The sequence below is a fragment of the Salvelinus namaycush genome, chromosome 11 (assembly GCF_016432855.1).
Source record: "Salvelinus namaycush isolate Seneca chromosome 11, SaNama_1.0, whole genome shotgun sequence".
NCBI lineage: Eukaryota > Metazoa > Chordata > Actinopteri > Salmoniformes > Salmonidae > Salvelinus > Salvelinus namaycush.
This window is the reverse complement of record NC_052317.1, coordinates 34,903,482-34,968,168: the sequence shown is the minus strand read 5'-3', so window position 1 is coordinate 34,968,168 and position 64,687 is coordinate 34,903,482. Positions and strand designations below refer to the sequence as shown.

Here is a 64,687-nt window from a genome sequence, read left to right as displayed (position 1 = left end):
GAGTGTACAGGTGTAGTGTGGGTATAGGGGGAGGTGTAAGGCTAGGAGACAGAGTGTACAGGTGTAGTGTGGGTATAGGGGGAGGTGTAAGGCTAGGAGACAGAGTGTACAGGTGTAGTGTGGGTATAGGGGACAGTGTGTAAGGCTAGGAGACAGTGTACAGGTGTAGTGTGGGTATAGGGGGAGGTGTAAGGCTAGGAGGCTGAGAGTGTACGGGTGTGGTGTGGGTATAGGGGGAGGTGTAAGGCTAGGAGGCTGAGAGTGTACGGGTGTGGTGTGGGTATAGGGGGAGGTGTAAGGCTAGGAGGCTGAGAGTGTACGGGTGTGGTGTGGGTATAATGGGGATGTGTCGGTGGTTTTGTGTGAGGGTAGATGGGTAATGTGCAAGTGAGTAGAGGCACAAGTGTGGAGGCTAAAGGGTGGAGGGATTCACTTGAGGAATGATTTTTGACAGAGGAGTCTCATACAGTGCCTTCAGAAAGTATTCACACCCCTTGACTTTTCACACATATTGCTGTGTTACAGCCTGAATTTGAAATGTTTTAACTTGAGATATTTGGTCACATACATCAAAGTGGAATTGTGTTTTCCCAAAAAAAATGTAACTCATCACAAATGAAAAGCTGAAATGTCTTGAGTCAGTAAGTATTCAACCCCTTTGCTGTGGCAAGACTAAACAAAGTTCAGGAGTAAGTCACATAATAAGTTGCATGGACTCTTTGTGTGTGCAAAACTAGTGCTTAATATGATTTTTGAATGACTACCTCATCTCTGTACCACACACATACAATTATATGTAAGGTCCCTCAGCCAGGAATTGAATTTCAAACACAGATTCAGCCACAAAGACCAGGGTGCTTTTCCAATGCCTCGCAAAGAAGGGCACCTATTGGTAGATGGGTCAAAATAAAAAAAGCAGACATTGAATATCTCTTTGGGCGTGGTGAAGTTATTAATTACACTTTGGATGGTGTATCAATACACCTCGTCACTACAGGCGTCCTTCCTAAATCAGTTGCTGGAGAGGAAGGAAACCGCTCAGGGATTTCACCAAGAGACCATTGGTGGCTTTAAAACAGTTTAATGGCTGTGATAGGAGAAAATTGAGGATGGATCAACAACATTGCAGTTACTCCACAATACTAACCTAATTGACAGAGGGAAAAGAAGGAAGCCTGTACAGAATATAAATATTCCAAAACACCCATCCTGTTTGCAACAAAGCACTAAAGTAATACCTCAAAAAATATGGCAAAGAAATTAACTTTTTGTCCTGAAAGTGTTACATTTGGGGCAAATCCAATACAACACATTACTGAGTACTAGTCTCCATATGTTCAAGCATAGTGATGGCTGCATCATGTTATGGGTATGCTTGTAACCGTTAAGGATTGGGCAGTTTTTCATCATAAAAAACCCCAGAATGGAGCTAGATATTTCTGTATTTCATAAATAAATAAAAAATGTCTAATAACATGATTTCAATTTGTGATTGTGTGTAAGATGGGTGAGGAAAAAAATACAATATTTAATCAATTTTGAATTCAGGTTATAACACAACAAAATGTAGAATAGCCTAAGTCAAGGCCCTGTACATGTAGGTAGACAGTGTGGAGTGTATAGTGTGCAGGGTGTAGAGGTCTTACTTGAGGAACTGGCTCTTAGCGGTAGAGGGGTCTCCGACAATGCAGACGTTGACATCTCCTCTGAGAGACGTTCCCTCCATGGTGGTCTTAGGAACACCCCCAAACAACATCAACAGGATACCACGCTTCACCTCATCGTTACCTACACAAACACACATTACACACACACACACACGTTATACACATTTTGCACACACACACAGAATACCACATGCAAAGGCTGTGGTAATAACATAGTAGTAGTAACAGTGTAGTACTGACCGTGTATAGTTGGGAACAGGCTGGTGCCGAGGTTGTGGTAGAGGTTCTTGTCTTGGCTCATCTCAAACACCTTCTCCCACTCCTGAACTGACATCTGGCTTTTGATGCTCTCTGCTGTCTGATCCTCATCACGCAGCTCCTTCCCTCCAAACTACACACACACACACACGCACGATTACAACTCCCTTCAAACAAATGTTGTACATGCATGCATTACATGTATACTAGTTTGTAGCCTGAAGTAGTGTGAGTGTGTGTGTCTCGATGGTTGGGTGAGTGTGTGTCGATGTTTGCGTGTGTGTGTATGTGTGTGTCTCGATGTTTGGGTGAGTGTGTGTCGATGTTTGGGTGTGTGTGTATGTGTGTGTCTCGATGGTTGGGTGAGTGTGTGTGTCGAAGTTTGTGTGTGTGTTGTACCCTGGGGTTGGTAGGAGCCACATGGCAGGCGAGGAAGGCCAGTCTGTAGGACAGCTCTCTGACACCCAATGCTTTAAGACCGCGAAGGCCCTCGTTCTCATAACCCTGTCTCCCTCCTACACGGGAACTGGTCTCTGCTCGCACACCTAGAGAGATGGGAAATTAGTCCTGTTGTGTGTCTGTATGACCTGTGTACGTGTCATGCCAGTGTGTGTGTGTGTGTGTGTTTGTTTGTGTGTGTACATACCTGCGGTGCTGAGCTGGGAGACGTCGGGAACCACTATGAGTGAGCCAGTGATATCACAGCGGTCTCCGGCCTGGGCCGTCTCCACAGCCTCAGCCCTCAGAATCACCTCTAGAGAGCGGGGGATGGACCCTCTGGGCAGCTCTGCCTGGGTCTCCTGGATACGCACCTACACACACACACAGAGGTTAGACATACACACGCATAACACACACAAGTTTCAGACTCAGACACACACACACACGTAACATTACTGACACACAAACAATCACACGCGTGCCTTCCTACTATTCTGAAGAGGACCAAGTTGTTGAGGTGACGAAGTTAATTAGATGATATCTGACAGAATTCTCGAGCCGACTAGGTGAAAAATCAGACGTTGTTCCCTTGAGCAAGGCACTTAACCCTAATTGCTGTAAGTCACAAAATGACAAAAAATGTAAATGTCTACCTTCTGGAAGTCGATGAACTTGGAGCGGTGTGTGTCTAGGTGGAAGCGAGCGCGGTTGCTGCAGACGGGGTTCCTGCAGACGGTGGGCGGTGCGTACTTGAACTGCTGGGGCACGTCCGGACACACCCCCTGGCAGTCCAGACACAGGAACGTCCCGCTCACCTGATGGAGGCAAAACAGAGAGGATCAGACACAGATGTCATACATCTCAAGAGTTTTTAGGAAGCATTATTTGGCCTCACTCACAAGCTGTGGGTATACGGTGTGTGACTCACCAGTTCTGGGTGTACGGGGTGTGTCCTCACTACCTGTGCACTGATCCGCACCAGAGAGCCGATACGCAGGGAGGACAGCTCACGGATCCTATAACACAAAACAAACACTGTCAGATCACACACAAAACATCTTAGAGAACAGAACACCATTTGTGTGACTTGAAACATTTGTCTTCAGGTATGTGTCTCTTACTTGTGTCTGGTGGGCAGGTCCTGAATGGCCAAGTAGAACTCCTTATTCACTGGGACATTCCCATGATCCCTAGCAAAGTTCCTCACCGCACGGCAAAGGAAGGGATACACTCTGAAGTGGAGGAGAGGTAGAAGCAGAAAGAAGAATAGAGAGCTTGTTAGGTGGACATAGTAACGCTAAGATCTTCAATAACATGAACACACAAAGGTTCTAAGTAGAGCTCGACAAATCGGTATGGTCGATTAATTAGGGTCGATTTCAAGTTTTCATAACAATCGGTAATCGCCATTTTTGGACACCGATTATGGTCGATTACATTGCACTCCACGAGGAGACTGCGTGGCAGGCTGACCACCTGTTACGCAAGTGCAGCAAGGAGCCAAGGTAAGTTGCTAGCTAGCATTAAGCGTATCTTATGAAAAACAATCAATCTTACCATAATCACTAGTTAACTACACATGGTTGATGATATTACTAGTTTAAATAGCTTGTCCTGTGTTGCATATAATCAATGCGGTGCCTGTTAATTAATCATCGAATCACAGCCTACTTCGCCAAACGGGTGATGACTTAACAAGCGCATTTGCGAAAAAAGCACTGTCGTTGCACCAATGTACCTAACCATAAACATCAATGCTTTTCTTAAAATCAATACACAAGTATCTTTTCTGAAACCTGCATATTTAGTTAAAATAAATCAATGTTAGCAGGCAATATTAACTAGGGAAATTGTGTCACTTCTCTTGTGTTCTGTGCAAGTAGAGTCAGGGTATATGCAGCAGTTTGGGCCGCCTGGCTCGTTGCGAACTGTGTAAAGACCATTTCTTCCTAACAAAGACTGTACTTAATTTGCCAGAATTTTACATAATTATGACATAACATTGAAGGTTGTGCAATGTAACAGCAATATTTAGACTTAGGGATGTCACCCGTTCGATAAAATACGGAACAGTTCAGTATTTCACTGAAAGAATAAACGTTTTGTTTTCGAAATGATAGTTTCCGGATTTGACCATATTAATGACCTATGGCTCGTATTTCTGTGTGTTTATTATAGTTTATTATATTATAGTTAAGTCTATGATTTGATATTGATAGAGCAGTCTGACTGAGCGGTGGTAGGCAGCAGCAGGCTCATAAGCATTCATTCAAACAGCACTTTCCTGCGTTTTCCAGCAGCTCTTTGCAATGCTTGAAGCACAGCTCTGTTTATGACTTCAAGCCTATTAACTCCCGAGATTAGGCTAGCAATACTATAGTGCCTATAAGAACATCCAATAGTCAAAGGTAAATGAAATACAAATGGTATAGAGAGAAATAGTCCTATAATTCCTATAATAACTACAACCTAAAGACTCATGCTAAAAGGAACCACCAGCTTTCATATGTTCTTCTGAGTAAGGAACTTAAACGTTAGCTTTTTTACATGGCACATATTGCACGTTTGCGTTCTTCTCCAACACTGTTTTTGCATTATTTAAACCAAATTGAACATGTTTCATAATTTATTTGAGACTAAATTTATTTTATTTATGTATTATATTAAGTAAAAATAAAAGTGTTCATTCAGTATTGTTGTAATTGTCATTATTACAAATATATATATAAAAATCGGCCGATTAATTGGTATCAGATTTTTTTTGGTCCTTCAATTAATCGGTTATCGGTGTTGAAAAATCATAATCGGTCGACCTCTAGTTCTAAGTGTTCTGTTAGAGTTTGGGGAGGGCCTTATAAAGGTCTATGACCAAAACATCACACTGTTCTATTTTATGGAGTGTAGTGCCCCTCCTAAGATTGAATGAGGGATTTAAATATGATCCTAGATCTGTAGCTACCTGTAGAACTCCTCCTGGACGGTGGTTGCCAGTTCCTGATTAAATCCTTCCAGATCAGTGAAGGAGACCAGCAGAGTGTTTCTCTCTGGCCTGATCAGCTCCTCAGCATCACGGACATACTTCACCTCACCGTCTGCTGTCTGGTACCTACACACACACACACACACACACACACACACACACACACACACACACAGAGACACACACATAAATAGAACCTTTTTATTAGTTGTATGCATCCCATTTTGATGTATAACTGATGTATAACTGTGGTTATAGAAGACTAGTATGAAGCTAGACTGGATATGTTAGACATGCACATCGTGTTAGCCAACTCCAACTAGCTTGTAAGCTAAGTTAGCCAGCTAGCTAGGTTTCAACAGTTCCAAAAACTTGGTAAAATACGATTAAAATAGTTAGTTAGCACACTATTAATAAAGTAAATCCAGCCATAACATTGACGTTTAGCTATATGATACAGTTTTGATAGCTATCCAATAGCTATTAGCTAGCTAGCTAACAATGTACCAAGAACAATAACATTATCATGTCATTATTTCACTTACTCTTCTAAGAAAGCCTGGAAAAGCTTCTGGCATTTCTCTGCCAACTCGTCCTTCACCATCTGTCCCGCATTTTCCTGAGTCGGCTGTACAAGATCCATATTTTCACTGGATTAAAACAAAAATATGAATATATGAAATAGTTTCTAAAGTCTCTACCGTCTCCTTTCGACTGTACAACGCACGCTGTGGGAAAGAAAGTGCATTTTCCGCGCGAAAACCAGGACCATGTGACATTTGGCGCGACATAGTCGACCAATTACATCGTTGTATCTTGAACCATGCAAACGTGTGAAGAATTATAGCCAATCAAAAGTTGGTATGCAAATTTAGAACGACCTTCTCCTTCCCCATGGCTTCCATGCTAGAAAATGTATGCGTTATGACCATTTGCGGTTGTCACTAGTTACCGCAGACACAAAGTCAAAATGGTCTATATCGTAAAAATTCATGAAAACAAAAATGTGCTTTTTGGTCTTAATTTAAGGTTGGGGTTAGGAATAAGATTATCCGTGTGGTTAAAGTGTGGATTAAGGTTAGGGTTAGGTTTAAAATCAGAGTTTAAGAAGATAACTTGTAGAAATAGGTGGGGTTTAGCCATAATCATAACTTTGTGGGTGTGGTAACTAGTGATGACCGGACTGCGTGGACAGACCTAGGACCAGCTTCCCTTCCCACTCCTTGTATAAAGGTGGAACGCGCAAAACGGACCTTAGACAGTTAATAAAGTGTAATATCGTTACCGTGATGGAAGCAACTTTGTGTATTTTCCCATAAAATGAAAGAGCGTACTAGTGGTAGCTACATCCAGAATGTTGGTGGGGTGCAGTTCTGCGGTTTCTCCACTGGATGTAGCTGTTGAACTGACAGAGCATGTTCTCAAGTGCAGCATTGTCATATTCTTGTAGTGATAAGGTTTTGTAAAAACTGGGATTTTGTGGTTTTAACAGGGGAAGGACAAGGACCATAGTTTGCCAGTTCTCCCTGGCAAGTGCCCTCCTCTCCCATCTCTTCTTCATAAACAGTAGCCAACACGAAAATGGAGGATGTCTACCTGTCATTCACCAATCCTGGTCTTTCATATAATTGGTGCAGTTGAAGGGAGAGGAGACAGTATTGGGATGTCATGTACACCTTTTCCCATGTCCTTCATGTACACTGTTCTGAAAACACCGGACCGGTGATAAGCAATACGGTGGATGCTTACCAGGTGCTTGTTTGCTTTTACCTGCTCAGTTCTTTCACACCAGAGCATATAAAGGAGAGGAAGCCCCTTTATACTGTTAAGATGAAGCCCATTTCTTTCTGACTTTCCCACGATTGTTCAGTCTCACCAACAGGAAACTATCGGTCTTGACTTGACCAGACCATCTGTAGGCAGTAGCCTACCACACACACACACACACACACACACACACACACACACACACACACACACACACACACACACACACACACACACACACACACACACACACACACACACACACACACACACACACACACACACACACACACACACACTTTGTTACATTACAGCCTTATTTATTTATGTTTTTTCCCTCATCAATCTACATACACACAATACTCCATAATGACAAAGAAAAAAGTTGTTTATTTTTTTTTGCAAATGTATCAATAAAAAACAACTGAAATATCACATTTAAATAAGTATTCAGACCCTTTACTCAGTACTTTGTTGAAGCACCTTTGGCAGCGATTACAGCCTCGAGTCTTCTTGGGTTTGACACTACAAGCTTGGCATACCTGTATTTGGGGAGTTTCTCTCATTCTTCTCTGCAGATCCTCTCAAGCTCTATCCGGTTGGATGGGGAGCGTCGCTGCTCAGCCGTATTCAAGTCTTTCCAGAGATGTTTTATCGGATTCAAGTCTGAGCTCTGGCTGGACCACTTAAGGACATTCAGAGACTTGTCCCGAAGCCACTCCTTCGTTGTCTTGGCTGTGTGCTTAGAGTCGTTGTCCTGTTGGAAGACCCCAGTCTGAGGTCCTGAGCGCTCTGGAGCAGGTTTTCATCTAGGATCTCTGCCACTGAAAAACATCCACACAGCATGATGCTGCCACTATCATGCTTCACCGTAGGGATGGTGGCAGGTTTCCTCCAGACATGACGCTGTGCATTCAGGCCAAAAAGTTCAATCTTGGTTTCATCAGACAAGAAAATCTTGTTCCTCATGTTCTGAGAGTCTTTTAGGTGCCTTTTAGCAAACAAGCAGGCTGTCATGTGCCTTTTACTGAGGAGTGGCTTCCGTCTGGCCCCTCGACCATAAAGCCCTGATTGGTGGAGTGCTGCAGAGATGGTTGTCCTTCTGGAAGTTTCTCCCATCTCCACAGAGGAACTCTGGGGCTCTGTCAGAGTGACCATCGGGTTCATGGTCACCTCCCTGACCAAAGCCCTTCACCCCCGTTTGCTCAGTTCTAGGAAGAGTCTTGGTGGTTCCAAACTTCTTCCATTTAAGAATGGCCATTGTGTTCTTGGGGACCTTCAATGCTGCAGAAATGTTTTGGTAACCTTCTCTAGATCTGTGCCTCGACACAATCCTGTCTTGGAGCTCTACGGACAATTGCTTCGACCTCATGGCTTGGTTTATGCTCAGACATGCACTGTGAACTGTGGGACCTTATGTAGACAGGTGTGTGCCTTTCCAGATCATGTTCAATCAATTGAATTTACCACAAGTGGACCCCCAATCAAGTTGTAGAAACATCTCAAGGATGATCAATGGAAACAGGATGCACCTAAGCTCAATTTTGAGTCTAATAGCAAAGGACCTGAATATTTATGTTTTCGCTTTGTCATTATTGGGTATTGTGTGCAGATTGATGAGATAAATAAATACTTTCATCAATTTTAGAATTAGGCTGTAACATAACAAGATGTGGAAAAAGTCAAGAGGTCTGAATACTTTCTGAATGCACTGTAGAGGAGTGATGAGAAGAATGAGGGATAAACAGAGGGCATTTGTGCCTGTGTTCCAACACTGGTAGACATATCTTTACATGTGTGTGTATGTCTGCGTGTGTACAGGAGTGTTTGTGTGAGAAATCTTTCCCAGCTGTTTGCTTTTCCTAAATAGTGAGGAAGTCCTTCCTGTTTTGAATACTCTATGAATAGAGGAGAATAATGTGTGTTTGTGTGTTTATGTGTATCACCAAACCCCTGTTCGTGCCACTGACCCATTAGCAGCTGCATGGGTTTGGAAGTGGGATCGTTTTTGATGTGGGGTATGCCAATTGCATCTGTGTGTGTGTGTGTGTATGTTTGTTTGTATAAGAGTGTGTGTGGGTGAGAGGTGAGTTTGGGGTATGGGTACTTTTGAGGAGTGTTGATTTGCCTTCTCTCTTCTCTCTGTTTCCTTCGCTCTTCATCCTCCTCTTCCTCCCTCTCTTCGTCAGGAAGCTGAGACAAACAGGCTCTGTTTTAATGCTGGGAGAGGCAGTTAACTTCCTACTTCTGTTTCTGCCACTTCCGTGTGTGTGTGTGTGTGTGTGTGTGTGTGTGTGTGTGTGTGTGTGTGTGTGTGTGTGTGTGTGTGTGTGTGTGTGTGTGTGTGTGTGTGTGTGTGTGTGTGTGTGTGTGTGTGTGTGTGTGTGTGTGTGTGTGTGTGTGTGTGTGTGTGTGGGGAGTGCTTGAAAGGGCCTGGGAAAATGGACTCTTCTTGTCACCCACCGACCACCTCTCTTCCCAAATAACATACTTGGGTCAAAGTTCAAACTGTTTGAGACTGCAATAGCAGCAGCAGCGGTAGTAGCAGTACTGTGAGACCTATTGTTCCCTACTGTGTTTCTTTCTACCTTTATTTTACACCAACATCCTGCTAATGCGCAGAAAGACTATTTTCTTGCTCCTCTGTTCTGTTCTGCTGGTGTGTGTGTGTGTTTTTTTTTTTTTTTTTTTGGGGGGGGGGGTCTTTAATTAACACAGCTGAAAGGATGGAGCTGTGGGAACAGGATCCATGGTAACCCTGTTTGACCAGAAACACCTGCTCGCCTCTGAGTGTGTGTTTTGCTGCATTTTACTGTTTATGCCCCTATACTGTAAGTTTTGTTGGCCTGAGTCCTTACTATGGTGGCTTTCATAGCTGTGTAATAAGGCCTGATAACTATCAAACAGTGGAGGCTCCTCAGAGGAGGAAGGGGAGGACCATCCTCCTCAGAGAATTTCATAAAAATTAAAATAGTGAAACAAAAAGTTATAATTTTTTGATAAAACTATACTATATTCACATGACACCAAATCATTTATTAAAACACTATTTTGCGATGAAGGTCTACAGTAGTCTCAACAACACTCTGTAAGGTAGCACCATACTGTAGCTGGAGGACAGATACACTACATGGTTCAAAAGTATGTGGACACCCCTTCAAATGAGTGGATTCGGCTATTTCAGCCACACCCGTTGCTGACAGGTGTATAAAACCGAGAACACAGCGATGCAACAAACATTGGCAGTAGAATGGCCTGTACTGAAGATCTCAGTGACTTACAACGTGGCCTGTCATAGGATGCCACCTTTCCAACAAGTCAGTTCATAACATTTCTGCCCTGCTAGAGCTTCCCCAGTCAACTGTAAGTGCTGTTATTGTGAAGTGGCAACGTCTAGGAGCAGCAACGTCTCAGCCGCGAAGTGGTAGGCCACACAAGCTCACAGAACGGGAGCACTGAGTGCTGAAGCACGTAGCGCGTAAAAATCGTCTGTCCTTGGTTGCAACACTCACTACCGAGTTCCAAACTGGAAGCAACGTCAGCACAAGAACTGTTCATCAGGAGCTTCATGAAGTGGGTTTCCATGGCCGAACAGCGCACAAAAGCCTAAGATCACGATGCGCAATGCAAAGTGTCTGCTGGAGTGGTGTAAAGCTCGCCGCCATTGGACTCTGGAGCAGTGGAAATGTGTTCTCCGGAGTGATGAATCACTCTTCCCCATCTGGCAGTCCGATGGACGAGTCTGGGTTTGGCGGATGCCAGGAGAACGCTACCTTCCCCAATGCATAGTGCCAACTTTAAAGTTTGGTGGGGGAGGAATAATGGTCTTGGGCTGTTTTTCATGGTTCGGGCTTGGCCCCGAAATAATCTTAACGCTACAGCATACAATGACATTCTAGACGATTCCGTGTTTCTACTTTGTGCAAGGCCCTTTCGTGTTTCAGCATGAAAATGCCCCCGTGCACAAAACAAGGTCCATACAGAAATGGTTTGTCAAGATCGGTGTGGAAGAACTTGACTGGCCTGCACAGAGCCCTGACCTCAACCCCATCGAACACCTTTGGGATGAATTGGATGGCCGACTGCAAGCCAGGCCTAATCGCCCAACATCAGTGCCCGACCTCACTAATGTTCTTGTGGCTGAATGGAGGCAAATAAAATTTGATTTGTCACATGCGCCGAATACAATAGGTGTAGACCTTACTTACAAGCCCTTAACCAACAATTCAGTTTTAAGAAAAATACCAACAATAAATAAATAAATAAAAGTAACAAATAATTAAGAGCAGCAGTAAAATAACAATAGCGAGGCTATATACAGGGGGTACCGGAACAGAGTCAATGTGCGGGGGAACCGGTTAGTCAAGGTAATTGAGGTAATATGTACATGTACGTAGAGTTATTAAAGTGACTATGCATAGATAATAACAGAGAGTAGCAGCAGTGTAAAAGAGCAATCCAAATAGTCTGGGCAGCCATTTGATTAGATGTTCAGGAGTCTTATGGCTTGGGGGTAGAACCTGTTAAGAAGCGTCTTGGACCTAGACTTGGCGCTCCAGTACCGCTTGCCATGAGGTAGCAGAGAGAACAGTCTATGACTAGGCTGGCTGGAGTCTATGACAATTTTTAGGGCCTTCCTCTGACACCGCCTGGTATAGAGGTCCTGGATGGCAGGAAGCCTGGCCCAGTCATGTACTGGGCCGTACACACTACCCTTTGTAGTGCCTTGCGGTCAGAGGACGAGCAGTTGCCGTACCAGGCTGTGATGCAACCCATCAGGATGCTCTCGATGGTGCAGCTGCAGAACATTTTGAGGATCTGAGGACCCATGCCAAGTCTCCTGAGGGGTATTAGGTTTTGTTGTGCCCTCTTCACGAATGTCTTGGTGTGCTTGGACCATGTTAGTTTCTTGGTGATGTGGATGCCAAGGAACTTGAAGCTCTCAACCTGCTCCTCTACAGCCCTGTCGATGAGAATGGGGACGTGCTCGGTCCTCCTTTTCCTGTAGTCCACAATCATCTTCTTTGTCTTGATCACGTTGAGGGAGAGTTTGTTGTCCTTGCAGCACACGGTCAGGTCTCTGACCTCCTCCCTATAGGCTGTCTCGCCTTTGTCGGTGATCAGGCCTACCACTGTTGTGTCATCTGCAAACTTAATGATGGTGTTGGAGTCATGCCTGGCCGTGCAGTCATGAGTGAACAGGGAGTACAGGAGGGCACTAAGCACACACCCCTGAGGGGTCCCCATGTTGAGGATCAGCGTGGCGGATGTGTTGTTACCTACTCTTACCACCTGGGGGTGGCCGTCAGGAAGTCCAGGATCCAGTTGCAGAGGGAGGTGCTGAGTCCCAGGGTCCTTAGCTTAGTGATGAGCTTTGAGGGCACTAGGGTGATGAAAGCTGAGCTGTAGTCAATGAATAGCATTCTCACATAGCTGTTCCTTTTGTCCACGTGTGAAAGGGCAGTGTGGTGTGCAATAGAGATTGCATCATCTGTGGATCTGATGGGGCGGTATGCAAATTGGAGTGGGTCTAGGGTTTCTGGGATAATGGTGTTGATGTGAGCCATGACCAGCCTTTCAAAGCACTTCATGGCTACAGATGTGAGTGCTACGGGTCGTTAGTCATTTAGGTAGGTTACCTTAGTGTTCTTCGGGAGGGGACTATGGTGGTCTGCTTGAAACATGTTGGTATTACAGACTCAGACAGGGAGAGGTTGAAAATGTCAGTGAAGACACTTGCCAGTTGGTCAGAGCATGCTCGGAGTACACATCCTGGTAATCCGTCTGGCCCTGTGGCCTTGTGAATGTTGACCTGTATAAAGGTCTTACTCACATGTCTTACTTACTCACATGTCTTACGCTCATGCATGTTTCAGTGTCACTTGCATCGAATTGAGCATAGAAGTAATTTAGCTTGTCTGGTAGGCTTGTGTCACTAGGCAGCTCTTGGCTGTGCTTCCTTTTGTAGTCTGTAATAGTTTGCAAGCCCTGCCACATCCGACGAGCGTCGGAGCCGGTGTAGTACAATTCAATCTTAGTCCTGTATTGACGCTTTGCTGTTTGATGGTTTGTCGGAGGGCATAGCGGGATTTATTATAAGTTTCCGGGTCAGAGTCCCGCTCCTTGAAAGCGGCAGCTCTACCCTTTAGCTCAGTGCGATGTTGCCTGTAATCCATGGCTTCTGGTTGGGGTATGTACGTTCAGTCATTGTGGGGACGACGTCATCGATGCACTTATTGATGAAGTCAGTGACTGATGTGATGTACTCCTCAATGCCATCAGAGGAATCCCAAAACATATTCCAGTTTGTGCTAGCAAAACATTCCTCTAGCTTAGCTGCTTCATCTGACCACTTTTTTATAGACCGAGTCACTAGTGCTTCCTGCTTTAATTTTTGCTTGTAAGCAGGAATCAGGAGGATAGAATTATGGTCAGATTTGCCAAATGGAGGGCGAGGGAGAGCTTTGTACGCGTCTCTGTGTGTGGAGTAAAGGTGGTCTAGAGTTTTTTTCCCCTCTGGTTGCACATTTAACATGCCCGTAGAAATTAGGTTAAACGGATTTAAGTTTCCCTGCATTAAAATCCCCGGCCACTAGGAGTGCCGACTCTGGATTAGCGTTTTCCTGTTTGCTTATGGCCGTATACAGCTCATTGAGTGCAGTCTTAGTGCCAGCATCGGTTTGTGGTGGTAAATAGACAGCTACGAAGAATATTGATGAAAACTCTCTCGGTAGATAGAGTATCTCATGACAAGCTGTAGACCATACTATCACAGGCTAGCAAAACCTTGAGACTTCCTTAGATATTGTTAACCAGCTGTTTTTTTACAAATATACATAGACCTGCCACTCCTTGTCTTACCAGAGGCTGCTGTTCTATCCTGCCGATACAGTGTATAACCCGCCAGCTGTATGTTATTCATGTCGTCGTTCAGCCATGTCTCGGTGAAACATAAGATATTACAGTTTTTAATGTCCCGTTGGTAGGATATATGTGCTTGTAGTTCATCCACTTTATTATCAAGCGATTGTACATTGGCCAATAGTTACGATGGCAAAGGACGATTAGCCACTTGTCGCCGGATCCTCACAAGGCACCCCGATCGCCTTCTGCGAAACCTCCGTCTCTTTCTCCTGCAAATGACAGGGATGAGGGCCTGTTCAGGTGTCCTGAGTAAATCCCTCTCGGCCGACTCATTAAAGAATTATTCGTCCAGTTCAAGGTGAGTAATCGCTGTTCTGATGTCCAGAAGATCTTTTCAGTCATAAGAGACGGTAGCAGCAACATTATGTACAAAGTAAGTTAAAAACATTGCAAAAAAACAAACAAAATAGCGCGGTTGGTTAAGACCCCATAAAACTGCAACCATCCCCTCCTGCGCCATCTTTCAAGCAAGTCCCCACAGCAATGTTCAAACATCTCGTGGAAATCTTTCCCAAAAGAGTGGAGGCTGTTATAGCAGCAAAGGGGGTACCAACTCCATATTAACGCCCATGATTTTGGAATGAGATGTTCAACGAGCAGTTGTCGACATACTTTTGTACATGTTGTGTAATTTCCTTCCTCCTCTGGGTACATTAACTTCAACACAAAACATAGGAGGCTCATGGTTCTCACCCCCTTCCATAGTCAAAGTAATTATGACAACTCCCGGAGGATATCCTCATACCTATCAGAGCTCTTGCAACATGAACTGACATTTTGTCCACCCAATCAAAGGATCAGAGAATGAATCTGGTACTGAAAGCATAATCTACAGCTAGCTAGCACTGCAGTCCATAAAATGTGGTGAGTACTTGACTCAAAGAGAGAGAAAGACAATAGTTGAAAAGTTGTGAACAAACACATTTCTTCAAAAATGAAGGAGAAGCAAGAGCGAGAGAGAGAGAAAGAGATAGTTATATTTCATAGTATTTTTTTCACTTTCACTTACTTACCTAGCCAATGCAGCTAGCTAGTTTAGCCTACTAAACACCCGGCTCAAACAGAGGGATACAATGTTAGCTAGCTGGATATGGCTATCCAAAACTGGAATTCTTCCAAGTCAAGGTAGGCTTTTGTCTTTATTCATTTTTTGCCACCAGGGCCCGCCGATGTAACTCCTAACCCGTTAGCTGATTGTACGCTGTACTGCATCGTTGTAGCGGGTTTACTAATGCGTTAGTTCTTTTTGCTATGTTGACTATGATGTTAGCTAGCTAATATAGTGACAACGATATAAGCTGTGTGTAGCGGTTAGCGGTTATGATATGAAGGTTTGGTTTGTGCACTGAAGTCCACAAGCGAAGGGAAAAGGTGAGAGAGGAGGAGAGCGCATAGTTTTCGAAAAATAATGGAAACGAGCAAATTGATCATGCTATTTGTATGTGGCTGCTATGAAAGTGAACTGTGTTAGCGTGTGATCAGGGGTGTATTCGATGTGCTGATTCTGTTGAAATCGTTTCTTAAACGGAAGCAAACGGAACGAAATGAGGATAAACATACCTGAATTTGTCCAATAGAAACTCTTGTTTGCAATTGTTGGACTAATGATTACACCCTAGATCAGCTAGATGCAGATAAGAGTGTTGAAGGTGGTATTGAATGTGTCACTGTCTGTCACCTTGATTACAAAAAAAGATTGACCTGTGCAACTACATTGTAAACTATTAAATCCATTAAATCCATTATTAAAACATGGAAAGAATATGGCACCACAACAAACCTACAACAAACCTGCCAAAACTCACGGACCAGGCAAGGAGGGCATTAATCAGAGAGGCAACAAAGAGACCAAAGATAACCCTGAAGGAGCTGCCGAGATTGGAGTATCTGTCCATAGGACCACTTTAAGCCGTACACTCCACAGAGCTGGGCTTTACGGAAGAGTGGCCAGAAAAAAGCCATTGCTTAAAGAAAAAAAGAAGCAAACACGTGTGGTGTTTGCCAAAAGGCATGTGGGAGACTCCCCAAACTTAGGGAACAAGGTACTCTGGTCAGATGAGACTAAAATTGATATTTTTGGCCTTCAAGGAAAATGCTATGTCTGGCGCAAACCCAACACCTCCCATCACCCCGAGAATACCATCCCCACAGTGAAGCATGGTGGTGGCAGCATCATGCTGTGGGGATGTTTTTCATCAGCAGGGACTGGGAAGCTGGTCAGAATTGAAGGAATGATGGATGGTGCTAAATATAGGGAAATTCTTGAGGGAAACCTGTTTGTCTTCCAGATATTTGAGACTGGGACGGAGGTTCACCTTCCAGCAGGACAATGACCCTAAGTATACTGCTAAAGCAACACTCGAGTGGTTTAAGGGGAAACATTTAAATGCCTTGGAATGGCCTAGTCAAAGCCCAGACCTCAATCCAATTGAGAATCTGTGGTATGACTTAAAGATTTCCGTATACCAGCTGTAAGGAAGTCTGTGTGTAGCTGGTGTATAGGAGTCAAGCGCAGGACAGCAGATATGAGTAAATAAATGGATTTTACTCAACATAAATAAATGCAATACAAAAACAGAGCCCACATTAACGGACCTTCCTACATACAAACAATCACTCACAAAAACCCATGGGGGAACAGAGGGTTAAATAATGAACAAGTAATTAGGGGATTGAAACCAGGTGTGTAAAACAAAGACAAAACAAATGGAAAATGAAAAGTGGATCAGCGATGGCTAGAAGGCCGGTGACGTCGACCGCCGAACGCCGGCCGAACAAGGAGAGGGACCGACTTCGGCGGAAGTCGTGACACCAGCGGAACCCATCCAACTTGAAGGAGCTGGATCAGTTTAGCCTTGAAGAATGGGCAAAAATCCCAGTGGCTAGATGTGCCAAGCTTATAGAGACATACCCCAAGAGACTTGCAGCTGTAATTGCTGCAAAAGGTGGCTCTACAAAGTATTGACTTTTGGGGGATGAATAGTTATGCACGCTCAAGTTTTCTGTTTTTTTGTCTTATTTCTTGTTTGTTTCACAAAAAGTGGTAGGCATGTTGTGTAAATCAAATGATATAAACCCCCCCAAAAATATTTTTTTATTACAGGTTGTAAGGCAACAAAATAGGAAAAACGCCAAGGGGGGTTAATTTCGCAAGCCACTGTACATGAGAAATGAGAGTAGCTGCAAAGTGGGAAGATAAGTACAGAAGGTCTTTAATTAGGCCTCTGAGGAGGAGAGGAGAGTGAGAGTCAGTATGGGTGATGAAAGGGAGAGGAGAGAGAGAGCGAGAGAGAGAGAGAGAGAGAGAGAGAGAGAGAGAGAGAGAGAGAGAGAGTATATAGGATGAGGAAAGGAAAGATGTGTGAGGGTGTAGAAAGTTAGAGAGAGTGGGGTTAAGGGTGAGAGAGAACAGTAAGGTGACATCAGTCAGTGTTGTCTGAGTCTATGTCTGTACAGGATATGGCTCCCCTGTAACGAACGTCACACACACACACACACTGTTTACACCGCAAACACACACCAGGGTTCCGCAACTGGTGGCCCACGGGTGGTTTTATTTGTCCATCCCCAAAGTTTTCTGAGCAAAAAATATACATTATATAGATACAGTGCCTTCTGAAAGTATTCAGACCCCTTGACTTTTTCCACATTTTGTTACGTTACAGCCTTATTCTAAAATTGATTAAATCGTTTTTTTACTCATCAATCTACACACAATACCCTATGATGGCAAAGCAAAAACAGGTTTTTAGAATTTTTAGAATAAAAAAAATAAAAAATAATCTGAAATATCACATTTACATACAGTTGAAGTCGAAAGTTTTCATACACCTTAGCCAAATACATTAAACTCAGTTTTTCACAATTCCTGACATTTAATCCTAGTAAAAATTCCCTGTCTTAGGTCAGTCAGGACCACCACTTTATTTTAAGAATGTGAAATGTCAGAATAATAGTAGAGAGAATGATTAATTTCAGCTTTTATTTCTTTCGTCACATTCCCAGTGGGTCAGAAGTTTACATACACTCAATTAGTATTTAGTAGCATTGTCTTTAAATTATTTAACTTGGGTCAAATGTTTCAGGTAGCCTTCCACAAGCTTCCCACAATAAGTTGGGTGAATTTTAGCCCATTCCTCCAGACAGAGCTGGTGTAACTGAGTCAGGTTTATAGGCCTCTTTGCTCTCACACGCTTTTTCAGTTCTGCCCACAAATTTTCTATAGGATTGAGGTCAGGGCTTTGTGATGGCCACTCCAATACCTTGACTTTGTTGCCCTTAAACCATTTTTCCACAACCTTGGAAGTTTGCTTGGACTCATTGTCCATTTGGAAGACCCATTTGCGACCAAGCTTTAACTTCCTGACTGATGTCTTGAGATGTTGCTTCAATATATCCACATAATTTTCCGTCCTCATGATGCCATCTATTTTGTGAAGTGCACCAGTCTCTCCTGCAGCAAAACACCCCCACCAACATGATGCTGCCACCCCCATGCTTCACGGTTGTGATGGTGTGCAAGCCTCCCCCTTTTTCCTCCAAACATAACGATGGTCATTATGGCCAAACAGTTCTATTTTTGTTTCATCAGACTAGAGGACATTTCTCCAAAAAGTACGATCTTTGTCCCCATGTGCAGTTACAAACCGTAGTCTGGCTTTTGTTATGGTCGTTTTGAAGCAGTGGCTTCTTCCTTGCTGAGCAACCTTTCAGGTTATGTCGATATAGGACTCGTTTAACTGTGGATATAGATACTTTTGTACCTGTTTCCTCCAGCATCTTCACAAGGTCCTTTGCTGTTGTTCTGGGATTGATTTGCACTTTTCGCACCAAAGTACGTTAATCTCTAGGAGACAGAACGGGTCTCCTTCCTAAGTGGTATGACGGACATGGTGTTTATACTTGCGTACTATTGTTTGTACAGATGAACGTGGTACCGTCAGGCGTTAGGAAATTGCCCTCAAGGATGAACCAGACTTGTGGAGGTCTACAAATTTTTTCTGAGGTCTTGGCTGATTTCTTTGAATTTCCCATGATGTCAAGCAAAGAGGCACTGAGTTTGAAGGTAGGCCTTGAAATACATCCACAGGTACACCTCCAATTGACTCAAATGATGTCAATTAGCCTATCAGAAGCTTCTAAAGCCATGACATCCTTTTCTGGAATTTTCCAAGCTGTTTAAAGGCACAGTCAACTTAGTGTATGTAAACTTCTGACCCACTGGAATTGTGATACAGTGAATTATAAGTGAAATAAACAATTAATCTGTAAACAATTGTTGGAAAATTACTTGTGTCATGCACAAAGTAGATGTCCTAACCGACTTGCAAAAACTATAGTTTGTTAACAAGAAATTTGTGGAATTGTTGAAAAACGAGTTTTAATGACTCCAACCTAAGTGTATGTAAACTTCCGACTTCAACTGTAAGAATTCAGACCCTTTACTCAGTTCTTTGTTGAAGCAGCTTTGGCAGCGATTACAGCCTTGTGTCTTCTTGGGTATGAAGCTACAAGCTTGGCACACCTGTATTTGAGGAGATTCTCACATTCTTCTCTGCAGATACTCTCAAGCTCTGTCCGGTTGGATGGGGAGCGTCGCTGCACAGTTATTTTCAGGTCTCTCCACAGGTGTTCGATCGGGTTCAAGTCCGGGCTCTGGCTGGGCCACTCAAGGACATTCAGAGACTTGTCCCAAAGCCATTCCTGCATTGTCTTGGCTGTGCACTTAGGATCGTTTTCCTGTTGGAAGGTGAACCTTCGCCCCAGTCTGAGGTCCTGAGCGCTCTGGAGCAGGTTTTTATCAAGGATCTTTCTGTACTTTGCTCCGTTCATCTTGCCCTCAATCCTGACTAGTCTCCCAGTCCCTCCCGCTGAAAAACATCCTCACAGCATGATGCTGCCACCACCATGCTTCACCATAGGGATGGTGCCAGGTTTCCTCCAGACGTGACACTTGTTATTCAGGCCAAAGATTTCAATCTTGGTTTCATCAGATCAGAGAATCTTGTTTCTCATGGTCTGAGAGTCTTTAGGTGCTTTTTATCAAACTCCAAGCGGGCTGTGATGTGCCTTTTACTGACAGGTGTTTGCCTTTCCAGATCATTTTCAATCAATTGAATTTACCACTGGTGGACTCCAGTCAAGATTTAGAAACATCTCAAGGATAATCAATGGAAACAGGACCTAAGCTCAATTTCGAGTGTCATAGCAAAGGGTCTGAATACTTATGTAAATAAGGTATTTCTGTTTTATTTTTAATACATTTGAAAACATTTCTAAAAACCTGTTTTTGCTTTGTCATTATGGGGCATTGTGTGTTGATTGATGAGGGAATTTTTTATTTTTATTTAATCAATTTTAGAAGAAGACCATGTTAACTCTGGCTCCTGAGTAGCGCAGCGGTCTAAGGCACTGCATCTCAGTGCTAGAGGTGCCACTACAGACCCTGGTTCAATTCCAGGCTGTATCACAACTGGCTGTGATTGAGAGTCCCATAGAGCGGCGCAACAATTGGCCCAGCGCCGCCGGGGTAGGCAGTCATTGTAAATAACTTTTTTTTGTACCCCTCCACCACTCCCCTTCTTTGGAGGATAAATATATTTTACATATACACTACCGTTCAAAAGTTTGGGGTCACTTTGAAATGTCCTAGTTTTTGAAAGAAAAGCACATTTTTTTGTCCATTAAAAAACATCAAATTAATCAGAAATACAGTGTAGACATTGTTTTATGTTGTAAATGACTATTGTAGCTGGAAACGGCAGATTGTTTATGAAATATCTGTCACGGCCGTCGTTGGAAGGAGACCAAAGTGCAGCGTGGTGAGCGTACATATTCCTTTTATTTTAGAAAATGATGCCAACAAAACAACAAACGAAGAAAACAACCGTGAAGCCTACAGGGCTAAGTGCCACAAACAAAGTTAACTACCCACACTGAAAGGAGGGAAAAAGGGCTGCCTAAGTATGATTCCCAATCAGAGACAACGATAGACAGCTGTCCCTGATTGAGAACCATACCCGGCCAAAACATAGAAATAAAGAAACATAGAAAACAAAACATAGAATGCCCACCCCAAATCACACCCTGACCAAACCAACTAGAGACATATAAAGGCTCTCTAAGGTCAGGGCGTGACAATATCTACATAGGCATACAGAAAGAAGCCCATTATCAGCAACCGTCACTCCTCTGTTCCAATGGCACGTTGTGTTAGCTAATCCAAGATTATCATTTTAAAAGGCTAATTGATCATTAGAAAACCCTTTTGCAATTATGTTATCACAGCTGAAAACGGTTGTGCTGATTAAAGAAGCAATACGACTTCTTTAGACTAGTTGAGTATCTGGAGCATCAAAATGTGTGGGTTCAATTACAGGCTCAAAATGGCCAGAAACAAAGGACTTTCTTCTGAAAGTCGTCAGTCTATTCTTGTTCTGAGAAATGAAGGCTATTCCATGTGAGAAATTGCCAAGAAATAGAAGATCTCGTACAACGCTGTGTACTACTCCCTTCACAGAAATGCGCAAACTGGCTCTAACCAGAATCGCCTCTTCACTGTTGATGTTGAGACTAGTGTTTTGTGGGTAGTATTTAATGAAGCTGACAGTTGAGGACTTGTGAGGCGTCTGTTTCTCAAACTAGACACTCTAATGTACTTGTCCTCTTGCTCAGTTGTGCACCGGGACCTCCCAATACTCTTTCTATTCTGTTTAGAGCCAGTTTGCGCTAATTAAGAATTTGTTCTTTACAAAGGTTAAAACATTTTTTTATTTTTATAAATAAGGCTGTAATGCAACAAAATGTGGAAAAAGTCATGGGGTCTGAATACTTTCCCAATGCGCTGTATATATATTATTTTTTGTGTGCAATTTTCATTGTTGGACATAAAAGACTATAAAAACACCAGGAAATCAGCTCCAAGTGATTTTATTTTTGAAAATGTGTTCCTAATTATTCACACGCATCATAAAGAGAGATGTGATTGTATAGAAATGTAGGCAAGGTTTGAAATGATTATGTTTTAGTCAAACATTACATCTGTTTGGGATTCTTGCGGTCAATTTGCAGTCTACAAATTATTTGTAATTATAGTCCGGCCCCCTAATATCCGCTCAATAAATAATCTGCCGTGGCTGAATCTAGTTGATGATCCCTGCTGTACACAATTCACACACTGGCTGTGGGTAGACTGAGCACCCAGAATGCAGCAAAGGCCCCCTGCGCCTCCAGATCTCGCGCCAATCTTTAGTTGAGCATGTGGAGCATAGACTGGCGCACTGAGAGACAACACGGTAATAAGACACAGTGTTCGTTTAGTGTGAAAGGACCTGTGGGAGACCAGCAGGTATTTAACTGAACCGAGAATGGGAGGAGATAAGCATGTGACATTCATGACTATAATATCACACACACGCAATCAGGGGTGTAAAGTACTACTTAAATCATTCTTTTGTATCTGTACTTCACTTCACTATTTTTATTTTTGAAAACTTTTACTTTTACTACATTCCTAAAGAAAATAATGTACTTTTTACTCCATACATTTTCCCTGACACCTAAAAGTACTTGTTACATTTTGAATGCTTAGCAGGACAGGAAAATGGTCCAATTCACGCACTTATAAAAAGAACATCCCTGGTCATCCCTACTGCCTCTGATCTGGCAGACTCACTAAACACAAATGCTTTGTTTGTAAATTATGTCTGAGTGTTGGAGTGTGCCCCTGGCTATCCGTACATTTCTAAAACTAGAAAATGGTGCTGTCTGGTTTGCTTAATATAAGGAATTTGAAATTATTTATACTTTTACTTTTGATACATCAGTACATTTTTTCAATTACATTTACTTTTGATATTTAAGTATATTTAAAACCAAATATTTTTAGACTTTTACTCAAGTAATATTTTACTGAGTAACTTTTACTGGGTAACTTTCACTGAGTCATTTTCTATTAATGTATCTTTATTTTTACTCAAGTATGACAATTGGGTACTTTTCCCACCACTGACGCACTGAGAATTCTCTCACAGAGCCGAAACTCTGGCTACTCATGGAGGACTGTTCAGCTCTGTGTAAAAGGGACTAAGAGGTGCAACACTAAAACAGTTCTCTATTTCTCCCTCTCTCTGTTTATCTCTCTTACACACACACACATGCACGCACACACACAAACACAGTGCAGCTGTACCCCCATATACACATACACTACATCTGTACAGTGAGAATGTGTTTAAAACATTTCCTCTTTACTTTGGTTGACTGTCAATTAGACAACAGTGTTATATCATCATGCTATTGCCAACAATATTATTCTCACAGATTTGATGTTAGGAGCCTAAACAATAAACAAAGGCACACAGACACACACACACTCAATATCCTGTGCCACTTTCAGCACCTGACACCTCGAAAACAGGAAAAGCGTTTCCACGGGACACAGATGTGTGTGTGTGCGTGTGGGTTGAGGGTGGAGCAAGTGAGGGAGCGGTGTTGGCACGCCTCACCGGCTATTTAAACTCACCGGGTACAAAACTATACTCCACTCTGAGAAGAAAAAGAGAAAAGGGCTGTAAAGAACGGAGAGTAAGCTGGCTCCATCATGTCCTATTATGAGGTACGGTTTCATTCAGTATTTAGACCATGTTAACAAACTTTTATGGCACTTTATATTACTGGAACATTTATCTCAGTTATCATGTTATTCACTTATCAGATTGTATCAGATTCTTAGAGTTTTGCACATGTATTTGCAAGTTTACTCAATTATCCTCTCTTTCTTCCTCTCTCTGAAGCACTTTGTGATATCAGAATCGGATTATGACTACAATGACACAAGTTCCGGTTTTGGTTCTGGCTTGGGGGATTTCGGCACTGGATTTGAGGAGCCGTGTGACCGTGAGCTGCTGAGCCCAAGTGTGCAGCGTATCTTCCTCCCGGTGGTGTACGGTTTCATCTTCACCCTGGGGATCACTGGGAACGGCCTGGTGGTTTTCGTACTGGGCTGCCAGCGGAAGGCCCGTCTAAGCCTAACGGACCGCTACCGGCTGCACCTCTCCGCTGCCGACCTGCTCTTCGTTCTGGCACTGCCCTTCTGGGCTGTAGATGCTGCGCTCGGGGACTGGCGCGTCGGAGCGGTCATGTGCGTGGGCGTGCACGTCATCTACACAGTGAACCTATACGGCAGTGTGCTGATCCTAGCCTTCATCAGTCTGGACCGCTACCTTGCAGTGGTAAAAGCCACGGTAACCAGCACCACACACACCCGGCAGCTGCTGGCACGCAGGCTGGTGTACGCTGGCGCTTGGCTGCCTGCTGGTCTCCTGGCCATCCCTGACATGGTGTTCGCTCGGACCCAGGAGGCAGGGGAGGGGGAGATGGTGTGCACGAGGCTCTACCCGCCGGAGAACGCCCCACTGTGGGTGTCCCTGTTCCACCTACAGACTGTGCTGGTGGGGCTGGTGGTGCCGGGCCTGGTGCTGCTGGTGTGTTACTGCGTGATTGTGTCCAGGCTGACCCGGGGGCCGTTGGGTGGCCAGAGACAGAAGAGGAGGGCGGTGCGGACCACTGTAGCTCTGGTTCTCTGTTTCTTCCTCTGCTGGCTGCCGTACTGCATTGGCATTGCCGTGGATGCGCTCCTCCGCTTGGAGCTGATCCCTCGAGGCTGTACGCTGGAGTCAGGCCTGGGGGTGTGGTTAGCGGTGTCTGAACCAATGGCGTACGCTCACTGCTGCTTGAATCCGCTGCTCTATGCGTTCCTTGGAGTGGGGTTCAAGAGTTCTGCTCGCCGTGCCCTCACACTTACACGCACCTCCAGCCTGAAGATTGTTCCACGTAGACGAACAGGCGCCCTGACATCCACAACGACAGAGTCAGAGTCATCTAGTCTGCACTCCAGTTAACAGAGACAATAGGCTAAAGCCTAATATTATGTGTGTGTGTGTGTGTGTGTGTGTGTGTGTGTGTGTGTGTGTGTGTGTGTGTGTGTGTGTGTGTGTGTGTGTGTGTGTGTGTGTGTGTGTGTGTGTGTGTGTGTGTGTGTGTGTGTGTGTGTGTGTGTGTGTGTGTGTGTGAGAGAGAGTAAGGAGAAGTCTGCTGGTCAGTCGTTCTTTCTAATGTCCTGAGATTTTTGAGGTAAATAGTTTTTGCTTTGTCACCATTCACTGTTGTTATGGTATTTATGTATGCTTTTTTATGGCTCAACATGTTTGTAATAAAATGTACAAAAACATTATATTAGTCTTCACTAGTTTCTCTCATTGAGTGGTGTTATGGTGTGTGCACGTGTGTGTGTCAGAGAGAGAGCAAAAGAGAGATGGAGTTGTACCTTAACGCTCTTGAATGTGAAATGGGGTACATTCCCATAGTGCAGTTGGCCATTCAAGCGCACCTAAAACAACCTGCTGTGCGTGTGGGCAGGAGGGCAGACATGAATTGGTTCTCATATGTTGTTATTGGAGCTGTATACCCCCCACCGACATAGGTAAATGGCTAATAGATTTGTGTGTGTTCGTGTGTGATGATGTGTGTGTGTGTGTGTGTGATGACGATGGGTGGTCGGTGGGCCTCATATCACGTTATAATCATCATGATACTCCCCTCACTATTACACAGTCACAGCCCCCCCCCCCCCCCCACACACACTGAAAATGAAACTAGCTGATATTTTAGACATGTGATTTTGAACCAGGTGTGAGTGAGTCACAACAACAGAAAAACGTTAGCGCTCACATGCGTGCGCGTGCGTGTGTGTGTGGGAGTTTGTGAATGCTGGTTCGAATCCCCGAGCCGACTTGGTGAAAATCTGTCCATGTACCCTTGAGCAACGCACTTAACCCTAATTTCTCCTGTAAGTCGCTCTGGATAAGTGTGTCTGTTAAATGACTAAAATGTATGTTGGAGGGCTGAAGTGTGGGTTAGAGGCCAAAGCTGTTGACATGGACAGGAAGCAGTAACTTCTGGCAAGTCCATTAGATAATATCCGCATGCTGACACACAAAATATGTAGCAGATTTAGGCTAATTTTAGGCTAAGCCTAAATGCTACTAACTTTGCACGGTGAAATAATGCTTCTCTTGACAACACAAGTCATGTCCATGCTGATACTGACTCAAAGGAAGGCCTAAACAGTTATGAAAATGTGTTAATATAATATGTCCTCAATATATTTGCTACTTATTTGATGCGCAGATTACCTGATATACACACCATAGAAATAAGAATGAATAGAATAGGCATCCCCGTTCAAGTAAATGATGGCATAATGGGTCTTCACTATTTACCACAGCCACAAAGTCATAAACCCTGCCTATTTCTAAAATGTATCTTCTTAAAATTGCATTTTAAACCTAACTCTAACCGTAATCTTAACCTTAACCACACTGCTAACTTTATGCCTAATCCTAATTTAAATACATTTTTATTCACTACTAGTCTTCACTAGTTTCTCTCATTGAGTGGTGTTATGGTGTGTGCACGTGTGTGTATGTGTGTGTGTCAGAGAGAGAGCAAAAGAGAGATGGAGTTGTACCTTAATGCTCTTGAATGTGAAATGGGGTAAATTCCCATGGTGCAGTTGGCCATTCAAGCACACCTAAAACAACCTGCTGTGCGTGTGGGCAGGAGGGCAGACATGAATTGGTTCTCATATGTTGTTATTGGAGCTGTATACCCCCCACCGACATAGGTAAATGGCTAATAGATTTGTGTGTGTTCGTGTGTGATGATGTGTGTGTGTGTGATGACAATGGGTGGAAGGTGGGCCTCATTTCACGTTATAATCATCATGATACTCGCCTCACTTTTACATAATTATAGCTCCCCCCACCCACCCACCCACCACTCACCCACACACACACACACTGAAAATGAAACTAGCTGATATTTTAGAGATGTGACTTTGGACCAGGTGTGAGTGAGTCACAACCACAGATAAACATTAGTGTGTGCGTGCATGCTGGTTCGAATCCCCGAGCCGACTTGGTGAAAAATCTGTCCATGTACCTTTGCACTTAACCCTAATTTCTCCTGTAAGTCGCTCTGGATAAGAGTGTCTGTTAAATTAATAAAATGTATGTTGGAGGGCTGAAGTGTGGGTTAGAGGCCAAAGCTGTTGACATGGACAGGAAGCAGTAACTTCTGGCAAGACCATTCGATAATATCCGCATGCGGACACACAATATGTAGCAGATTTAGGCTTATTTTAGGCTAATCCTAAATACTAATATTGACTCAAAGGAAGGCCTAAACAGTTATGAAATGTGTTAATATAATACAGTTGAAGTCGGAAGTTTACATACACTTATGTTGTCGAGTCATTAAAACTCGATTTTCAACCACTCCACAAATTTCATGTTAACAAACTATAGTTTTGGCAAGTCGGTTAGGACATCTACTTTGTGCATGACAAAAGTAATTTGTCCAACAATTGTTTACCGACAGATTATTTCACTTATAATTCACAGTATCACAATTCCAGTGGGTCAGAAGTTTACATACACTAAGTTGGCTGTGCCTTCAAACAGCTTGGAAAATTCCAGAAAAGGATGTCATGGCTTTAGAAGCTTCTGATAGGCTAATTGACATCATTTGAGTCAATTGGAGGTGTACCTGTGGATGTATTTCAAGGCGTACCTTCAAACTCAGTGCCTCTTTGCTTGACATCATGGGAAAATCAAAAGAAATCAGCCAAGACCTCAGAAAAAAAATGGTAGACCTCCACAAGTCTGGTTCATCATTGGGAGCAATTTCCACGCCTGAAGGTACCACATTCATCTGTACAAACAATAGTACGCAAGTATAAACATCATGAGACCACGCAGCTGTCATACCGCTCAGGAAGGAGACATGTTCTGTCTCCTAGAGATGAATGTACTTTGGTGCGAAAAGTGCAAATCAATCCCAGAACAACAGCAAAGGACCTTGTGAAGATGCTGGAGGAAACAGGTACAAAAGTATCTATTTCCAAAGTAAAACGAGTCCTATATCGACATAATCTGAAGGGCTGCTCAGCAAGGAAGAAGCCACTGCTGCACATTGCAACTGCACATGGGGACAAAGATTGCACTTTTTGTTGAAATGTCCTCTGGTCTGATTAAACAAAAATAGAACTGTTTGGCCATAATGACCATTGTTATGTTTGGAGGAAAAAGGGGGAGGCTTGCAAGCTGAAGAACACCATCCCAACCGTGAAGCACGGGGGTGGCAGCATCATGTTGTGGGGATGCTTTGCTGCAGGAGGGACTGGTGCACTTCACAAAATAGATGGCATCATGAGGTAGGAAAATTATGTGGATATATTGAAGCAACATCTCAAGACATCAGTCAGGAAGTTAAAGCTTGGTCACAAATGGGTCTTCCAAATGGACAATGACCACAAGCATACTTCCAAAGTTGTGGAAAAATGGCTTATGGACAACAAAGTCAAGGTATTGGAGTGGCCATCACAAAGCCCTAACCTCAATCCTATAGAAAATTTGTGGGCAGAACTGAAAAAGCGTGTGCGAGCAAGGAGGCCTATTAACCTGACTCAGTTACACCAGCTCTGTCAGGAGGAATGGGCCAAAATTCACCCAACTTATTGTGGGAAGCTTGTGGAAAGCTACCTGAAACATTTGACACAAGTTAAACAATTTAAAGGCAATGCTACCAAATACTAATTGAGTGTATGTAAACTTCTGACCCACTGGGAATGTGATGAAAGAAATAAAAGCTGAAATAAATCATTCTCTCTTCTATTATTCTGACATTTCACATTCTTAAAATAACGTAGTGATCCGAACTGACCTGAGACAGGGAATTTTTACTAGGATTAAATGTCAGGAACTGTGAAAAAATGAGTTTAAATGTATTTGGCTAAGGTGTATGTAAACTTCCGACATCAAATGTATGTCCTCATTATATTGTCTACTTATTTGATGCGCATATTACCTGATATATACACCATAGAAATAAGAACGAATAGAACCGGCGTCCCCATTCAAGTCAATAATGGCATATCGGGTCTTCACTAGTTACCACAGCCACAAAGTCATACACCAAATCAAATCAAATTGTATGTCACATGTGCCGAATACAACAGATGTAGACCTTACAGTGAAATGCTTACTTACAAGACCATTACCAACAATGCAGTTTTAAGAAAATACCCCCCAAAAAAGTAAGAGATAAGAATAACAAATAATTAAAGAGCAGCAGTAAATAACAATAGCGAGGCTATATACAGTGGGTACCTGTACAGAGTCAATGTGAGGGGGCACTGGTGTCAAGGTAATTGAGGTAATATATACATGTAGGTAGAGTTACCCTGCCTTTTTCTACAATTTATTTTCATAACATTGTATTTTAAACCGAACTCTAACTGTAATCTGAACCTTAACCACACTGCTAACTATGCCTATCCCTAACGATAAATACATTTTTTAAATAGAGCCAATTTTGACTTTGTGGCTGTGGTAACTATCAATCATTCGTCAATCAAATGTATTTATAAAGCCCTTCTTACATCAGCTGATGTCATAAAGTGCTGTACAGAAACCCAGCCTAAAACCCCAAACAGCAAGCAATGCAGGTGTAGAAGCACGGTGACTAGGAAAAAGTCCCTAGAAAGGCCGGAACCTAGAAAGAAACCTAGAGAGGAACCAGGCTATGAGGGGTAGCCAGTTCTCTTCTGGCTGTGCCGGGTGGAGATTATAACAGAACATGGCCAAGATGTTCAAAAGTTCATAGATGACCAGCAGGGTCAGATAATAATAATCACAGTGGTTGTAGAGGTTGCAACAGGTCAGCACCTCAGGAGTAGATGTAGTTGGCTTTTCATAGCTGATCATTCAGAGTATCTCTACCGCACCTGCTGTCTCTAGAGAGCTTAAAACAGCAGGTCTGGGACAAGGTAGCACGTCCAGTGAACAGGCAATGGTTCCATAGCCGCAGGCAGAACAGTTGAAACTGGAGCAGCAGCACGACCAGGTGGACTGAGTACAGCAAGGAGTCATAAGGCCAGGTAGTCCTGAGGCATGATCCTAGGGCTCAGGTCCTCCAAGAGAAAAAGAGAGAAAGAGAAAGAGAAAGAGAGAGAGAAAAATAGAGAGAGAGAATTAGAGAGAGCATACTTAAATTCACACAGGACACCGGATAAGACAGGATAAATACTCCAGATATAACAGACTGACCCTAGCCCCCCAACACATAAACTATTGCAGCATAAATACTGGAGGCTGAGACAGGAGGGGTCAGGAGACACTGTGGCCCCGTCCGACGATACTCCAGGACAGGGCCAAACAGGCAGGATTTAACCCCACCCACTTTGCCAAAGCACAGCCCCCGCACCACTAGAGGGATATCTTCAACCACCAACTTACTATCCTGAGACAAGGCCGAGTATAGCCCACGAAGATCTCCCACACGGCACAAACCCGAGGGGGGGCGCCAAACCGGACAGGAAGATCACGTCAGTGACTCAACCCACTCAAGTGACGCACTCCTCCTAGGTACAGCATGGAAGAGGACCAGTAAGCCAGTGGCTCAGCCTCTGTAATAGGGTTTGAGGCAGAGAATCCCAGTGGAGAGAGGGGAACCAGCCAGACAGAGACAGCAAGGGCGGTTCGTTGCTACAGTGCCTTTCCGTTCACCTTCACACTCCTGGGCCAGACTACACTCAATCATAGGACCTACTGAAGAGATGAGTCTTCAATAAAGAAATCTTGGACAAAACCCACTGAGTCGATGATGGCTCCGAAAGCCTTTTGGAGTGGTTTGTGGACTTTTTCATGTGAATATTAAAGTAATCAAAAATGTGAATATTATCTGCCATGACTACAAGATCCGATATGAATTCAGGGAACTCAGTGACCATAATGAACAAAGCAGAAAAAAGACAGCCAGTTTATTAACGAATCATAACGTCTGTGGACGAAACCCCACCCACTTCTGGGTCAGCTGATTTAGGAATGTTCGTGTTACAAAACATTGAACACGGATGATTGGCACTGGAAACGAGTCGCAATCTCAAACAGAGGAAATCCCTACTAATTTTTGACGTTTGTTAGGCTACTACTACAGCTTGTGTATCGTTATCAGAATATGTCATGCTATGGATCCCACAGTAGCGCCAATGCAACACGAAACTGAGACAGAGTAAGTTGTAACTCATGTTGTTTAACTATCCTTCCAGACATATCCTACTGCTTTCATAATCTTTTGATGTGTTGATGCTATACCACCTTTAAATGGTCTGACTATATAATGTCTGTCAAAACAAGTTTTGTTATGATGATGGTGGCTGGCAAACTATGACATTGAGACTAGGGTACATAACAACAATGTAGGCTACAACGTAGGTTCGATCTGTGTTCATTGAAGAGCAGTGCAGCAGCGACGCTGTGTGGGGGGAACAAGTAACAGTGAGTGACACAGCACTTTTCATCATGTCCCCTGCATTACTTTAATTACTGCCCCCCACCTGTGTCAGCTGTTTTTTAATTATAGGGTCAGGAGTTTTCCCTGGTCAGGTCACGTGGTGAGAACTACTGGTTGTATAACTGTGTCTGAGGTTGCTCAAGGAATACTAGGTTCAGGTGTGTTTGATAGGCTGACGCTTAGACCTTTACCCTACTCTGTGTCTGCACTGTAGTGATCATGTCGTTAGTGTCATAGTACAGTGTTCATGTTCCTGACGGCTATAGTAACACAATGTCTATCATCTCTCCCTCCAGGCCATACTCTGGGTGGGGTTGGTGGCCTTCCTGGCGTCCGACTTCCATGTCCCTCCTGAAGAGCACAGAGGCCAAGATCCTCTCCTGTAAGACCATGTTAATAACTAAACTTCTTTCTATCTTTTCAGAGGAGCAAAATGGTTGACTTCTTGTTTATATAGTAACACTTCACTTGTCTCTGGTGTGTGTGTGTGTGTCAGGTATACAGAATGAAGTGTGGTCCAGGTTTGTCACGTTACCCAACCAGGACAGGATCTGGACCCTCACGTTGACCAACAAGACCACCCACAAACCTCTTGAGCAAAGTATTCTCACTCTCACCGTCTCCTTGTCCCTCTAGGCTTTTGACATATGAATTAGCTTTTGTCTTGGTATTAACTTCTTGTCTCTCGGTCTGCTTCTCTCTCTTTCGTTCTGTCTCTCTTTCTATGCCTTCCCTCCCTCCCATAGCCCCTAAGAAGACTCCTCTGGTGATGGTCCATGGGTTTGGAGGAGGAGTGGGTCTGTGGATTCGTAACCTGGATGCTCTGAGTCACTCTCGGCCCGTCTACGCCTTCGACCTCCTGGGGTTTGGCCGGAGCTCCCGACCCCCCTTCCCCACAGATGCTGCCCTGGCCGAGGAGCAGTTTGTCAACTCCATGGAGCGGTGGAGGGAGTCTGTAGGCCTGGAGAACATGATTTTACTGGGACACAGTCTGGGGGGATACCTGGCAACATCTTACGCCATCCAACACCCTTCTAGGTGAGAGGCCATGTTTTTATTTATGATGATGTCATAGTATTTATGATGGTATTGCCTTAAAGCTATTGATTGACGTATAGTATGTCTCCTTATGTACAGTGACAGTTCAAAAATTTATCTACACTGCACTTTATTATTAATCATTAGGACCATGATTCCTGGTCAGGAAAAACTCCATGACCAATTTTATTATAGTAATGGAATAATAACTTCGATTGTGTCTCCCCTTCTTTAGGGTGAGTCACCTGATCCTGGTGGACCCGTGGGGTTTCCCTGAACACCCACAGCCAGGGGTGGAGACCCCGGCGGGCCAGGGGCCAGAGGTGGTGAAGAGGCCACCCCTGCCACGCTGGGTCAAGGCTGTGGCCTCAGTCGTCTCTCTGTTCAACCCTCTGGCTGTCATCAGAGCAGCAGGTCCATGGGGTGAGAGACACTTTATTCACATTCAGATCACTTATTCAAAGCTTTCACAATTTTATCATGTTATATTAATACATCCATCGTTCCCTTTTTCTCTTTTCCTTTCATTCTGTCAGGTCCAGGGTTGGTAAATAGATTGCGTCCAGATTTCAAGAGGAAATTTGAGGACTTGTTTGATGATGATACCATGACCGAGTACATCTACCACTGTAATGCTCAGACCCCTAGGTACGTAGAGTCACTTCTTGGCTTGCATTACATATCACCACTATTAAGCTGCATACTGCGTTCACATTCTCCTGAGCCCATAGGAACATGGCCTTACTTTACTAGCCTGAATTTGCCACAGAATTACAAAACATTTATTTCTTCTCAAACCTCTTCCTTTATTCCATGATCCTCTTCCCTCTGTCACTCTCAACCCTCTTTGTCCTCCTTCTCTTCCCTCTATCCCCAGTGGGGAGGTAGGCTTCAGGGCCATGTCAGAGACCCTGGGCTGGGCCAAGAGGCCCATGCTACAGCGGGTTCACCTGCTGCCCCCCTCCATGCCTCTTACCATGCTATATGGTTCACGCTCCTGGGTGGACAGCACCTCGGGAGACAAGGTGGCCCAGATCAGGGTCCAGACAGCCACACGCACTGTGGTGAGTAAGGGGGGGGATTTATTTCATTTAAGTTTTGAGGTCTTAGATATACAGATTTAGAGGATAAAACGTATCGTACAACAAGACATAATACGATACCCATGTGATCATTCCTGTCTCCGTCTCTCTTCAGATGATAGATGATGCGTCTCACCATGTATATGCTGACCAACCAATGGAGTTCAACAGAGTGGTCCAGAACATATGTAACGATGTAGACTGAAAAAGCATACATGACTGACAAACCAAGATGTCATAATGTGTGTCTTGGTCTGTACCTCGTTAGTGCCACAGAAATGGCTCCAATGTTGGTGGGAGATTTTTATAAGATGGGCCTATTCCACTACATTCTGATCAGTGGACACTAGTTGGCTAAGTGGTTATGATATATGCCATTTAGCAGATGCTTTTATCCAAAGCGACTTAAGTCATCCGTGCATACATTTTACATGTGGGTGGCCCAGGAGTCAAACCCACAATCCTGCGATTACAAGCACCGTGCTCTAACAACTGAGCCATGCAGGACCAATTGGAATGCTTAGGGCCAGGAACTGACCATGTGACCTGACCAGGAAAAGTCCTGGGCAGGTTACATGGTCTGGTGAAGTCTTGGTTCTGCTCCAATGACTGTCAGGCAAACCCTGCACTGAAGGTCCCCTGTCCAGGTTGGGATGATAGACAAGGCCTTGACAATGGAGTGTTTCCTATTCAATCACTTATTCAATTGTATTTTATCAGTACTGTTCCTATAAGTAGGGCAAGGAGTTTTTCCATGTAGTCTGGGAAACCTCTAGGATCTAGCTATATGTTATACACAGTAATCCATTGTCATTTAGTTCATATTGCAGCCTTCTGACTAAAGCGAAGTTCACAATTCTGTTATTTGAATGAATTATGGAGAGTCAATGCAATAAGAGTTTGGGTGGAACACTCAATGTTCAGGGTATATATTTATGTTTCTTTCTGTAACTATGGTAAATGCCACTGCAGCATGCTTTTTATCATGTGCCTGAGTTGGAAAGTAAATATGTGATTGTAATTTTCTCTGTGACCTCTAATCTTCACTATCAAAATGTCTGTATTTTATACTACTACATGGATTCAATAGAAATGTATATGATTAACATAATGCTTATCTCTGATCTCATCATTGATCTGTCAGGCGTCTGTCTCTGTCTGTTTCTCCATGTCGAGGGTATTCAACCATCTGATGATCCAACCATTACTATCCATTTTTCGGTAATTGCTCTGCACCTCATTTTGCTTATTTAAAAAGGGTGAAGTATACAGTTAGTAGATTTGTGCTCTCCAGAAGCTAAGGATCTTGTTACTATGACTGCTCTGTATGCTTGAAATGCATGGTAATTTGTACTAAGGTACTGTCCTGTGCAGGAGGTTTATGGTGTTTCTTTGGCACGTAAAAGAGTGGTGCAGTGCAGAGTCCAATAAGGGGTGTGCGAATGAGCCACACTGATCCCAATCCTATCAACTTGTAAATGTACTGTAGAGATTCAATTAGATGCATGAAATGTTCCATTTCCACAGGATAAAGTGTGCAAGACACACCTTTGCCTGAAGCCATACAATTTACATTGATAATAACAGGGTAAAGCATAAACCAAGACTTCTGGATTAAACAAAGAGACTTGGCTGCAGATGGAAAGTTCCACTACTACAAGTATGCAGTTGCTACAGTGACTAATGGCTTCTTTCTGATCTCACACCTTTCCATTCAGTCGGGGCTTGTCTTCCAGGGAGTCATGCACATAACTCAATAGGGAACATCACTCTGTAGTTGTTTTATTAGCAAATACATTGACAATACATAAAAAAAGGTACATTAATACAATAAAATGTAACTCTTTAAAACAGTTTACTTCCTTGTATTTTAAGTGCAGTAAAAAACACTAGGAGAGCAGAGGTCAACAAAGGCCTTGGTTCCATCTCTTAATGTTCAGGAGCTGACTCTTTGTTTCATAAGAACAGTTTAAGGCAAGGAAGCACAATGACCAATGAATGGGCCATAATACTGACTTTAGTTATTTCACATAAACACACACATCGAGACGGTCATCTTTAGGCATAACCCTCATATAAAATCAAACTAGTGCTTCACCTTCAAATAAGCCATATAAGATACAATTTGACCGACATGTTATGCTACATACGTTACACTTCATCCAACATGTTGATAACATAAATACTTGAACACTAACATAATTGAATACTATAATGCATGTACACAGTGCATTTATCAAATGTTTTGATGACAGCACCATGACATTGTTAAAAAATACAGTAATATTAGATAATGTACAGCTAGATAATTACATTTACCACAGGATTTTTCATAAACCATTTCAATGGCCCCAACAATAGTTTGATGTTTCTTCTTTATAGGTGTGGACAGCCCTTACAGTAACAGCAAATCCATTTCAGAGCAAAGCGCACTGGTGGTTCTAGGATATTACGTATCAAAAACATTAGCGCTGGTTAACAATCGTTTACAACTTCATCCAAAGATCAGGATATTTCCATAATTACATGTCAGCATGAAATATCAAATATATCAAACAATACTTATATTCAATGCCTTGGGAGAACTGAATAAAAGGTTTCCCATTTTCTATGATGAGACTTGAAGGCCAGGTAAGTGGACAGGAGAGAGCTGCAGGCTCCCTCTCATTGGTTCTGGACGTTGATGTCAGCAACGCCGTGCACCTGTGTCAGCTGTTTACAGTCCAGAGCCGCTACCAACTTCCGGGGCCCAGCCTGGGTAGGGATGAAGTGTTCTGTCAGAGTCACCGTGGAGTGGCTTCCAACATCACTGAGAGAGCGAGACAGAGAGAAAGGGGGGTTAACATTACTTAGAAGAGGGTCAAAGAGGGGTTTAATACAGAGACAGATATAGATGTGAGCGTAATTGACCGAGAAAAGGCTAATACAGATGTAGGATATAATTTGATCAGAGAATTTTCCTGCCAAGCAGGAAATGCAAACTTGTAGTTTGAGTTTTAAAAATGCTTTTAAAGTTTTACATTTCCACTTAGAAATTTCAGACTTGATTTTCCCCAACAAAATGTATCAACCCCTACAAAAATTAAATATAATCCACATAATAATAATTCACATTTCCTGTTGCTGCAGGATTATTTTCCTGCTGTAGCGAACTTGCTCAAATTAAGATCCTACATCTGTACATTGAGATGGTTACAGTGTCTTGCCCATAGAGATCATGTTAAATTACTCGTTTTCTAATTCTTAATTTTATGATCTTACCCCACAACCACCTCGCGGACCTTCTGCAGGCCCAGTCCCTCCACCCTAAACACCACACCCCTCAGTTTATGTGGCAGAGGGTTGGTGAACGTGATCTTGGCTGCCATCTCCTTACCCACCACCGCGTCCCCTTCAGGCTGAGGAAACAAACACAACATCATACTTTACAGTGTTGCTATTTATCTGGGCACTGACATCTGTATGCAGTCTGTACCATGGCCGCTAGTCAAGACATCGGTACTACTTAATTTCTATGGCATTGCATTTGGTATATACAGTTGAAGTCGGAAGTTTACAGGTTGGAGTCATTAAAACTCGTTTTTCAACCACTCCACAAATTTCTTGTTAACAAACTGACAAGTCGATTAGGACATCTACTTCGTGCATGACATGAAGTAGATGCATGAATTCCAACAATTGTTTGCAGACAGATTATTTCACTTATAATTCAGTGTATCACAATTCCAGTGGGTCAGAAGTTTTGATACACTTAATTGACTGTGCCTTTAAACAGCTTGGAAAATCCCAGAAAATGATGTCATGGCTTTAGAAGCTTCTGATAGGCTAATTGACATCATTTGAGTCAATTGGAGGTGTACCTGTGGATGTATTTCAAGGTGTACCTTCAAACTCAGTGCCTCTTTGTTTGACATCATGGAAAAATCTAAAGAAATCAGCCAAGACCTCAGAAAAAAATGTGTAGACCTCCACAAGTCTGGTTCATCCTTGGGAGCAATTTCCAAACGCCTGAAGGTACCACGTTCATCTGTACAAACAATAGTACGCAAGTATAAACACCATGGGACCACGCAGCCGTCATACCGCTCAGGAAGGAGATGCGTTCTGTCTCCTAGAGATGAACGTACTTTGGTGCGAAAAGTGCAAATCAATCCCAGAACAACAGCAAAGGACCTTGTGAAGATGCTGGAGGAAACAGGTACAAAAGTATCTATATCCACAGTAAAACGAGTCCTATATCGACATAACCTGAAAGGCCGCTCAGCAAGGAAGAAGCCACTGCTCCAAAACCGCCATAAAAAAGCCAGACTACGGTTTGCAACTGCACATGGGGACAAAGATCGTACTTTTTGGAGACATGTCCTCTGGTCTGATGAAACAAAAATAGAACTGTTTGGCCATAATGACCATCGTTATGTTTGGAGGAAAAAGGGGGAGGCTTGCAAGCCGAAGAACATCATCCCAACCGTGAAGCACGGGGGTGGCAGCATCATGTTGTGGGGGTGATTTGCTGCAGGAGGAACTGGTGAACTTCACAAAATAGATGGCAACATGAGGACTGAAAATTATGTGGATATATTGAAGCAACATCTCAAGACATCAGTCAGGAAGTTAAAGCTTGGTCGCAAATGGGTCTTCCAAATGGACAATGACCCCAAGCATACTTCCAAAGTTGTGGCAAAATGGCTTAAGGACAACAAAGTCAAGGTATTGGAGTGGCCATCACAAAGCCCTGACCTCAGGTATGCAGAACTGAAAAAGCGTGTGCGAGCAAGGAGGCCTATAAACCTGACTCAGTTACACCAGCGCTGTCAGGAGGAATGGGCCAAAATTCACCCAAGTTATTGTGGGAAGCTTGTGGATGGCTACCTGAAACGTTTGACCCAAGTTAAACAATTTAAAGGCAATGCTGCCAAATACTAATTGAGTGTATGTAAACTTCTGACCCACTGGGAATGTGACGAAAGAAATAAAAGCTGAAATTAATCATTCTCTTTACCATTATTCTGACACTTCACATTCTTAAAATAAAGTGGTGATCCGAACTGACCTAAGACAGGGAATCTTTACTAGGATTAAATGTCAGGAATTGTGAAAAACTGAGTTTAATGTATTTGGCTAAGGTGTATGTAGACTTCCGACTTCAACTGTATATTTAAATAGAGAACTGAACATAACCAGCATACTGTATACAATACTGTTGCTCAAATATAACTTTTTAAATTCCAATTTGAACCTCATAGGAATCCAGTGACAGGTTGTGCTAAAGCTAAGTTGCGTCTTACCTCGATGTTGAGGTCAGGTGTGCGGAGCCTGAAGTTGGTCTGAGTGGCAAGGACCTGCTGGGTCTCAGAGACCCGTCCAGACAGAGTCAACATCAGAGCAGCCTGGTCCACCAACTGGTTCTGGTAGCTCTGGTAGGGTAGGACCCACTGCATGGTCTTCACTGAGGAGGAGGAAGAGAAATTGAGATTACTACACATACTACAGTACAGGGGTCAGATGAGAGGATTGAGGATACACATGTGGTAACAGCAAATGCAGAGTGGAGACAATATTGTTACTGAGCTGAAAAGGTGCTAGAGGGGAATGCTGCTGGCCTCAGTTGGGTTGAGATAGAAGTTGCTCCAAACCACAGGTCTAGGATCAGATTACCCCAATACCCCATAACAATTAGGAGTATGACAATTATCTGACCCTGTAGCAGTTAGGGGCAACATCCTCCAACTATTCCCCTTCCTGACTCACCTTCATTGGGCATGAGTTCAACAGGCAGTTTGTTTTTCTGGACGGTTCCCTTCAGCACCCCGGTGTAGTACATGACGGCCACCTGGCTGTGGAGCGTGGTCCTGCGCGGCTGGGAGCTCAGGTTGGTCACCACGATGGTCAGCTGGGCATCTTCCCCCATACGAGGCCCCTCCCCCTCCATCTTCACCTCCACGCTCACGTCCTTCGCCATGGGCGTGGAGTACACATCAGGCCTGGTGCCATAGCGACTGGCCGTCTCCACAGCAATGCGCTCTTCCTCTGATTCTGGTTAGTGGGGGGGATCAGAGAGGGGAGATTATTGTTTGTGTGTGCTAATTTCAATCAAAAACCTCATTATCCCAGGTAATGACAGTGTGATTATCTGACTATCCCTGATGTCTATATTGAAAATGCTGTTCATTGCAGGTGCATGGTTGTTGTTTTTGACCGAGTGTGGCACCTTCCTCATAGCCTGATCTCAGATGATTTAATTTCATTTAACTAGGCAAGTCAGTTAAGAACAAATTCTTATTTACAATGACAGCCTTGGAACAGTGGGTTAACTGCCTTGTTCAGGGGTAGAACGACAGATTTTTACCTTGTTAACTCACGGATTTGATCTAGCAACCTTTCAGTTACTGGCCCAACGCTCTAACCACTAGGCTACCTGTCAACCCCCACTAGGCTACCTAGTCAATCAATCAATCAATCAAGTTTATTTTATATAGCCCTTCGTACATCAGCTAATATCTCGAAGTGCTGTATAGAAACCCAGCCTAAAACCCCAAACAGCAAGCAATGCAGGTGTAGAAGCACGTCTTGTCTTTACAGGTGAGTGATGTCACCCTTACAACCTGAGTGTTATTCTATGTGTAAATACGGTTACCAAGCGACCCTCTGACAGTGTATTGAAGTGCATGATGACATCACTGTACCTTCGGTGTGTTTGTACATGTGTGTGATGTCAGCGCGCTCATCAGAGCCCACAGCTTTGGTGCTGATGAAGTGTCCCACAGCCTTCTTCTCACTGTGGATCTGAGTGAAGGTACCGTCCAGGTTCCTCTGCCAGTAGATCTTATCACTGTTCACCTGAGGAGACACAGACAGACAGGCAGGATCAGCACCATTCATTCATGGAGAAACAGGGAAAGTGTGTAATATTTGATAAATGATAGGAAGTAATCCAAGGTCAGTTTAGCCATTTCTTCTCTAATTTGAGATCTGTGATATGTAAGATGAAGTATGTCTCAATTGGTAGATCATGGCGCTTGCAACTGCAGGATTGTTGGTTTGATTCCCAGGGCCACGCATGACTAAGTCGCTTTGGATAAAAGCATCTACTAAATGTCATATTTTATTATTAGTATTTACAACTGATCATAGATCTTCAACCATCTCCTTCCCATAGAGCTCACCTCAGCGAAGACGAAGGGCGTGTCATATTTGTGGTAGACCTGGCCAGTGCGGATGGCGGTGACAGAGGCGGGGCCACAGCGGAAGGTCCCCTGGCTGGTCTCCTGGGGGGTGGAGTCTAGCGCCTGCCAGCCACCCATACCAGGAGGAAGGTCTGGCCTGGACATCCAACAGTCGTTCCATACATGGAAGTTCCTACACAGAGAAGGGGGTTGTTGGGATTACATAGTTAGGAGTATCTGACCGCAAGGCGCTACAGAGGGTAGTGCTTACGGCCCAGTACATCACTGGGGCCAAGCTTCCTGCCATCCAGGACCTCTATACCAGGCGGTGTCAGAGGAAAGCCCTAAAAAGGGTCAAAGACTCCAGCCATCCTAGTCATGGACTGTACCGGAGCGCCAAGTCCAGGTCCAAAAGGCTCCTTAACAGCGACCCCCAAGCCATAACACTGCTATTTGCATTGATCCCCTTTTTTCACGCTGCTGCTATTCACTGTTTATTATCTTTGCATAGTCACTTTACCCCTACCTACATGTGCAGTACATATTACCTCAATTACCTTGACTAACCTGTACCCCCACACATTGACTCGGTACCGGTACACCTTGTATATAGACTCGTTATTGTTATTTTATTGTGTTACTTTTTTTCTTACTTTACTTTATTTTATTTTTTCTAAAATAAATGAGCAAATATTTTCTTACTTTTTACAAAATTCTGCATTGTTGGGTACGGGCTTGTAAGTAAGCAATTCACGGTAAAGTCTACACTTGTTGTATTCGGCGCATGTGATAAATACAATTTGATTTGAGTTTTACCGAAGACGTTTATTTCTATAACTCCAGCCTGGTGTTTTTTATAGAGTATGATTTGTGGCAAGGCATTTCTGTGTATTTAGAGCAAAGCCAAATATACATTCATGTGGCCTGGATTGAAGTGGAGAACTCTTAACTTGTGGCAGGTTAGATGCACTTGACCTGGCCAGGAAAAACTGGGCTCTACTTAATTTGGATTATAACTCACCAAACAGAGTCAGAGTTGAGGTGGTCCAGCGGCTCCATATTCTCATCCAAATACACGTCTGTTGTGAGTGAGACATCTGTGTCATGGGCAGACTGGAAGTTTGTTACACTACGACACGGTATACCCAGACACCTGAGCACTGAGAGATGGAGAGAGGGGGGGGGGGGGGGGGGGGGGGGGGGTTGAGAGAGCGAGACCAGGTTAAAAAAGAGTGTATATGAAGTCAAGTGACCATAGATGAAGCAAAAACAATGCTAGGGATTAACAAAATTGGCATAGATATGAAAAGCAAGCAGACAGGAGACATCACACAGCCTTAATTGTGTGCGGGTCAACTCTTTGTTCACCAACACCCGCCCACAATTGCTAATAACCCATCCCATCAGAGACGGGGAATGATTTTTTGACAGGGGGTGGAGGATTTTTCTCCTGCCTGATATAGATATGTTTCTGCTTATCATTTCTGACATTTTGTTAGGCTATTTGTTAGTTAACTTGTTTATAATCATTAGATACATGCAGCTTCTCTTCTGTCATTATATGTTGCCCTAGAAGACTAAATAAACCCTTGCTCAACAGAATGTCATAAATCGATAGAATGAATGTTTCAATCTAGTTGAAATCGATCAAGTTCTCTGTCATCTCTGTTTCTTTTGCAGAGCAAAGATGTTTAGGGACCGTGTACATAGCTGCGGGAAGCAGGGTCCTGAGGGTGCTGCAGCACCCCCTAAAAAATCTGAATAAAAATAAAAGTCTTTATAAAGAATGTGTTAAAATGTAGTGCACTGGGCCTTTACTAGTCCTGTTTTAGGGGACCAATATAATGTCTGTAGCTCAGGCCCAAATACTTTTTCTGCTCGTTCGCAAAAGCATTTGGTGATTAGCATGTAAGCTATTGGGCGAGTGTACAGTTATAGACCTTAAAGCTTAGGCTTACGCACTAATGCCAGATAGCCTAAAATAATGAAAGAAAAACCTTGCTTTCTTTGCTTGCTTACTCTTCATTCAACCCACCCGCCCTTCATCCACAAAATACTTAATGACCCTAAACCCGCCCGCGGCTATAACCAGGGGACTGCGGGTTATGAGTCAACCCGCGCATCACTACAACATACGGGCCTGTGTGGATCATGATGGATCATCATATTGCCACTGTGTCTAGGTATGCAAAACACATGTGTAGAAACTAGTACGGGCACACACACACACACACACACACACACACACACACACACACACACACACACACACACACACACACACACACACACACACACACACACACACACACACACACACACACACACACACACACACACACACACACACACACATACACACACACCTGTGGTGGTAACGCCAGAGAAGACCCAGCACTGTCCGTATTTGACAGGCTGGCCTCCCTCCTTGTGGTATTTCATCAGAATGTCCACACTGCCACTCCAGGCTGTAGGGGAAACTCCTCCTACATAGTTCCCTGACCAGTTTCCTGCCAGGACCCCATTGTCATCTGGGGAGTTGATCTGATGCATCAAAGGGAGAGAGAGAATTAGAAAGAGTCAAATCAAATTTTATTGGTCAGTTGCACATGTTTAGCAGATGTTATTGTGGGTGTAGCAAAATACTTGTGTTTCTAGCTCCAACAGTGCAGTAATATCTAATAATTCACAACAATACACACAATACACAGAATCTAAAAGTAAACTAATGGAATTAAGGAATATATAAATATTAGGATGATTACAGTAAGATAAAGTATAGCAGGTGGTTTATCTAACCAGGTAAGTTATTGAGAACACATCTTTTTTTCTACAATAATACAGTAATGGTAATGAAATTGACATCAGCATACCTCAGCATAATTCAGATCAATCGTTCATAAAGATGATTTGACAGGCATAAATACATTGAAAGTATGTGGAGTATGAGAAACATGTTGTACGTTCACTACTGAATGTCATATAAGTTGACCGGTAACTCACCATGGCAGATATGACTCTGACCACGTTGACAGAATCTCCTCTACCAGACGGAGGGATCTCACTCTTCTCCAGCACATAGAGACAGGCCTCCAGCATCCCCTCAAGGAACTGAACAGCACAAACAGGAGGAAACAGACAGACACGGTGAGAAGGAAGAGAGGATGGAGGTCAAAACAAGGTATAAACAGAGGCTGCTTCATAAATGACTGGGCTTTGCAGAATGACGGGTTTGCAGAAAGACTGGGGTTGGCAGAATGACTGGGGTTTGCAGAAAGACTGGGGTTTGCAGAATGACTGGGGTTTGCAGAATGACTGTGGTTTGCAGAAAGACTGGGGTTTGCAGAATGACGGGTTTGCAGAAAGACTGGGGTTGGCAGAATGACTGGGGTTTGCAGAAAGACTGGGGTTTGCAGAATGACTGGGGTTTGCAGAATGACTGTGGTTTGCAGAAAGACTGGGGTTTGCAGAATGACGGGTTTGCAGAAAGACTGGGGTTTGCAGAATGACTGGGGTTTGCAGAAAGACTGGGGTTTGCAGAAAGACTGGGGTTTGCAGAAAGACTGGGGTTTGCAGAATGACTGGGGTTTGCAGAATGACTGGGGTTTGCAGAATGACTGGGGTTTGCAGAATGACTGGGGTTTGCAGAAAGACTGGGGTTTGCAGAAAGACTGGGGTTTGCAGAAAGACTGGGGTTTGCAGAAAGACTGGGGTTTGCAGAATGACTGGGGTTTGCAGAATGACTGGGGTTTGCAGAATGACTGTGGTTTGCAGAATGACTGTGGTTTGCAGAATGACTGTGGTTTGCAGAATGACTGTGGTTTGCAGAATGACCGGGGTTTGCAGAATGACCGTGGTTTGCAGAATGACCGTGGTTTGCAGAAAGACTGTGGTTTGCAGAAAGACTGTGGTTTGCAGAATGACTGGGGTTTGCAGAATGACTGGGGTTTGCAGAATGACTGGGGTTTGCAGAAAGACTGGGGTTTGCAGAATGACTGGGGTTTGCAGAAAGACTGGGGTTTGCAGAAAGACTGGGGTTTGCAGAAAGACTGGGGTTTGCAGAATGACTGGAATTTGCAAAAAGATTTCAATCCAACCACACTTGATTTCCTCCCTGTCTAATACCTGTCCATAGTTCCATGTGCGAGCTCCAATCTGTGTCTCTGTACCGTAGTAGAGTCTTCCTATGTCATTCAGCACATACTCCTTCTTCTCCTCCTCGTCATCCATGTACACTGTGTCAACTAAGGAGAGAGAGAGAGAACCAGGGGACAAAGATTAGGTATGCATTTATTCACTCCTGGAGTTACAGGTGAAATGTGTATGTTTTTGCATGACATTTCTTAAATGTTGTTTCATTCACAGTCCACAACATTGTCATGTCTGTCTTACGTACTAAATTACTATTTTGATAAACACCAGGGAGAGTCAGTGTAGCCAGGAGAGGGTTAACTGTTACTAACACAATGTCTGGAGCTCACAGAGGGGCCCAGCTCATTTATGGGAATAGGGCTGCATTGTATAGATTTCCTCTCAACAAGCGCTCCGAGAGAATGAGAGAGAGAGAGAGAGAGAAAGAATGAAAGAGAGAGAGATAATGAGAGAGAGAGAGAGAAAGAATGAAAGAGAGAGATAATGAGAGAGAGAGAGAGAAAGAGAGAGAGATTGCCACCAGCTGTTGTGCTTCCATCATATGGTCCTAAGGCGGTTTGTACAGTAATTGTGGAATGTCAACTTTTATGACAGGAAAGGATGGGGCTACCTGCCAAACAGTGCAATTAAAGACAGATAGCGCTATTCAAACAAAACCCTTTCCAGAAGGCAGAACAAACATCTTAATCAGATGAAACAAAGCATATTTAAATCAATATAACCCGTTTTAATTTATTTTCCTTTTACCAAGTATGTGCATGTACATCTTTAGTTTTAATGAATCAAAACACACATCCTGAAAGTGTTTTAATTCCAGAGACCTCAAAAGACAGGTTTTCATTGAACAGTTAGAGACAATAACGGTAAAGCAGGTCAACATCAATTGGCAAATACCAGAGTCCCAAGCAAAATGGACGTGTGGTCTTGACTCACAGCCAGAGAATGAAAAATGTTCTCGGTCAAGCAGTGACTCTTTTTGTGATGGATAGCAACACGTTATTGGGCAGTGAGCTACGTGCCCTGCCTATGTGTACATTTACATTAGTGCTGTTCTGAGAGACCAAGAGGATAAATTGTAGTCCCAGAACCAGCCTCCTCTGTGTCTGTTCTGGGATCTGTCACACTTGGCCCTGGTGTTTGAATTTGGCTGTCCCTATTGCAATGGAATAACAACATTGAAACACTAGACCTATATGCAGCATCGAAGCAGAATTGTGATTCATTGCAATATCTTTGTTTGCCCCACTTGTTTCACACTTTTGGTGAGCACGGGTGGGTGTTGTTTGGACGTCAGTGGCAATGGTCCCAAACATGCAAATCCCGCCCACCCAGTTTGCTAGGCAAGCTAATCAAAGTGCAACTTTTGTCTCTCTATCTACCTCCTCTCTTCTTCTCTCTACCTTCTGCTGTCTCATAACACTCCACTCATCCTTACCTTCACACCATGGGTTGAACAGCATGATGACGTCTTTGCTGGGGTCGTGTGTGATGGCCACCTCCCGCTTAGGGCACTTCACCATCACAGTGAGCTTGTACTGGCCAATCACGGCTTTGGGATGCGAGTTTACGGACAGCTTGATCCTGTTGCCGTTCTGCTTCACGATCTTGGCCTCCCAGCTGTGGTCCTCCAGTTCCTCCACCAATTTAATTATGATGTGTGTGCCCTTAGACACCATGGGGAGGGGTCCTGTCAGACAAATTAATAAATTATCAGTTTACAATTATCAGGGTAGTAAAACAAAGCTTCAGGGTGATTTAAGCAGTGTAGTAACAGTGCAATATCAGTGTAATATCCATGTAATAACAGTGTAATAACAGTGAAATATTGGTGTAATAACAGTGTAATTCAAATCAAAATCAAACTTTATTTGTCACGTATGCCGAATACAACAAGTGTAGACTTTACCGTGAAATGCTTATTTACAAGCCCATAACTCTTCTTGAACTGCACTGTTTTTTAAGAAAATATTTACCAAGTAGACAAAAATAAAAAGTAATAATAAAAAGTAACACAATAACAATAACGAGGCTATATACAGGGGGCACCGGTACCAAATCAGTGTGCGGGGGTACAGGTTAGTTGAGGTAATTTGTACATGTAGGTGGGGGTGAAGTGACTATGCATAGATAATAAACAGCGAGTAGCAGCAGTGTACAAAAGGGAGGGGGGGGTCAATGTAAATTGTCCAGTGGTGATTTTATTAATTGTTCAGCAGTTTTATGGCTTGGGGGTAGAAGCTGTTGAGGAGCCTTTTGGTCCTAGACTTGGCACTCCGGTACCAATTAGTGTAATAGCAATGTAATAACAGTGTAATAACAGTGTAATATCGGTATAATAAGTGTAGTGGTGCCTGAAACCCACCTCAACAAACTACGCAATGTACAGGGGTGCGTTTGTAAATTCACTCTGGCTATCTACTTCAATTTCAGAGCACTCTCGTCTGAGTGTGCCAGAGCGCAGAATAACTGATGAATTTACGAACGCTCAACACCTGTTGAATATGGCCGGTGTCGGTAAACGTCAGCACAAAAGCGTAATTAAATTGTTGCCAGCAGCACAGTTACAGTCACCAACGCTCTGGATAACATGAAAACAGCCTAACCAGCTCTGCTAGTGCAGTAAAATGGTCTGAGTGAGGTGTTCTCTCATTTTTGTCTGGAAGTAGCTAGCAAGCTAGCCAAAGTTAGCCAGATAGCTTGGGTGCTTGACTGCAGTTGTGAGGTCTGAACACTTGGATCAACCCTACTCCTCTGCCAGAGCGCCCAGTGTGCGCTCTGAACGCTCCGAGAGCGAAACACTCTGAATTTACAAACCTACAATCTGACAAAGCTCTGAATTTACAAACCTACAATCTGACAAAGCTCTGAATTTACAAACCTACAATCTGACAATGCTCTGAATTTACGAACGCCCAGAGCGCACTCTGGCACTCCAGATTTAATTTCCGAACACACCCCAGATAGATATTGATTGTTCTCTTATCTCTGATGGAAACTGAGCCAACCCACATTGCATTCCTACCTTTCCTGAACATGTCAAAGGGCTCACTCTTTAGTCACAAAAGGACCACACTAAACCAACATTTAAATGTGCATAGAGTAAAACATACACACCCTTAACAGCTGCACATGACTGGCACACACATTCTATTGTAGAGGCAGGAAATCACATTCCTCTCATAACCATGGAGATGGCAATTCCAATACCGTCACACTCTACTTGGCAAATGTCAATGTTAACTATTTATACAGAGTGAATGAGTATGTACATGTGTGCTTGCTTGCCTGTACTTGCATGTGTGAAAGAGCAAGAGAAAGCTCTGCAAACCAGTGAAACGTTTGAATTGAATTTACCTTAAAAGATATGAAATAAGGTAAGATAGTGGAATGATAGTGGTCTATCTTTAATGGTAATGTGCAGTCTTGTATGCAGAAAAGTGAGAAAAACCACAGTATCCACATCATTGCAATTCATAGTCTGCTGTCCCAGAGAGTGGCAGTGCCAAACCAAGTGTAAACCACAAATGTGTCACTGTCATACAGTTCAGTTCAGCTGTGATAAACATTGTGTAGTACTGTGAAAACTCCACTGAGAGCATAGGCACCGAACGTCCTCACAAACATATAGAACCTCATAAAGTATGTGTGCCTGTGTGCGTAGGCCAATCATATCTCTAGGCTGGTGTTTTGCTTTAAGCTAATGGGTTTCTCTCTGTCTCTCTAAGCGCTTGTTGAGAGGAAATCTATCTGAACACTGTCTCTCTCCTTGCATTGTTAGTAAGGCCAGCCGCTGAATCCTTATTATCTCCATAGTTTGGATTCCTTATGACGGAAAAATTGCATGTGTCAATTTGCAAATAAACATAGTGTGCAGGAGACCTTTTTCTCTTTCAGACCTCCAAGGTTTTGTCAGACACACTCAGGAAGTCATTTAAGGTAACAACTATAGAGCATCCTTCTTTCATATCATATGATTTCCTCTTCTTAGAATGAATCATAGTTGTGAAAGGGAATTAAAGATGTGTTTTTCCTGCCCATATGACTGACAGGAAACTGGGCTATATATAGAGCCTGAGTAACAAGGGCTTTGACCCTTCACCTCTGCAGCAGTTGGTATGAAAGAAGAGGAGTTCTTCCTGGTCAGCTCACAAGATCAGGAAAAACTCCTGGCCCCATCAAAACAGCAATGTGGTGGAGTAAAAGTAATGGCATTACTTGTGAGCTTCAGCCATAATATACTACCAAAGTCATAAATACCAACTAGGGGCTCGGCTAGCGGATAATCCTGAATGAATCGTGAATAATGATGAGTGAGACAGTTACAGACGCACAAATATCCTACTCCCAAGACATACTAAGCTCTCACCACTACAATAACAGGGGAGGTTAGCATTTGTTGGGGGGGTATGATATTTGTGCGTCTGTAACTCTCTCACTCATCATTATTCACGATTCATTCAGGATTATCCATAATCACGATAGCATCCACATGAATGTACAAATGTTTAGAAACATATTCTATTCTTATTTACAGTAAAAGTGAAACACAACCAAAACAAACAGCAAATGCATCCAACAAGTTTATAGAGTCACAAGCTTGATTTAGTCATTGTGTGCTAGGAATATGGGACCAAAATACTTAACTTTTTACTACATTAATACACATAAGGGAATTTGTACCAATACTTTTGGTACCCTAAAATTGGATGGGGGGGGGGCTGATATTTCTAAACAGTTCACCTGATATGACTGAAAATGCTGGACTACAGAGCCAAAACAAAGAAAGAAATCACACTGTCCCAATACTTTTGGAGTTGACTGTATGTCTTAAGCGGTGTAAATAATGTTCACAATTCTAATGTCACAACTGCCTATGTTCCTTTCTTGTGTCTGGGGAGCCAGGAAACAGCTGGACACATCCTAGAACTTGATAGTATATAATGTACTGCTTCATGTAAAGGACATACTGTACTGTACCAAGGATAACAAAATAGCCTTTTTGTGAGAGCCCTCAAAGTCAAACTGACCTGTCTTGAGTTCCAGGTGGAGGTTGTCTGTGTTGGAGTTGAAAGGTCGCGACAGGTCCAGTTCTATCTGGAACGTCTGGCCACGTCGGATGATGAGCTCATTGCCATGGTAAAGGTTGGTGTGATGCTCCAGGCGGTTCTGACCCGTCTTAGAGCTCAGTAGATCCACCGAGCGCACTGACAACATCAGCTCTGAGAGGGAGATTTAACAAGTTAATGCAATTGTCAGTGCTTACTGCTTATATATAGGGCCAGGGGTTTTTCCTATAGGGTTACTATTATGAGCTAATGAATTTGACTTGACTGATTCTGTTGCTTCATGTAACCTACCTTCCAGCTCGTTGTCTCCAGTGTGGGGCTGAGGAGACTCGGGGAGCGTGGCCGGTTTCACCCCGTCATCCGTGATGACAGTGTCTGTGATGTCATACGAGCTGCTCTGGCGTCGACAGCAGCAGGGGCACATCTTCTGAAACCAACGGCGACAGCCTCCCTGCTCCTTAGAATTAGACTCCGCCTCCTTCTGGTTGGTTATCTGCACTGTGGTCGGGGCGACGCCATGGAAACGGCCCACATCAGAACCACTTACCGTCGACCGGTCTCCTGGCATTCTGAGAGGGGTGATACAGAAGTTACAGACGAGACTGTTAGAGGGGTGATACAGAAGTTAGAGATGAGAGATGAGACTGTTAGAGGGGTGATACAGAAGTTAGAGATGAGATGAGACTGTTATTTTATTATTCTCTCCGCTTACATCTTTCTCCCTCCATTCCAGAAACTAGCTTGTTTTCTTTTGAATCTTTTCTCACAATTACCACATTCCTGACTCACACTTTTTTACAACAGTCTGCCTTTCCCGAAGCATGCCAGGGTAGTTAGCCTTTTGTCCCAGGTCAGACACTCCCCAAATTCCCCAAACACCCCACCATAACTCTTGACTCACTGATTGATACCGGACCCTACAGCCCCACCTAGCCACAGATGTATGTGTGTGTAATCTCTAGAAATGACGGGAAACAATAATCATATTTTCATGACAACGCAGAGCACTTAATTAGTCCCAGTTACATCTAGTCTAGTTCATCTTTTTAGACCGCCATTCATCAAACTGAAAGGTTAGGGGAACCATGAGACTATGAATCTGAGTGGATCCAGGCTAGAGTTCAGGCTTCAACTCTAAACATAATGGGAGTTCAATGTCAAATGTCAGAGGTCAGGTGAGTTAAAAACAAGAGGAACATGAAGCATGTTTAAAGAAGACCACGAGGAGTTTCCAACCATGGTCTCCGTACTTTATCTGCTGTGTCTAAACATAAAAGACACTTTAATGTGTGTAGAGGCTAGTGAAAAAGTTTCACAAACCTTTTGATAATTAAGACTGCTAAGAGAGCAAAACAGAAAGAACATAGGGAGAAGCTCAGAGGGAGTAGAGAGAACAGCGAGCGGGTGTAGCAGAGGGGTGTGCAGTCATGGTGGGCTTAGTAACTATAGCACTGTGTGTGTGTGTGTGTGTGTGCTTGTATAGCTGAATGCATTCCTGCGTGAGTGACTGATTTCGAAACTCCTTAGTCCACATGCTGGTCCAATAATGTTCCCCTCCCTTACAGTCATCCAAATGTCCTAAGAATATGCAGAAAGAGACCGTATTGTGTTTTTGAAAAAGAGCAATACATGTCAGAAGCATTACTTATCATGTAACAATGATGACAAATGCAAATGCCAACGTCAAAATTGATTGCAACATACAATTGGGATCCCACCCAAAACCGCCCTGTCTCTAGCACCACTCCCCGATGTTTCCATGGTCCTCTCTTTCACCCGTGCCTGCCCTTGTCCCTCCACCTGTTTCCCTCCCTCCCGCACAGTGGGTTTGTTTTGGCAGTTAGCACCTTGCTAGCATGATTGGAATGAACACGGGCCACTGAGATAAGAGCTTCTAATTCAATGCACTTTTCCAACAACAACACCCAAATACAATGAGTTGAAGCCTGCTTCCCCAACACACATAAAACATCCCTCAAATTGATGCCTGATGTAGATAACACCCACAATCAGCATTTGTTTAAAAATGAAATGGCATGCAACATATATTCTATCTCCACTTGTTTGAGAACAAAGGTCATTAGACCACATGAGAGGTGAAATGATGGCAGAGGTCATAGGATAAAGGGTAAAAATGCCACATGATTTTTCATTGGTTGTCGAAGCACACCAGCTAGCACATAATGTTTTGAGAACCATTTGTTTCTTAGCGCTTGGTCAGAGTGTGGTTGTCCTATGGTTATTTTGCATACAACCTTCCCACAACTTTCTGGAAATGGTGCAGGATAGTTGCTTGGCTTTGGAACGTTCTCAGCACATTTAAGGAACTTTCTTTTCTTGGTACTTCATTACTTTAACAGAAGGTTAAAAATTCAAACATTTACATTTTGGTAATGTTCTAGGAACGATCTCCAACTGGTTTGACATTGGGAATGTTATCAAATTGTTCAGAGAATGTTAAGAAACAACGTTCTTCTGTGGGAATTTCAGTACTGTAGCATAATGTTTCCTATAGATTTCCTCATGGTTCTATTTAAAGTAAAGTTTTCAAATTGTTCAGAGAATCTTAAGAAAAACGTCTTTTTTTTAAACACAAGAAAACTTTAGTAACGTTCAGAGAATGTTTTAATAATGTTATTTAAAAACATATACAATCCGTTCTCAGCATCAACAAAACTCTCTATCTTCTATCTTGTTAAAACTTCTCTAGGATAGGGGGCAGCATTTTCACGTTTGGATGAAAAGCATACCCAAATTCAACTGCCAGCTACTCATCCCCAGAAGATAAGATATGCATATTGCTAGTAGATTTGGATAGAAAACACTCTGAAGATTCTAAAACTGTTTGAATCATGTCTGTGAGTATAACAGAACTTATTTAGCAGGCGAAACCCCGAGGACAAACCATTCAGATTTTTCTTTTTTTGAGGTCACTCTCTTTTCAATGAGTTTTCATTGGGAAACCAGATTTCTAATTGACCTGCTTGCAATTCCTACCGCTTCCACTGGATGTCAACAGTCTTGAGAAATTGGTTGAGGTTATTCCTTTGTGTAATGAAGAAGTACGGCCATCTTGAACGAGAGTCACATTAAGTGTCCTGTTAGATAGAAGCACGTGAGCAGAAAGCTGGCTATAGTTGGTTTTAATCCTGTATTGAACACAGATCATCCCGTCTTCAATTTGATCGATTATCAACGTTAAAAAATACCTAAAGTTGTATTACAAAAGTAGTTTGACATTTTTTGGCAAAGTTTACAGGTAACCTTTGAGATATTTTGTAGTCACGTTCGAGCAATTTGGAAGCAGTGTTTTTCTGGATCAAACGCGCCAAATAAATGGACATTTTGGATATATATCGACGGAATTAATCGAAAAAAAAGGACCATTTGTGATGTTTATGGGACATATTGGAGTGCCAACAACAGAAGCTCGTCAAAGGTAAGGCATGAATTATATTTTTATTTCTGCGTTTTGTGTCACGCCTGGAGGGTTGAAATATGCTTCTCTCTCTTTGTTTACTATTGTGCTATCCTCAGATAATAGCATTGTTTGCTTTCGCCAAAAAGCCTATTTGAATTCTGACATGTTGGCTGGATTCACAACCAGTGTAGCTTTAATTTGGTAACTTTCATGTGTGATTTAATGAAAGTTAGATTTTTATAGTAATTTTCATAGTAATTAATTTGAATTTGGCGCTCTGCATTTTCTCTGGCTTTTTGCCAAGTGAGACAGTAGCGTCCCGCCTAAACTCAGATTTTTGGATATAAATATGAACTTTACCGAACAAAACATACATGTATTGTGTAACATGAAGTCCTATGAGTGTCATCTGATGAAGATCATCAAAGGTTAGTGATTAATTTTATCTCTATTTCCGCTTTTTGTTACTCCTCTCTTTGGCCGGAAAAATGGCTGTGTTTTTCTGTGGCTATCTACTGACCTAACATAATCGTTTGGTGTGCTTTCGCCGTAAATCCTTTTTGAAATCAGACATGTTGGCTGGATTCACAACAAGTGTAGCTTTAATTTGGTGTCTTTCATGTGTGATTTCATGAACGTTTGGTTTTTATGGTAATATATTTGAATTTGGCGCTCTGCATTTTTACTGGCTTTTTGCCAAGTGGGACGTTAGCATCCCACATATCCTAGAGAAGTTTTAAGTATGTTCAGGTGTGTTGGCCGCACCCACAAATTGGCCACACCTGATCTTAATGAGTGCTTGTTTCCTTTGATATGGGGTCTAGTTGACTAGACTAAAATGAACAGCTTTGTATGCGTAAAAAAACATGGCATGTTAGCTCCATCCTTGTGGCACAGTGGACTAATTCCATGGATAGAGAAGAGAAGATTATGTTTGAATCTGATGCTGTGTCACAATAAAAAAATAACTGTTTGCATGACTAATGCCTAAGTAAGTGAATTTCCATGTATCCTATCTGTGCTTGGAGTTCTACAAAGTTAACCCAAAATAATCTAGCAGTGTTATTAAGTCTTATTGAAACATTCAGTGAAAGTTAAGGAGTCATTGTTAATAAGTATGTATTTTTCTTAATTGACTTGTAGAGTTAAATAAAGCTTGAATAAAATAAGAAACTCAAAATAATGTTTACATTCTCAGAGCGTTAATAAAACCTCCCAGGAAAACTTTCAGGGAACCATATTCAAATGTTCTCAGAACCTCCCTGCAAACTAAAAACTAACATTCCCAAAACAGGCTAAATGTTCACTTCAGTTCTCAGAACGTTATAGCTTGGTTCCTAGGAAACCTATAGCTTGGTTCCCAGAACCAATGGGAAATGAGAAATGTACATTTCCACAACTTCCAAGGAACCAAATGTGCTAGCTAGGCAACATGATGTGAGGGAACAAGACAACCTTATTGGAGGGAGAGAAAAATGTGTTTTATTATCAGCATGGTATCTGAAATATTTCTGTGGACTTATGTTTGCAATTGAGAATACTTCATTTTATGAGCAGAAGAGCCTTGTGACACTGGAGCCAACAGGCCTAACACCCATCAACCCATCCACCCATGTCAAGTGAAACGTAATATTTCTCAGCTGAGCTAATAACTCTGTCTCTATCTACCATTTAAGTGCCTGGTATTTTGCTTAGGCTACATGATCAATAGGCTACATGAGCACTTTCCTCTGCCTGCCTTTTATGAGCTTCTCACTCACTGCACAACTGCAGTGAGTTTCTAACGGTTCGCAAATCAGCAGAACGCATCCCGACTGATAAAGTTGTGGAAAACCTCATCACATGAGTATCCTATCACAGTGTAAATATTTGTCAAGAGTTGTAAGCGCATTTTATAAATAGGTCATCTAAATACGAATTAATGAAAAAATACTTACTTTGTCTTGGGTGATGGCTTCTTGATTCACCAAAAAAGTTTGAGTGCGTTTTAAAGTTTTCAATGGCTCTCCGTTCTTGTATTATCAGGTTTAAAAGTTTTTCTTATCAGGTTTAAAAGTTTTTCTTACCAGTTCCTCTGTCTCTTACATACGCGTCTTAGATACTGGTTTATACGCTCCTTAGGAATGCAAACGGCATTTGATTTGACACACCCTCTGCTTCAAGCCTCCCCTCCCTCCGCCCCTCTCTCCAGTCACCGTTAGCACAGTAGTAGGCTATATCAAATGAACCATTGTAGCCCAGGATGTCCTGTGTGGAGCATCGAGGCACAGCATAGCAAACCCGCAGGTTACGCAATAGCAGGCCGTTTGTTTCCAATGCAGAAAGGGAGGGGAAATACAGGGAAAGGCAGTGGATCGAATAAAAGAAAGGCATGTGGTAAGAAAAAAAAGCGACATAGGGAAGGAAGTGAGTAACAAAGACTGGTCATCACCCTACCCTACCCTCATCTACAGTGGGTGGACTGTGATGATCATATCGATCACCTTTGGATACAGTGGCAGCTGAGTGTAAACTGTCCATTCTAAACTAAGTCAAGGGACATTTTAGCATCTCCAATGTCCGAATTTAACATCTACCCGAGTGGCTGCTTGACATAATACTGTAGGCCTTCTCATTCCCTCTCTAAATTTGGATACAACTCATCACTGTTTCCTAATGCATGTAAAGACAGTGAGTGAGCTAAACAGTAGGCCTACACACAACACACACATCCCTAAAAAGGTTAGTATGGTCTCATTCCTTGTCAACTTCCCTTAATGATTTTCGGTTCTGTTTTACTTTACACCCCCGCCTCACTTTTTCATAACTCATGACCTCACAAGCTGGACCCCATCTGTGACAAGAGTTCCTCTGAGTTCCTATTGTGATCCTCTCAGAAGGTCATATCCTGGATCAATATCCTTTTTGGTCATGGGGCTGAAATGACAAGCTGAGGCAGATGGAGAGTTTGAGCAGAATAAAAATAAAGAAGAGAAAAAAAGAATGTTGGTCTTTCAGGATTACATTCAGTCAGAAACAATGACACATGATGACATGAGCACATATCATTTATTAGTCTGTACTGTGCTCTCAGAAACCTCCTCCCACGTTCAACTCATCAGGTGAATGAAAACACCTGTCACCAACACCTGAGTTCCAAGTCTCACGGTGATGTTCCCACCCACTAGGCATACACTGGTTGAATCAACATTGCTTCCATGTCATTTCAATTAAATGAAGTTTAACCAACGTGGAATAGACATTGATTTGACATTTGTGCCCAGTATGTCCTCACAGAGACCTGTCATGTAGCAGTGGAGGGGAAAGTATGACTTGGCAGGTCTGTGGTTTACTTTATCATCACAAACTGCCCTGCCCTGCCCTGTCCTGTCTAAACTTGCCCTTGCAGAGTGATAAATAATACCTTTAACATCATGTTGACGTGATTGAATGTGATGAAGAAGGTAATAATCAGGATGCAATGAATAGATTCTCTTACAAAACCTTTGTCCTACAAAATCTCACAAAACCACCCACTCTTTAAATCTCAGGTTTATACTCACATGTAAAAAGAAAATGAATGCTTGTCTTACTACAGTACACCTAACACAGTCTAGAATTAGAGTTCTTGTGATTGAGGCTGAGGGTCAAGAGTCACGATTGGTATATGCCATATTGACACTTTGTTAAAAATTAACGGAGTCACCACTCCCATTACTACTACAGCTGAATGTGTAAGGAAAGTCTTTTTAAAATTCAGTGGTCAACGGCAGCTCAAACATCTTTGGAATCAGGGTGTGACTATGACCCGAAAGATGAAAGCTGACTGCTACCTCAAATCTACTGCATAGAATCTGAATAATCCCTGCAAATATTGGCAAGTAGTGAAAGGTTTGGAGTGCAAAAGAAATGTACAACTTCCTAAACAACTGCTGGTAGACACATAAGCGGTAAGTGAGAGAACCTCTATTTTGAACTCTTTTAATCAGCATTTCCTTGACGCAGGCAAATTATTTGAAAGTGTTAAATGTCAAAATGAGCACCCTGTGAAATGACCTGATACCCCTGTCTATTCCTTCTCCAGGTTCTCCTTCTCACCCTTCTCTGTCTCAGAGGTGCGTAGAGACCTGAAGGCAAATTGATGTCAAAATCATCCACTGCCCCTGATGATCTATTCCCCCGCCTTCTACAATTGGCTGCCGACATCATTGCTATGCCTTTAACATGCATCTGCAACCTCACTTTAGAAAGGAATGAAATCCCCAAACTATGGAAATCAGCATATTTGTCCTACCTTTTTTGGAAGGAGGAGATCCCACTCAACTGAACAACTATCGGCCCATATCTAAATTGTCTGTTTTGGCAAAAGTAGTCCCTAGTCAATAAACAGTTTATGATCTACCTTCAGGAAAACAACATTCTGAGTGGCATGCAATCAGGTTTCAGGTCAAGCCACAGCACTGCGACAGCAACCTTGAATGTTTTGAATGATATCCACTGTGCCCTGGATGACAACCACTGTGCCCTGGATGACAACCACTGTGCCCTGGATGACAACCACTGTGCCCTGGATGACAAGTTGCATTGTGTATCTTGTGTTCATAGACTTTTCGAAAGGTTTTGACATTGTCGACCATACTGTCTTTGTGCAGAGTTTGAAGTCTATCGGGATTACTGGTCATGCTATGGAGTGGTTTGTGAACTACCTGTCAAATCGAACCCAGTGTGTTAAGGCAGATGGTTGTACCATAGATCTGCGCTCAGGTGTGCCTGAACGATACATTTGAGGCCTCCTATTGTTTATTATCTATCCATTTTTTTTTACCAGGTAAGTTGAACAAGAACACATTCTCAACAACAACCTAGGGAATAGTTACATGGGAAAGGAATGAGCCAATTGGAAGCTGGGGATGATTAGGTGGCTATGATGGTATGAGAGCCAGATTGGGAATTTAGCCAGGACACCAGGGTTAGGCCGTCATTGTAAATAAGAATTTGTTCTTAAACTGTCTTGCCTAGTTAAATAAAGAATACAAAAATAACACCCCTACTCTTAGATCTTTAGTGACCACAGAGAGTCAGAACACCAGTTTAACATTCCATCTGAAAGACAGATTTGGGATTATTATTTTTTTGACCAGAGGAAAGAGTGCGTCCTAATGGCCCTCCAGGCCCACTTACAGCAGCATCTGGTCTCCCATCCACAAAACAGCCAGACCAACACTGCTTAGCTTCAGAGGCAAGCCAGCAGTGGGATGCAGAGTGATATGCTGCTGACATATTGAGTCAGCTGTTGTACATTTTTATGCTGAAACCGTTATTCTCTACTCTAGTGGCAGCAGTTCGACTTTTGAAAAGGCTCAAACAGCTCCTACTCGTACAGATTCTGTTGAATGGTGTTAAAAGATCTGTGAGCTTTTTAAGCAAAAGCTCAAACAGTTTTTAACACCGTTTAACAGAATCTGTACGAGTTGGAGCTTGTTCTAAATTCCTCAAAATCAAAATGCATGGTATTTTCCAAAAGTGAACACTGATAACCATGTCATTACTACCTTGGAAGGACATTCCATAGAGTTTGGAAAAGATGACAAATTGAGCTTTACTACCCATGTAGAACCTTGTCAGGAAACTCAAGTTGCGTATTGGGTTTTATTAACGGCACAAGGCTTTATTTTTCTTTGCCGACAAAGGGGGTTGATTCATTGTACTTTTTTTTCTGTGTTGGACTATGGTGATAATATTTATGTGCAAGCCTCAAGCTCTACACTGAAGGCTCTTGACTGTCTATCATGCATCCTTCGTTTTGTCACTAACCAGAGATGTCTAACTCACCTTTGTAAACTTTACAATGCCGGGTGGACATCGCTAGCAACACGCAGACTCAAACACTGGTACATTCTTATTTATAAGGCCATATTAGGAAAACTGCCATTTTATCTATCATCTCTTCTAGCTTGAAACGAAAACACATACATGTACAAGCTCAGATCCTAATCTTGTTTTATGCTGACAGTTCCAAACATTAAAAAAAAGTATTTTCATTATTCAGCCCAATGGTCTTGGAATTCCCTCCAAGCCAACCTAAAGCCACAGGACCTGGTGTCCCTAGAGGAGTTCAAAGGTCGAATAGATGAACAGGTTGGTGAGTCATGTAGCTGTTTCTAGTTGTCACCCAATATCACTAGTCAGCGTTGCCTTATGTAAGGAAACATGTTGTTTGATACTGTAATGACCCTGTAATTTCACGTATTGCACTGTAATATTTTTTGACTTGTGTCGTCTAAATGTTCTTTACTGGCGTATTGCTTTTTATACTGATGTATCTTCGTCTGGTTGATGTTATGTGCCTGTTTGTCTGAAACGGATGTGTTGATGCTGCTGCCTTGGTCCAGGTCTCTATTGAAAAATAGATTTGTATCTCAATGAGACAAACCTGTTTAAATAAAGGTTAAATAAAACAAGCATTGGGGAAAGGCCAAGCCAGGGTCAGAGCAGGTATTTCAGGAATTGATTCTATATCACCACTGGACTATCATACTATCAATGTTTCTCTAACAGGATATGGGTTGGGTCAGGGCTGGTATTTACAGTGCCTTGCAAAAGTATTCACCCACTTAGAGTTTTTCCTATTTTGTTGCATTACAACCTGTAATTTAAATGGATTTTTATTTGGATTTCATGTAATGGACATACACAAAATAGTCCAAATTGGTGAAGTGACATGAAAAAATAACTTATTTAACAACATTAAAAAAAAAATGAATAACTGAAAAGGGGCTGGTGCATACAGTTGAAGTCTGAAGTTTACATACACCTTAGCCAAATACATTTAAACTCAGTGTTTCACAATTCCTGCCATTTAATCCTAGTAAAAATTCCCTGTCTTAGGTCAGTTAGGATCACCACTTTATTTTAAGAATGTGAAATGTCAGAATAATAGCAGAGAGAATGAATTATTTCAGGTTTTATTTCTTTCATCACATTCCCAGTGGGTCAGCAGTTTACATACACTCAATTAGTATTTGGTAGCGTTGCCTTTAAATTGTTTAACTTGGGTCAAACGTTTCGGGTAGCCTTCCACAAGCTTCCCACAATAAGTTGGGTGAATTTTGGCCCATTCCTCCTGACAGAGCTGGGGTAACTGAGTCAGGTTTTGTAGGTCTCCTTGCTTGCACACGCTTTTTCAGTTCTGCCCACACATTTTCTATAGGATTGAGGTCAGGGCTTTGTGATGGCCACTCCAATACCTTGACTTTGTTGTCCTTAAACCATTTTGCCACAACTTTGGAAGTATGCTTGGGGTCATTGTCCATTTGGAAGACCCATTTGCGACCAAGCTTTAACCTCCTGACTGATGTCTTGAGATGTTGCTTCAATATATCCACATAATTTTCGTTACGCATGACGCTATCTATTTAGTGAAGTGCACCAGTCCCTCCTGCAGCAAAGCACCCCCACAACATGATGCTGCCACCCCCGTGCTTCACGGTTGGGATTGTGTTCTTCGGCTTGCAGGCCTCCCCCTTTTTCCTCCAAACATAACGATGGTCATTATGGCCAAACAGTTCTTTTTTTGTTTCATCAGACCAGAGAACATTTCTCCAAAAAGTACAATCTTTGTCCCCATGTGCAGTTGCAAATTGTAGTCTGGCTTTTTCATGGCGGTTTTGGAGCAGTGGCTTCTTCCTTGCTGAACGGCCTTTCAGGTAATGTCGATATAGGACTCGTTTTACTATGGATATAGATACTTTTGTACCTGTTTCCTCCAGCATCTTCACAAGGTCCTTTGCTGTTGTTCTGAGATTGATTTGCACTTTTCGCACCAAAGTACGTTCATCTCTAGGAGACAGAACGCATCTCCTTCCTGAGCGGTATGACGGCTGCGTGGTATAGTTATGCATGCTCAAGTGTTCTGTTTTTTTTGGTCTTATTTCTTGTTTGTTTCACAATAAAAAATATTTTGCATCTTCAAAGTGGTAGGCATGTTGTGTAAATCAAATTATACAACCCCCCCCCAAAATCTATTTTAATTCTAGGTTGTAAGGCAACAAAATAGGAAAAATGCCAAGTGGGGTGTATACTTTTGCAAGCCACTGTACTGTAAAACATTGGCCCGTAGCCCATGACAGTCTGAAAGAGCTGAAATATTTGAATAGAGCATATTGAAGAGCATGGGTATTTACCTCGACTAACCTGTACCCCTGCACATTGACTCTGTACCGGTAACCCCTGTATATAGCCTCATGATTGTTATTTTATTGTGTTACTTTTTTAGTACATTTTTTCATTTTTTACTTTACTTTATTTAGAAAATATGAACTCTACTTTCTTAAAACTGCATTGTTGGTTAAGGACTTGAAGGGTAAAGCATTTCACGGTACGATATACACTTGTTGTATTCTGTGCATGTGACAAATACAATTTGATTTGATTTTGATTTGACTTTGTATCTTTGGAGCCCTGAAATTCATTAAACGGAAATAGGCAAACAATGAATTGTTTAATATAGTGACTTATGGTTTGTTGGGCTGGGTTTTAAGAAGGCAAACCAACACAATGAAGAACATTCAATAGGAGGTGATGGCTTTGGGGATAATTTTGACAGACAACCAAGAGGAGAGGGCCACATTGGACATGTATGGAATATAAATATATTGTAGATTAAGGTAACCAAATTTTGGACATTTAAATTAGGGAAATGTTTCATATGTTGTAGATTACACAGAGAGAGAGAACCTATAGATGAAGAGAACTCAGCAACATTATTAAGGTCAGGAAGGGAGTGAGGGAATTATTAAATAAATTAATAAAACAGATGATCTATGTGCATGTTTTGCATATACAGTACATTTGACATGTTTTATCGTGCTTTATTGGTCATGTCTTTACTGTGTCTAAGGGTTTACGTCAGGGGAGTGGAGGGATCTTCTAATCAAGAGTTCTAGCTACTGCCCTGGTGACATCATACGGGTGATGTCCTCACCGTGAGGCTTACATTAATGTGATGAAATGTGTATGCATTTGTGTGTGAGTCAAGGGATGTGAGACAATGTGATGACGATGATTCTTTTTTCTTTTTATCAACCCATTCATAAAACACACATACTGTATTTGCCAACCATTAACCACTATTCATGATTCACTAAATTGCCCTGGGGATAAAACAATGACACAAAGCCAAGAGCCCCCTGACAGTTTATTTAAAAAAAACACGACTTTTGCACATTGACGTCATCATCACGCCCCAAAAACACAGCATTGCCAGACAAGTCACAGGAGCTACAACGCTGAAGCATCCGTTTAACGTTTTCTCACCACCAAATATGGTAGTGAGAGGTAGTCGCGTGTAGTGGGATAGTATGGAACTAGGGCCGATTTTCTGCTAATCGACGTCTTATCGACGAAACATATGATCTCAATAAATGTTTATGTTCATAAAACTACAATCTGTTATGGACACAGTTCACAAAGTTTTATAGACTTGACGCTTTGCCAAAGTTTTAAAAAATTGCTTTGTTTAGAAACAGAGCAAAGTCGAATTGAATTTGTGCACACACGAACATCAAGGGAGGCGTTCCCTAACGGAAATATGCAAATCCACGCTACAACGCGCCAATAGGATCTCGCTAGCTCGTGCTTGGCTTTGCCGACCTCCTTGCTTGTTCTGTCCACTATGGTTCATTTGCTCCCACTGTAAACGACACAGATGAACTATCTTGGGTTAGTTATAAATATTTTTGCCATCGCTTCACATGTGAGTTATACTATTAGCTAGCTTGCTGACTGTATTTTGTAACATTTATATTGTAATATGTATTGTTACTGATTTGACTCATATGGTAAACTTATAAGATATTGTAATGAAACAGGCAGGGAGCAGGTCTCGAACCCTCGACCTTCTAGCCCGAAGTCCGGCGCGCTATCAACTGTGCCGCAAAAGCATACTCAAGCGGCAGAATCGATTCCCGCGCTTATAAACCCAGGGTCGTTACACTACTCCCTCCTTTCAAAGAGCGCGTCCTCGCGACTTTACGTCTTACAGGAACGCGCTCACCGGCCAAGCACACGCACTGTCGTGGATGCGAGGTCCGATCACTTCCGACACCAGTGTAATGAAACAGGCAGGGAGCAGGTCTCGAACCCTCGACCTTCTAGCCCGAAGTCCGGCGCGCTATCAACTGTGCCGCAAAAGCATGCTCAAGCGGCAGAGTCGATTTCCGCGCTTATAAACCCAGGGTCGTTACAATATTAATAAAGATCAACAATGTAGGCGATTTGAATAGATAGAGGGTTGTAGCTGGCTTCCACGACCATGGTTTCTTTGTTAGCTACTATAACGTTAGCTAGTTTCACCAGAAGCAGATTCAGATCATACATATTGTAATGAAACAGCAGGGAGCAGGTCTCAAACCCTCGACCTTCTAGCCTGAGGTCCGGGGCGCTATCGACTGTGCCGCAAAAGCATGATCGTGCGGCAACGTCGATTTCCGCGCTTATAAACCCAGGGTCGTTACACTACTCCCTCCTTTCAAAGAGCGCGTCCTCGCGCTAGCTACGTCTTACAGGAACGCGCTCACCGGCCAAGCACACGCACTGTCGTGGATGCAAGGTCCGATCACTTCTGACACCAATGTAATGAAACAGCAGGGAGCAGGTCTCGAACCCTCGACCTTCTAGCCCGAGGTCCGGCGCGCTATCGACTGTGCCGCAAAAGCATGATCGTGCGGCAATGTCGATTTCCGCGCTTATAAACCCAGGGTCGTTACAATATTCTTCATTTGTTGACCGCTCCTTAAACGAAAGTGGTCAAAATTAGATGTTTCACTTGACAGAAAAATGATCTTGGCTTGTCAGTTAACTCGTAGCTTCCTAGAGAGAGATGAAGGAGGAGGAGATAAAGAGATGCGGTGGAAGAGGAGCGGAAGAAAGAAGGGATGAAGAGAGAAGGATAGGAGAAGCAGGTGAATGAGGAGAAGATGGAGCGAGAAAGAGAGGAGTGGGTGGAATAGGAGGTGAAGAAGGAGGTGCCAGGAAGCGTCTGGATGCTTCTCCCAATCTGGGCTACGTGAAGCACGTGTGAAGCACGTGTCATAACGGTATTGCAACTGAAAGCACGTGTCATAATGGTATTGCAACTGGAAGCACGTGTCATAACGGTATTGCAACTGAAAGCACTTGTCATAATGGTATTGCAACTGGAAGCACCTGTCATAATGGTATTGCAACTGGAAGCACGTGTCATAACGGTATTGCAACTGAAAGCACGTGTCATAATGGTATTGCAACTGGAAGCACCTGTCATAATGGTATTGCAACTGAAAGCACTTGTCATAA

The 64,687-nt window shown here is 42.9% G+C and overlaps 4 protein-coding genes across 4 annotated transcripts in view; 2 read left to right on the top strand and 2 right to left on the bottom strand.

The window, feature by feature from the left end:
- Window positions 1-6,073, bottom strand: part of mcm6 (minichromosome maintenance complex component 6) — a 12,713-nt gene extending 6,640 nt beyond the window's left edge. The window contains exons 1-9 of the mRNA XM_039004270.1: window positions 5,892-6,073; window positions 5,326-5,472; window positions 3,488-3,598; window positions 3,295-3,382; window positions 3,020-3,181; window positions 2,572-2,737; window positions 2,325-2,470; window positions 1,908-2,058; window positions 1,647-1,788 (exon numbers count right to left, since the gene is read on the bottom strand). Of these exons, the coding sequence (XP_038860198.1) occupies window positions 1,647-1,788; window positions 1,908-2,058; window positions 2,325-2,470; window positions 2,572-2,737; window positions 3,020-3,181; window positions 3,295-3,382; window positions 3,488-3,598; window positions 5,326-5,472; window positions 5,892-5,989 (1,211 nt within the window). The 5' untranslated portion in view covers window positions 5,990-6,073. The remainder of the gene's footprint in view (window positions 1-1,646; window positions 1,789-1,907; window positions 2,059-2,324; window positions 2,471-2,571; window positions 2,738-3,019; window positions 3,182-3,294; window positions 3,383-3,487; window positions 3,599-5,325; window positions 5,473-5,891) is intronic.
- A 17,517-nt stretch (window positions 6,074-23,590) lies between these two features.
- On the top strand, window positions 23,591-24,996 carry LOC120055635 (C-X-C chemokine receptor type 4-like). Its single transcript, XM_039003524.1, has 2 exons — window positions 23,591-23,653; window positions 23,832-24,996. The coding sequence occupies exons 1-2, from the start codon at window positions 23,639-23,641 to the stop codon at window positions 24,936-24,938; spliced, it is 1,122 nt and encodes a 373-aa protein (XP_038859452.1). The 5' UTR covers window positions 23,591-23,638; the 3' UTR covers window positions 24,939-24,996.
- Window positions 24,997-30,977: 5,981 nt separating this feature from the next.
- On the top strand, window positions 30,978-35,425 carry LOC120056100 ((Lyso)-N-acylphosphatidylethanolamine lipase-like). The gene is made up of 8 exons (XM_039004269.1): window positions 30,978-31,170; window positions 31,749-31,834; window positions 31,949-32,053; window positions 32,199-32,490; window positions 32,726-32,913; window positions 33,027-33,138; window positions 33,368-33,554; window positions 33,688-35,425. Exons 1-8 carry the CDS (start codon window positions 31,127-31,129, stop codon window positions 33,775-33,777), a joined length of 1,104 nt encoding a protein of 367 aa, XP_038860197.1. The 5' UTR covers window positions 30,978-31,126; the 3' UTR covers window positions 33,778-35,425.
- LOC120056099 (protein-glutamine gamma-glutamyltransferase K-like) lies at window positions 35,339-55,480 on the bottom strand. The gene is made up of 14 exons (XM_039004268.1): window positions 55,312-55,480; window positions 50,245-50,522; window positions 49,915-50,106; window positions 46,323-46,574; window positions 44,861-44,979; window positions 43,739-43,846; window positions 43,102-43,279; window positions 41,757-41,895; window positions 40,736-40,928; window positions 40,256-40,409; window positions 39,321-39,605; window positions 38,858-39,018; window positions 36,834-36,970; window positions 35,339-36,381 (listed from the first exon to the last, which is right to left on the bottom strand). The coding sequence occupies exons 2-14, from the start codon at window positions 50,519-50,521 to the stop codon at window positions 36,237-36,239; spliced, it is 2,340 nt and encodes a 779-aa protein (XP_038860196.1). The 5' UTR covers window position 50,522; window positions 55,312-55,480; the 3' UTR covers window positions 35,339-36,236.
- Between the last annotated feature and the right edge of the window lie 9,207 nt (window positions 55,481-64,687).

What these genes read in the sequence shown, in the direction of transcription:
- LOC120056100 (XM_039004269.1), top strand. Translation starts at nt 31,127, where the DNA reads ATGGATCCCACAGTAGCGCCAATGCAACACGAAACTGAGACAGA. An exon ending in AGAGGCCAAGATCCTCTCCT is followed by an intron (nt 31,835 to 31,948) that starts GTAAGACCATGT and finishes TGTGTGTGTCAG; the next exon opens with GTATACAGAATGAAGTGTGG. An exon ending in GCCATCCAACACCCTTCTAG is followed by an intron (nt 32,491 to 32,725) that starts GTGAGAGGCCAT and finishes CCCCTTCTTTAG; the next exon opens with GGTGAGTCACCTGATCCTGG.
- LOC120056099 (XM_039004268.1), bottom strand. Translation starts at nt 50,521, where the DNA reads ATGCCAGGAGACCGGTCGACGGTAAGTGGTTCTGATGTGGGCCGTTTC. An exon ending in CCACCTGGAACTCAAGACAG is followed by an intron (nt 46,575 to 49,914) that starts GTCAGTTTGACT and finishes TTTGTCTGACAG; the next exon opens with GACCCCTCCCCATGGTGTCT. An exon ending in GCACATGGAACTATGGACAG is followed by an intron (nt 43,847 to 44,860) that starts GTATTAGACAGG and finishes TGTGCTGTTCAG; the next exon opens with TTCCTTGAGGGGATGCTGGA.